The sequence below is a fragment of the Nicotiana tabacum genome, chromosome 11, assembly GCF_000715075.1.
Source record: "Nicotiana tabacum cultivar K326 chromosome 11, ASM71507v2, whole genome shotgun sequence".
Classification (NCBI taxonomy): domain Eukaryota; kingdom Viridiplantae; phylum Streptophyta; class Magnoliopsida; order Solanales; family Solanaceae; genus Nicotiana; species Nicotiana tabacum.
In genome coordinates this window covers 109,445,122-109,517,210 of record NC_134090.1, presented here as the reverse complement: position 1 = coordinate 109,517,210, position 72,089 = coordinate 109,445,122, and positions in this window count along the sequence as shown.

Sequence of the window (72,089 nt, the reverse complement as noted above, 5' to 3'; positions counted from 1 at the left end):
CTCTCGGCGCCTTATGGTGCCTGTGAAGGTTTTCACCAATAAGACTCTCTCATTTCATATCCCTCATCTTACATCGCCTCTCGGTGCCTGTGAAGGTCTTCACCGATAAGACTCTCTCATTTCATTTCTTTCAGGAAATCGGGGTGTTGTAGATATGACCCTCTTTTCTGGAGATTCCCTTGACCATCAATTCGTTTCCAGTCTTACGATCCTCTTCTTTGCTGGGGATCAGTGTATTATTCTCGGCCTTATTCGCCGGACTTGGCATCTCTCGAACATTGATCGGGAGGTCTTTTGGATGTTGATGTTGGTTTTGGTGTGGGGTTAAAGAAAGGCTATAAAAATGAAAACAATTTGAAGGGTGATGTGCTACAACTTTTGGAATCGAACCTTTGTTGGAACTTAAAACATAACCTCTGCCCCAGTTTTCTTGCTTGGGGACTTATTTTTTACGCTTATGTTGAGCTATGTGTGTTACGCACATTGTGCCTATTATGCACACTATGTACATTATGCATCCTATATTCACTGTGATGCATACTATGACCGAGCCGTGAGGCGCCTACGTATCCTCTTTGAGGAATCAGGTCAAACGTAGTTCCCACGGTTTTGTATTTCTTGTGATTTTATCTTCTTCTTCTTCTTCTTCTTCTTTTTCTCTTTTCTCTTTTCTTCATATCTTTCCCATTAGTGATTCCAAAAGAGGGGTATGAAAGAATAACTTAAGGCTCAAAGGGGGAAGCAAGGGTTAAACGTGTTTGGATAGAAGAAAGAATTGCCTCCGTCATCTCATTATTCAACAAATGCCAAATACAAACAAATAAACCAAAAATTGCCATAATTAAAGAAGTTACGCATAATATCTCTTGACTGCATCTGAATTGATAGCCATGTCGACACATCTACCTTCGACATCTGTCAAACACAAAGCACCATTGGACAATACTCTGGTCACGATATAAGGCCCTTGCCAATTTGGGGCGAATTTGCCTTTTGCCTCGACCTGATGTGGGAGGATCTTCTTCAATACCAGCTGCCCTACTTCAAACTTCCTGGGGCGCACCTTCTTATTATACACTCTTGCCATTTTCTTCTGGTACAGCTGACCATGGCACACTGCTGCCAATCTTTTCTCATCTATCAGGCTCAACTGTTCCAATCGAGCTTTGACCCATTCATCATCATCAATCCCGGCTTCAGCGACAATTCGGAGGGACGGAATTTCGACCTCCGCTGGTATCATGGCCTCAGTTCCATACACCAACAAATAAGGAGTTGTGCCTATGGAAGTCCGGACGGTAGTGCGGTACCCCAACAAGGCAAAGGGTAATTTCTCGTGCCATTGTCTGGACCCTTCCACCATTTTTCGCAGTATCTTCTTGATATTCTTATTGGCTGCTTCGACTGCTCCATTCGCCTTGGGACGATATGGGGTGGAATTGCGGTGTGTAATCTTGAATTGTTGGCATACCTCTCTCATCAAGTTGCTATTAAGATTCGCACCGTTATCCGTGATGATCACTTTTGGGATCCCAAATCTGCAGATGATATGGGAGTGAACAAAGTCCACCACTGCCTTCTTGGTTACTGATTTGAAGGTTTTAGCCTCAACCCATTTGGTGAAGTAATCAATGGTCACTAGAATGAACCTATGACCGTTGGATGCTGCCGGCTCGATGGGCCCAATGACATCCATGCCCCATGCCACAAACGGCCAGGGTGCTGACATCGTATGTAACTCTGTTGGCGGAGAATGAATCAAATCTCCATGTATCTGGCACTGATGGCATTTCCTCACGAAAGTGATACAGTCGTGTTCCATGGTTAGCCAATAACACCCTGTTCGAAGGATCTTTCTTGCCAATACATATCCTCTCATGTGCGGCTCACAAACTCCAGCACGTACTTCTGCCATAATCGACGTTGCCTGCCCGGCCTCTATGCATCTCAACAATCCCAAATCCGGGGTTCTTTTGTACAATATTCCCCCACTAAGGAAGAAACCATTCGACAAACGCCGAAGGGCTCTTTTTTGGTCTCCAGAGGCATGTTCTGGACATATCCCCGTTCTGAGGTATTCCTTGATATCATGAAACCAGGGTTTGCCATCTGCTTCTTCTTCTACGGCATTGTAGTAGGCGTGCTGATCACGGACCTGGATGTGTAGAGGATCAACATACATTTTGTCAGGGTGGTGCAGCATTGATGCTAAGGTGGCTAAGGCATCCGCAACCTCATTGTGAACTCTCGGGATGTGTTTGAACTTTACCGATCGAAATTGCTTACTCAGATCATGCAAGCATTGTCGGTATGGTACGAGTTTTAGATCTCGTGTTTCCCATTCTCCCTGAATTTGATGTACCAAGAGGTCCGAGTCTCCCAAGACCAAGACGTCTTGGACATCCATGTCAGCAGCCAGGCGCAGACCCAGAATGCAAGCCTCATACTCGGCCATATTGTTGGTGCAATAGAAGCGTAGTTGAGCCGTAACAGGATTGTGCCGTCCTATTTCAGAAATGAGTACTGCTCCTATTCCAACCCCTTTTGCGTTTGCAGCTCCATCGAAGAAAAGCTTCCAACCCGGTTCCTCAGGTAATTCCAACTCATTCGTATGCATCACCTCTTCGTCAGGAAAATACGTTCTTAAGGGCTCGTATTTTTCATCAACAGGATTCTCTGCCAAATGGTCTGCCAGTGCCTGGGCTTTCATGGCCGTCCTCGTCACATAGACGATATCAAACTCTGTGAGTAGAATTTGCCATTTTGCTAATCTTCCCGTAGGCATAGGTTTCTGAAAGATATACTTCAATGGGTCCAAACGGGATATGAGATAAGTAGTATATGAAGACAGGTAGTGCTTCAACTTTTGAGCTACCCAAGTTAGGGCGCAACATGTTTTCTCGAGTTGAGTGTACTTGACCTCATGCACTGTGAATTTCTTGCTAAGATAGTAGATGGCCTGTTCCTTCCTTCCTGTGTCATCATGTTGCCCCAGTACACAACCAAATGAATTTTCCAAGACCGTCAGGTAAAGGATTAGGGGTTTCCCGGGCTTAGGCGGGACCAATACGGGTGGATTAGACAGATACCCTTTGATTTGGTCGAAAGCCTCCTGACACTCTGCTGTCCAACCTGCCGCAACATCCTTTCTCAGCAGCCGAAATATGGGCTCACAAGTTGCTGTGAGTTGAGCGATGAATCTGTTGATGTAATTGAGTCTACCCAGAAAACTCATTACCTCTGTTTTGTTCCTCGGCGGTGGCAAATCTCAGATGGATTCAATTTTGGATGGGTCTAGCTCAATCCCCCGTCGACTGACGATGAATCCTAGCAACTTTCCTGATGGAACCCCGAATGCGCATTTGGCCGGGTTAAGCTTGATATCATACCTTCGGAGTCTTTGGAAAAATCTCCTTAGGTCTGCTACATGGTCCTCCTGACGCCAAGATTTGATGATCACATCATCGACGTACACCTCAATTTCCTTGTGTATCATGTCATGAAACACCGCAGTCATTGCTCGCATGTATGTTGCCCCAGCGTTCTTTAACCCGAACGGCATTACCCGATAGCAGTAGGTTCCCCATGGCGTAATAAACGCTGTCTTCTCAGCATCCTCCTCGTCCATTAGGATCTGATGATAACCTGCATAACAATCCACAAAGGATCTGATCTCGCGCCCAACGCAATTGTCGATCAGGATATGAATGTTGGGTAGCGGAAAATTGTCCTTGGGACTTGCTTTGTTGAGGTTGCGGTAGTCAACGCACACCCTGATTTTTCCATCCTTCTTTGGGACTGGTACCACATTGGCCAACCACTCGGGATACCGAATGACCCGAATGACCTTCGATTGCAATTGCTTAATCACTTCTTCTTTGATCTTCACGCTCATTTCTGTTTTAAATTTCCTTAGTTTTTGCTTGACCGGAGGGTATGCCGGGTCAGTGGGTAATTTGTGAACCACTAAATTGGTGCTTAATCCAGGCATATCATCATATGACCAGGCAAAAACATCTTTGAATTCCCTGAGAGTTTTGATCAATTCTGCTCTGACATTCGGCTCAATGTGGATGCTAATTTTGGTCTCTTGGACGTTATCAGCGTCTCCTAGATTCACAGCCTCGGTGTCATTTAGGTTAGGCTTGGGTTTCTCTTCAAATTGGCACAGTTCTCTGTTTATTTCTTCGAAGGCTTCACCTTCGTCACATTCAGATTCATCGTCACAAACGACCTTTTGCATCATTGAGTCGGTTTCAGATTGATTTATTAGACTAGGTCGAAGATCCGCTGTGCATGCCATGTCATTAGAACCAGTAAAAAGAGAACTGTTCAGAAAGAAAAAGAACAAAACAAAAATTAAAATGGGACAAAAGAAAAGAACTTTATTAAATTTGCGGGATAAAAGGGTTCACACTTTTACAAAAACGAAAGTAAAATTTGGATTACACCCTTGAATAATCCGATCAAACAAACAAACAAACAAAACATTAATCAAAGCCTACTACCAAGACTCCCCTCGGACAGGAAGAGGAGTAACCGTCCAATTGTTGGTCTTGGCCTCAGGCCCCACAAATTGTATCTCTGCTCTGCTGGAACCTTCTCCAGCTTCCACCATACTGACATCCGCGAATAGTCTCTCAAAACTCTGATTCAGGTCTTCATTTATGCCGATCAAAGGTCCTCGAATCTTTGGGATCGCTGACCCCTTGACACTTGCTTTAACAAAAGACCTTGAGAGGCGTGGCACTGGTTTAGGCAGAAACCAGACCCTCTTCTTCATTTTTCGCGCTTGCTTCCTGTCTGCTGCGGTTGGTTTGAACCCCAACCCGAAAGTTTCCAGATTCTTAGGAAGGGAGACAGGTTGGACTATCCCTTGAAGCTCGACTCCCAGGCCTTTTCCCGGCACAAATCCATTACCCAGCATTTCTGAGACCATCATGACTGTTGCGGCAGCTACCCTAGGGTGCGGGATGATTTCTCCTTCAGAAATTTTGTTGGCCGACCCTGTATCGAGAATCTGGTAGACCCAAGGACCTTTGTCATCAGTGGTCTCTATGAAAGGCACAATGGTTCCGCCCATGGTGCATGTTGTATCCTCGCCGTGTAACACGACCTCTTGTCTTTCCCACTCGAACTTCACCGTCTGATGTAGGGTGGAAGGCACCGCTTTGGCTGCATGAATCCAGGGTCGTCCTAACAGCAGGTTATAAGAAACTGTGGCATCTAACACCTGGAATTCCATGGTAAACAGGACTGGCCCAATGGTCAGTTTAAGTACAACATCCCCCACAGTGGCTGTTCCGTTTCCGTCAAACCCCCGGACACAGATGCTATTCTCCCGAATTCTTCCACGGTCAATCTTTAACTAGTCCAGGGTGGATAATGGACAAATATTGGCGCTTGAGCCGTTATCCACCAATACTCGAGTTACCACCGAGTCTTCACATTTGACAGCTAGGTATAGAGCTTTGTTATGCTCTGTACCTTCCAACGGCAGGTCATCATCTGAGAATGTTACCCTGTTCACCTCGAAGATCTTGCTGGCAATGGTTTCTAGGTGGTTTACAGAAATATCACTGGGTACATGAGCCTCGTTCAATATCTTCAACAGGGCCCGACGATGTTCCTCAGAATGGAGGAGTAATGACAATAGTGAGATCTGGGCAGGTGTTTTTCTCAGCTGCTCAACCACAGAATAGTCTTGTACTTTCATCTTCCTCAGGAATTCTTCAGCCTCTTCTTCTGACACTGGCTTCTTGGTTGCCACTGGGTTGGTTTTTCTTAACTCCACCGGAGCAAAACATCGACCTGATCGAGTCAGCCCTTGCGCTTCACAACTGACTTCTTCCACCTGTTTTCCTTGGTACGTCACCACTGCCTTTTCATATTTCCAAGGCACAGCCCTGGTATCAATCATCGGCAGTTGGACCACAGGCTTTATGGTTACCCGTTCTCTACATACCCCTTTCAACACGACTGCCGGTGTGGGCAGGATCCCTGGTATTACCAACTTGCTTGGCTCGGGTTTGCTTGCTATGATGGATGGGCTCTTCCCCAATATCACTACCGGCTTGACGCCTTCTCCCTGCCACTGTACACTCGTTCCTCCACTGGTTAAGACTTCTTTCGGGGCGGCTTGGATCATCATCACTGTTTGTGAGGGTTTTCTTACTTCTCCTCCCTCACACACCAACTCAATCATGTGAGTTTCGTGGTGCGCTGGTAGTGGGTTTTGGTTGATGTTAGGAGCCTCCGGTGTCTGGACCTCGATCTTATTGGTGTCAATAAGATCCTGTATGGCATGCCTTAACTTCCAGCACTTCTCGGTATCGTGCCCGAGCATCCCTGAACAGTATTCACAACAGATTGATCGATCTACATTCTGAGGTGGGGGATTTGGTTCTCGAGTCTGGACGGGACTAACCAAACCCAATTTCCGCAGCTTGTGGAACAAAGCGGTGTAGGTTTCTCCCAGCTCCGTGAAGGTTCTTTGCTTCCGCAACCTGTCATTCCTAGCATCTGGATTTCCCTGGAAGCCCGCCCCTGAAGGGTTTCTATATGCCCTGGGTGGAGGGTAGGTGTTTTGGGGTGGTGCATATATGTTCTGGGGAGCCGGTGCGCGCCATTGTGGGCGAACCGGAGGCTGAGTGTATACCTGGGCTTGGTGTACGGAACAATGTGGTTCTCGAGGTGGATAGAAATTTTGTGGTGGGTTGTATGGGTAGTTTGACCTGTGAGGCCTGGGTTGGTTGTAGTGCGGCCTGCCAGCCCTGGACCAACTGCCTGCCTCGATCGTGGCAACCTCTTCTTTCTTTCTTCTCAGCGCACCCCCCGTGCCGCTTTGAATAGCCTGGGTTGTGGCTTTGAGTGCCGAATAGTTCAAGATCTTGTCCAACCTCAAACCTTCTTCTATCATGACCCCTATTTTGACCACCTCGTTGAAAGATTTTCCAACCGTTGTCACCAAGTGACCAAAGTAGGTTGGATCCAATGTCTGCAAAAAATAGTCCACCATCTCTCCCTCTCTCATGGGAGGATCGACTCTAGCTGCTTGTTCTCTCCAGCGGAACCCGAACTCGCGAAAACTTTCCCCGGGTTTCTTCCCAGTTCTCAATAATGTGAGACGGTCAGGGACTATCTCCAGATTGTACTGGAAATGACCTGCAAAAGCCTGTGCTAGATCATCCCACGTGTACCACTTGCTGAAATCCTGCCTGGTATACCATTCCAGTGCAGATCCGCTCAGACTTTGGCCGAAATAAGCTATCAAAAGCTCATCCTTGCCTCCTGCCCCTCTCATTTTGCTACAGAATCCCCGCAAATGTGCCATGGGATCACCGTGCCCTTCATATAAATCAAACTTGGGCATCTTGAACCCAGCCGGGAGTTGGACGTCTGGGAAAGGGCACAGATCTTTGTATGCCACGCTTACTTGATTGCCCAGCCCGTGCAAGTTCCTGAAGGATTGCTCCAGGCTTTTGAACTTTCTCAACACTTCATCCTGTTCAGGGGCCTTAACCGGCTTCTCAATCTCTGCCAGTACTTCCAAACGGGGATTGTAAGCCTGTGGTTCCAGTGCGTGGAATGTAGGCTCGGGGGGATAGTATTGGGTATCGTGAGCCTGAAACAATGGCTCACTGGTCGTTCTCTGCAAAGGGGCTGATGTAGGTCCCACAAAAATGGGAATGTTGGGTGTTGGGAGAGGTTGATGGGGTGGTGGAGCTTGGGAATCATGAGGGCTTCTTTCTTGATGATAGAGGGGATTTGGGCGGCTTGTGGAAGGGCCAGAGTGAGGGTACTCCGGCATGTGTCCCAGTGTTTCAGGACTCTTTTGTGTTTTGGCCAGGGCTAGTTGCATTGCATTCATTTCTAGTCCCATCCTTTCAATCTTTTCCATCGCTTCTTTTAACAACTGGCCCATCGGCCTTTCTTCCTCATTGCTATTCTCCGAAGTAGTCATGCTTGTTGCTACCGGTCCTTTGGATCTGGTTTGGTATGAATGTGTTGCCAGAATTCTTTAACAACTAACTGTCTGGTATCAGACAACAACAAACTTTGTTAGTGTTAGAGCTTAACAGATTTGATCATAACACATAAAGGATGCAATGCACCTAGGCAGTTAACCGTTTCTACATGCTTTGCTTCAAACAACATGCGTCATCCCGGTTTGCTCATTCGTCTCTTTAAAGTATTTTGCGAAACCCTGCGTTTTATTTTATTTACATTTTCTTTTCTATATTTATTAAAAGCGGTCGAATCTTATGGGGATTGCCTACGTATCACGTCCCCGCGTGAATCAGACTAGGCGTAGTTCTGCCTTAAAGTAAAGAAACACACAATTCTTGTGAAATCATTAAATTCATTCTCAAAATTTTGCTATTACAAATTACTTCAAGCAAGGAATAGCAATAGTACAGACTTCACAGTTCTTAACCCGTTTTTGACTAAAAGAAAGGAAAACAACATATGGAAAAGCGACAAAGCTAAATAAACAGGACTCAACCAAAGATTAATTTTCCAACTTAGGGACCCGCGAGGCATCATTCGGCCTTTCCGCGGCCCTTGGTGTGAGGTCCCTCTGCAGGTCTTTCAGCTCATTCATGATTCGGTGGACGCAACCCATGATGGAAACAAGGAGGGTCTTCCGAGGCTTTTGCTCGCATGCCAGGCATCTCATGTAGATGTAATGCCCAATCTCGTCGATCTTTCCCCGAATGTTGTCCCTTTCCGCAAACAACTACCTTATCTGTCGGTTCTTCAATCCTAGTGTTTGTGCTTGCTGGCAAGCTGGTCCTGGAACATCTCCATTTGCCTTTCCATTCTGGTCATTGCATCGTAACATTGCCTTCTGTCGGCTTGGGCATCTCGTGTTTGCTTGAAGACCCTCTCTTGAAGAGAGGCATTCGTTTCCCTTAATGTCCCGATGCTCAGTTCATAATCCCTTATGACTCGTTGCAGGCGCTGCCTCAGAGCTATCGCACCCTTTGCCCACTTGGTCCGCAATCTTGCTGTGCTGGCCTTGGCTCTTTCCAAATCTTCCTGGCATTCCGCAACCTGATCCTTTAACCCTGCTATCAATCTTTTATCTGCCCGGCTTCTCAGCTGGCTATTAGCCTCCTTTTTCATTCTCCGGATCTGAGCTTTGAGGATTTCGCCTTCTCTGATTAATCTGTTCTTTTCTCCCTTGTGGGCAGCAGACTGTAATTGGCACTCAAACCTCATATCCTGAACTTGTTGCTTCAGTTTGCCTGCTTCGGTAAGATATTCCCGCTCTTTGGCCAAACAGCCCCACTGCTCTTGTGAAGATTTGGCAAATTCTTGCAGGTGAGGTCTTTTGGTCGGTCTTCCAGATGATGTCTCCCCTTTGTACCAGGCCTGATACCCGGGCGAAACTTCCCCTTTTGCCCGATTCATTACACAAGTATTTGCTTCTAAGTATTGACATTGGCTCCAAATTTGACGCACCCTTGCTTCAGGAAACTGGCCGTCGGGATTGATCTCGATCACCTGGGTGCTTAGATCCTCATCTTTCGGCACTATCTGATACCTCCCCAGTTGCCTTAAAACCCGATGCGGCGCGTATGGTTGAATGCTCTTGAGTCCCATTAAGAGAAAATGGGGTCTGGCTGCTGGCATGTATATGACTTCGTCGATCGGTAACCATCCTAGCGCCTACTGTATTTGACTGGCGTTGAGGGTACGGAAATATAAGGTCCATGCTATGACTCCTTCTGGTAGGTATGTCTTATTAACTCTGGTATAGAACTCCTCTATGCAGGTCTTTCCAGCGGATCCATGGCTCAAAAACTGGGCTCGGTGACATAGGTGTTCGGTCATCCACATTTGCAACAACAAATTGCAACCCTCGAAAAAGCTTCCTCCGGCTTTGCAAGAAGTGAGAGCCCGGAACATATCAGATACTATCATGGGCGCCAACGTACTATCACTCTGTGTGAGCAACGTACTGACGACCCCTGCTATCTTTATGTCAATATTCCCGTCTTTTCTTGGGAATACTAGTAGTCCTAAGAAAGTTATCATGAAAGCAATCCGTCTATGTTCTTCCCACTTTTGGCGATTACCTTTGCTGCACAACTGGTTTTCTGGCTTGTCGAATCCTCCTATGTGACCATATCTTTGATATATGAAACTCATGCTGCAAAAACCTTTTGCCAAGTCAGGGTTATGAATTGTTCTGACTATCTTTAAGGAGTCCAGAAACCGGTGTATTGCTACAGCTCTTGGAGCAATCAGATATTTGTGCCTCAAAGGAGTCTCAGCGCTGCCGATATACCCTGCTATTTCTTCTAAAGTTGGGGTAAGTTCAAAATCTGAGAAATGGAAGACATTGTGCGCAGGATCCCAGTGGGGAACTAGTGCCCTTATGATATCTCATCGTGGCCTGATATCCAACAAACTCGTGAGGCCTTTCAGATACTTCTTGATTTCGTCATGCCCTTCTTTGCCTAAATCATTCCACCAGAGCCGCAATTGGAGGGGGATTTTACTCATGATTGAAAAGGGTTCATTCGGAGTCGTGCTCATTCTGCACATTTATTAATAAGATTTTAACAAACGACACTTATTCTGATAAAAACAAAAATATATGCGATTTTTTGAATTTTGAATTTTCGTATATATATAAAAAAAACTTTCTAAAGAAGTCAATAACGGAAAATATTTTTTGATTTTTGTTTCGAAAACTGGGAGCCTAAAAGAACTCTCTAGACCTTTGGCAAGACAAATACTTTTGCAACAAATAAAGATATATATACATTTTTTGAAGTAAAGAAAGACTTTTTGAATTTTCCATATATATATATATATACACATATTTGCAACGAATAATAGAAGTAAAGGCAAAATAAGACTCCTTTTTTTTATTCGAATTTTCATAAAAACCATTTTAAAAATAAGATTCTTTTTTTTTTTTTAAATTTTTTTATTTTTATGGCAAGACAAACTATATATTTCTATTTATATTTTATTTTTGAAAAAAACAAAACAGAACAATGACTTTTCAAAATTTCGGCAGGGTTTTGACAGTATTTGTTTTTTTTTCAAAAATAATCAATCAATTCCCTAACCGTTATTTCTTTTTTTTTTTTTCAATTTTCCAAATATTCAAACACCGGTCAGCATGCGGGCATGAGACAAATAAATGCACGGAAAACAATAGGATGCATCAGAATGGTCTTTTCATATCAGGTCGCTAGTCCTAGATGGACCCAACCCCTGTGTTGAGTCCCCTAAGTCATATGCAACATGATGCAAATAAGCGTTCCTACTAGGGATCCGGCATGAAGTCACATTATTCTATGTTCAAAACCTGGGTCGGTGTTCTAGACAGTGTACCCGAGCGGACAACTCGAGTTGAGGAAGGAGCTCCTTTCCGGGAACCAAAAGGCCAGCCGGCTTAGAAACTTTCCGAGCCTCTTTTATTTAGGGTATGACACTAACAGAATAGGGAGTCTCAACCAGTGAGCACATCCCCGGAGGTAAGAAGAGAAAGGTTTCGGCACAGTTTATATACAAGTTCAAATAATATCAAAGCGGTAAAAGCAGCACTTAGCACATTAGGCTCAGAACATGTAATAATCAGATAATAAATAAAGCCAAATAATAACAATTATTCTAAGCTCGAATTCTTAACCCTGAACCAGTGGTTCTGGGTCTAAGTCCCCAGCAGAGTCGCCAGAGCTGTCACACCTCCTTTTTCCGCGCCCGCGGGGGCGCAGGGGAGTTTTTTCCAATTAAAGGACAATCGAAACAGGATTTATTTGTTTATTTCAGAGTCGCCACTTGGGAGATTTAGGGTGTCCCAAGTCACCAATTTTAATCCCGAATCGAGGAAAAGAATGACTCTATATTACAGTCTGCGTACCAGAAATCCGGATAAGGAATTCTGTTAACCCGGGAGAAGGTGTTAGGCATTCCCGAGTTCCGTGGTTCTAGCACGGTCGCTTTACTGTTGTATTTGGCTTATTTATCTGATTTTAAATACGATATGAACTTATGTGCAAATTTTAATTTTTAAACCGCTTTTATCATTTACTGTTATTTTAGAAGACTTGCAACGTTGTGAAAACATATCTCGAGCCACGTTGCATCAATGCACCCGTGATTGTTGACATATTTCGACTCGGTTAAGATTTGGATTTGGGTCACATAAATGTGCACCCGAATTAAGGAGAATAAATTATTAAGACGCGCCTAAAGCAACTAGCGTATCGTTGTTTTGGGTAAGGCCGAAAAATTCGCTAAACGGCATGTCCCGAATTCTAAGTGTTTTAATATATATACAGTTAGAGGGCCCCGCGGCCGTGTATATTTTTGTTTGACGAGCATCGTCTCGTTCTACTTTTAAAAGGAATTCGCGACGTCATGGACATGCCTCTCGAACCACGTCACAATCAATGTACCCGTGATTAGAAGTACATTTCGAATCCGTCGAGATTTGGATTTGGGTCACATAAATGCGCACCCGAGTTTAAGAAGGTAAGGTTTATTGAAGCGTATCCTAAAGAGACTAACGTGTTGTTATTTTAGGAGGGTTGTGAGATTTGCTAAACAACCCGTCCTGGAAACTAAATGCTTCAATCATATACATTTAACAAGGGCCCCGCATCTGCGCGTTTTGTTTATTTTCATCGAGGCTCATCTCGTTCTTATTTTAAAAGGATATCCTATAGCAACTACGTTTCTTGTCGTGTTTGTCTCTACCAATTGAAAACAGTAGATAGTCCTAATTAATTACATGCTTGCAAGTTGATTGTAACAGAATTTAGGAATGCTAAAAAATTTCAGGACCAAAGCTGCGTGCACAGTCGACCGAACAAATAATCATGGGCCCAAATCCAGCCCACGCGCGGTTGGCCAGACCTGGGCTACTGCTCGTTCGATTCGGGCCCGCCTAGTCTGTTTTCGACCTGGGCTCGACCTTCATGAGGTTGAGGCCCTGAATTTGTGTTCTTTATCTTGAAACATGGCTTTAAGAGTTATATATGGCAATTTATTGGAAAGGAAAGAACCTAATTTACAGTGTACAAATTTCATGCTTGGACTACATTACAGGCTCATACTACACTATTGAATTAAGTATGGGATACTACCTACTGCCTTGGGCATACTCTCATCATCAACCTATATACACATTCTAGCATCCGACTACCATGCATTGACATTTATAGGCCTGAAGACTACCTCTAGTATCCATAACAAAAATGTAAAACTATTACACATCACATGAATATTTAATGTAACAATCTATGTATAAAAGACATTCTTCAGGATCTTTCATTTGGATTCATGCTCATTTTTTCAATTACATTTTTAACAGTGCATTGGTTGTGTACCTGGTATAGAGAACAAAGAAGAAAGGAATGATCAGCTGGGCAGTATGCAGTAAACACAGCAACAGCAGATACACAGCAACAGCACAGCAACAAACCAACAATCAAAGTGTTTTCCGCAGCCCACAGACAACCAGCAATATTTCCCAGAACAGAAGAACTAACAGATAGTCGAGTAATCCCAGGAAAGAGTAGAGAAACCACAGTACTAACAGAGTGTTCAATGCAGCAACACCAACAATTCAACAACCATAAACAGCTCAGTCAATGCAAGCAACAGAACTTGGCCAAGACAGCTTGACCAAAATGCACTCTTATACAACTTTCAGACAGTGGTTGGTTGCAATGTTTACTGGAAGCTACCTTATGTTTTTCAGTTTTTCTTTTGACTCACTAGACCTCTCTTCAGATTAAAACTCCAGCCTTAAGACTAAAAAAAAATTCCACTTTGTTTTCTCTTTTTCTGAAGACTAAAAGTCCAGCCCTCTTTAAGTTCTCGAATGGCCTATTTATAAGCCAAAATGACCCAGTGCAGCTGAGCTGCCTTCCTCCTACTTGCAGACTGCCCATACCCTTTAAGCCCATGCCTAAGCATCTTTGGTGCCAGCCCCTTTGTTCCCCACGCTTGGTTTTTTGTTTAATCAAGAGTTATGGGCATCATTTTATTATTCATTTTAAGCCCCATACTCTTGTGTCTTGTTCCCCATTGGTATTAGTTTAATCCCAAATTAGTACACTACTTGTCAGCTCATTTAAACTAATCTTCCTGTCCTTTTTAACACCCCAGAATACCCTTGTTAACCTTTGATTATTACTGCCCTGCCTATTGCAGCATCAGGGCATTTTTGAACTGATGAAAGTTCAAATTCAAAACTGCCTGGACTGAACCTTTTCAGTCATTTTTACAATGCAAACAAACCATTTCAAACAATGCTGGGGCATTCGGTCAGTGGCAAAGTTCAATGCGACATTATTAGCTCATTCGATTCATTAGTTATAGAAAACTAATCGACGACATTTATCGAGTCGACTATACTAATTATAACAGGTAATAATCAGTCGCTCATACAAACAATACGTTTAGGGACCTAAAGGGCATCAAACAACTTTTGTTCAATTACTGGGGGGGCCTATATGAATTAACTCATTTGACGACTAATCTAATTGACGCACATGTATGTCACAGAGTACATTTAGAACACATACAGAAAACAAACTGACCAAATAAGAGGCCTTTGACAGAGATGGAAGAAATTCGAATGAAAATAACAAAATAACAAACAAACACAACGAAGCATGCTGACAACTTAATTAGAACCAAACAAAGAGAAAAGGAAACTTACCGAAAAAGTTTGAAATCAAAACGGACCCGAATCAGACTCAACTTCGACCTCTTGAGGCCGAACAAACTTTAATCAGGGTGTTCTCACATGAGAACACCTTGATTAAGGTCTATTAGACCTCAAACCCTTGTCAAGACCGGGCAGATTCCCCAGGTGCATGTGTTCTAAGGTCTGGATTTTCAGATCTGGATTTTTAGGAGTTGTGGGTAGATTCGGACCAAACCAATCTTGGTTTGGTCACGAGGAAGGTCAGGGGAGTGTCTGATACAAAGATGGTGAGGTTTGGTATAGATCGAGTTTCGTCTCGAATCTTCAAATCCAGATTCGAGACGACAGGAGGTGATTCGAGGTTCATGGTTAGTGGATTCGTGTTCAGGGGAGTGAGGGGGTCTTAGGGTGTTCGGGAGGTGGCCACCGGCGTTCATGCCGCCGGGTTTTGGTGGAAGGGAAACTAGGGCGGCTTGCTAGGGTTTGGGGGTTTCAGGTTGGGGAAGGAGACGAGTGAGGGGTGGGGTTCGGATAGGGGGTGCGGGGTAAAGGGCTGAGTTTATATATGGGGAGGTTGATCGGATCTGAGCCGTTAGATCAGATGATCTCAACGGCTTGGATCTGAGGGTGAGAAATGAGACGGGGTTGTTTGGTAGTTAAACGGGGTCGTTTGGTTTAAGTGAGGGGTTGGGTCGGATTGGTTATTGGGTCGGGTTTGAACACGGGTTGCTGAAAGGGGTCCTGAGCCGTTGGATTGGCCTGGACGGACGGCTCAGATTGATTTGCCTGAAACGGCATCGTTTCAGGAGGTGCCTGGGCAGCCGGATTTGGACTGGGTCTGAGTGCTGGTTGGGCCTGTTTTTTTGTTTCATTTCTTTTGGCCCAAACCGATTTCCTTCACTTTTTGTTTTCTAATTTCATTTTTCTTTTAAAACAAAAAAATAAAAATAACAAATAATAAAATAACGAAATTAAAACTAAACAACAATGCAACATTTTAACACAATTATCACAAAAATATTTAAGTAAGTTAGCTAAAAGCCTAGAACGAACGATGCACACATATATATTTTTTGAATTTTCTTTTACTGACCGAATTATGGTTTAATCATCCTAACATACATATTTTGTATTTTGTTTGTTAATGATTAAATGCAAAAATGGACAGATCCACAAATGACTAACAACACATGTCACGAAAACTCGAACAATTGTACAGCGAAACCATTTGTCACTATTTTTATTTTCTTTTGGAGCGATTGCTCGCAAAGCAAAAATCACGTGCTTACAGCTGCCCCTCTTTGCACGAAGACACGAAGGGTTTTAGCGCAAAGATAAAGCGAGCGATTTTTGCCTATCCGAATACTCCGTGTGAAGCATTTTTTTTTTGAAAAAGATTTGACCGAACCTTTGCTTCAGAAGGCGTTCCCTCATCAAAACGGCCTCTCCAAGGATTGAATAAGCATGAAGGGTGAGAATACTATCAAAAGATAACATCTCTAAGGAGCTCGAGTATGACATAAATAAAAACATACCATGGTTTTTTCCCTCCCAACGGGTCTTAGCCAAATCGCGCCACACGCGCTTCACATATGGGCAGATCGAATCAAGTTGTCGGACCCAGCCCAGGAGATTCTTGATAGCATCGGGGTACCACTCGACAGCTGCATAATCGAAGGGAGTTAATTCAAAGGCGAGAGAAGATATCTGACTAAGAAAACATATACATTTTCTTAGCAGGGATCCGGTCCAAGGTCCTGACTCAGAAAAAGCGGCTCATCCACCCTCAGTCCTTGTCCTCATCAATGCTAGCAAAAAAGGGCTTCGAGGATCGATGTTTTAACTTAATCAGGCCACCTCGATAAAGTCAAGGGCTATACAGTCTAATCAGATGATCAAGGGTAAAAGGCATCCCCTCGATCATGTTCAAGAAATACCTAATCAGATAAACAATGCACCAGAATGATGGATAGATTTGCCCGAGCGTCACCCGATATTGTCTGCAAAAATCGAGGATCGCTGGGTCTATCGGTGGCGAAGAGGCTTCTACCGGGCCTAAGGTGAAAGGATATGTGTATACACTAAGGAAAGTGGCTTTGTGTTTGGTTATGTCTTCTTCATGAGAAGGAATCTCTACCTGCACCGCCTCCCCCAATGGCAGTCAACCTTCACTTTTTTAATTTCAGCTATCAGGCTGATGTATCGAGACATGGGTTCGTATCGTTCCGGAACAGAGCAAGGTTTTTTGACCCAGAAATCAGAAGACGTTTCACAAGGCCCGGGAATACACTCCTCAATTTTAGGTGTCACTACCATTTTGCTCTTAGACGAGCATGATGACAAAGGGGCTTTCTCCTTTTGGGGAACATTTTTAGGGGTTTTTGCCATTCTTGCTGAAAAATCTCAGAAGGAAAGGAAGAAGTCGGGTGAGATACGAACACAAGAACGAAGTAAGAAGAATTGTTGAAAGTTTGGAGAAATAATGAAGAGCAATGAGTGAAGGATTGGAGTATTTATAGGGGCCAGTAGAGCACGTTGGGGAAAGCCAAAGGACGGCCAACCGTCGTAATCAATTCTAGGCTTTTTAACAACGATGCGAACATGACTTTTGAACATCCCTTTTTGTCGCACCGGTCGCTTACATGACATAACTTACGTAATGATGGAGGTTGTGAATAGTTGGGGAATTCAAGCCGTTTCATAGCATTCTATTCTAAGAAATGCGGGGACTATCTGTATATGGTCAAAATTGAGAAGTTCGACTTTGGGGATACTGGGGCACTCCACGCCCAACTTCGAGAAGCTCGAAGCAGAGTATGAAGTGTGACCCCGAGGTGCGTACCTCGATGGAGCACATCGAAGGTTCTCTATGGCCAACCTCGAGGCAGTATAAAATCGATGACCATCTTGGAAAGGCAGGAAAACTCCTGAGGACGCATGGTTAGAGCTGATAAGGTCTATAAAGATAGTACAATCCCGTACAAGTCTGTTACATAGCTACACCAATAGCATTTCTCTGTCATGATTAGACTTGTACTGTGTATTCACCCCTCCTATATAAAGGGGACCCAAATGTTCTTGGAGGGGCAAATTCACTTTTTGTAACACATGAATATTGAATACAATAGAACATTCTCTGCTTTCCTTGCCTAAACGAGCTCAACAACTATTCTACAGCTTTATTGTTACTCATTTATTATGTTCATTCATTGTTCTTCATTTATTGATCAGCATCAACCTTTAAAGGCTGCCCACGAGGTCCCATATTGCTGAGCTTGAGGCCCTCAGTTCTATGACCACACTAGTTTGCTTATCATTTCTTGTTCATTTAAACTTAGCATTATTCACATAACAACTAGCATTAAGATAAATCACGTATTTTTTGAACCACAAATCAAATATAATTGTTAATACCATTTTCAAGGTAAACAGTTTGGCACCCACCGTGGGGCTAAAAATAATAGTGATTGTTTTTGTGCTAGTTTTCTGATAACACACGCTATTCTTCACACTTTTCTTGTCAAAGATCCTTTGATTTCAGGCTTAATCATGTCTGGCACACAAAATGCACCTCTTCACGACATTGAGGGACTTGGAGAAAATAGTGGCATAGGGCTGAATGTACCACCTGTAAACCTTGAGGGAGTGCCAAACATGGAGCCAGTTGATATAAGCTTCCACAACGCTCTAAACTCGTAAGCAGGCCCAGACCCTGTAAGGAATGGACGCAGGGAAGCCCAGGATGGAGGCCAAGAATCATGAGGAATGGAAGAAGGAGGAGTCAGCCTCCAAGTTATATTCGAGATGCTGCAAGCTCAGCAAGTCGCCATCGCTCAACTTCAAATTCAAAACAGAACCTCTAACATCGTCGAACCATTAAACATGCAGCACGAACTAGTGCTAGAAAGACCCAATGAAAGAGGCTCGGGGACTTACCCCACAATCATGAAAATGCTCAAGGGATGACCAACAGAATCGAGTCAGGATAAAAGAAGATAGATGATAACGATTAAAAGGTGGAGATTTATAACTCGAGGGTCGATCAGATCCCGGGTGCACCCTCGATTCTGAAGGGTGTAGATTCAAAGAAGTTTGTGGAGAAACCATTCCCATAAAGTGAAGCTCTAATTTCCATCCCGAAGAAATTCAGAAAGCCCGATGTCCCGAAGTATCACGGGACCACGGACCCCAATGTGCACATTAGCGCTTATACTTGTGTTCTAAAAGAGAACGATTTAAAGGATGACGAGATTGAATCTGTCTTGCTGAAGAAATTTGGAGAAACACTATCGAAGGGAGTCATGATGTGGTATCACAACCCGCCCTCGAACTCAATGGATTCATTTGCCATGTTGGCAGATTCTTTTGTGAAGGCACATGCTGGTGCCATCAAGGTTGCTACAAGGAAGTCCGACGTTTTTAAGATCAAACAAAGGGAGAACGAGATGTTGAGGGAATTGGTATGTCTGTTCTAGATGGAGCAAATGGAATTACCACCGGTCATTGATGACAGGGAAGTGCAGGCCTTCACTCAAGGTTTAAACGATCGAAGCTCGATAGCTTCGAAGCAGCTAAACCACAACTTGGTTGAGTATCCTGTCGTGACTTGGGCAGATGTACACAACAGATATCAATCAAAGATCAGGGTCAAGGATGACCAATTGGGAGCCCCTTCTGGCTCAGTATATCCAAGTAAGCTTCTAGCAAAGGAACCAAGAGAGTTGAAATCATGCAAAAGAAGGTATCAGCCATACTTCAAGGATCGAAAAGACACTTCGAGGCGGAATATACCTCAAAATGATCGAGTAGTAGATAAAGGCCAAAATTCCCGGGGACTTATGAAAAATACCGGGTTTGACAGACATTTTAGGCCATTGGAGGCACCTCAATTGTCAGAACACAACTTCAACGCCAATGTCTCAGACATCGTATCGGCCATGAGCAGAATCAGGGATACCAGAGGGGCAAAACCCACAGAGTCAGATCTTTCCCAATGGAACCCTAACATGATATGCGAATACCATGGCATTCAGCATCATAGGATCGGAGATTGTAGACAGCTCTGAGAGGAGGTGGCCCGGCTGATCAACGAAGGACACCTTCGAGAATTCCTCAGCAATCGAGCCAAGAATCGCTTGCGAGAAAGAGAGGTGAATGGAAATAATGGACAGGAAGAACCTCAGCACATCATCCACATGATCATTGGAGGAACTAACATCCCATAGAGACCCATGTCCAAACGGGCCAAAGTGTCCATCGCAACAGAAAGGCAAACTCGGAGCTACAAACCCGAGGACGCCCTTACATTTAGAGAAGAAGACATCGGGACCTTGTCCCAACAACATAATGATGCACTGGTAATTTATTTTCTTTTGAATAACATTCAAATTAAACGTGTGTTCGTGGATCCAGGTAGCTCGGCCAACATAATTAGGTCGAAGGTAGTGGAGCAGCTCGGACTGCTTGATCAGATCACACCCACCTCTCGAGTCCTCAATGGATTCAACATGACAGGTGAGACAACGAAGGGAGAAATCATCCTCCTAGTCAACATGTCCAGTACAGTTAAAGACACCAAGTTTCATATCATCAAAGGTGACATGAGGTACAATGCCTTACTTGGAAGGCCGTGGATACACAACATGAAGGCGGTACCATAAACTCTTCATCAGATGATGAAGTTCACAACAAAATATTGTATAAAAATGGTGTACAGAGAAAAAATGCAGCAAAGAAGATGTTCGTGGTAAATGACATGGCACCAACATCGACTCCCCCTATCCAGGATGAGTCAGGAAACGGGCTGACCCCTGAGGAACAAGTGGTCTATGAGCATTCGAACGAAGATGACGAAGAAGACTTCCTCACTTCTCGGACCTTCGTTGCCCCCGAAGAGCTGGATACAACAAAATCAACGGTAGAAGAACTCGAACAAGGCTTCTTTATCGAGCATCTTCCAGATCGAAAGGTATAACTGGGAACGGGATTAACCGCCGAACTCAGGAAAAACTCATTCAATTTCTCATTAACAACATTGATTGCTTTGCTTGGTCCCATTTAGACATGACATGGATCCCACTGGAAATAGCCACCCATCAGCTATGTGTCGATCCTAGGTTAAAACCAGTGAAGCAAAAAATGAGGCCTTAGTCCAAGGTAAAACATGCGTTCATCAAAGACAAAATAACAAAAATCCTCAAAATAGGATCAATTAGGGAGGTAAAATAACCCGAATGGTTGGCTAATGTAGTAGTGGTTCCCAAAAAAGGAAAGAAATTAAGGATGTGTGTGGATTATATAGACTTGAATAAAGCATGCCCCAAAAACTTATTCCCATTGTCCAACATCGATCGCTTGATCGATGCCACGACCATCCACGAGATCCTCACTTTGTTCGATGCCTACTCCGGGTATAATCAAATTCAAATGAACCTAGATGTCAGGGAAAAGACTTCGTTCATCATGAAGTAGGGTACATATTGTTATAATATGATGCCCTTCAGGCTAATAAACGCAGGAGCTACGTACCAACGCCTAGTTAATAAGATGTTTGAACATCAAATAGGCCAATCTATGGAAGTTTACATTTATGATATGCTAGTTAAGTCCCTGCATGCAGAGGACCATTTCACTCTTTTGCAGGAAACATTCGATATCCTTAGAAGCTATAACATGAAACTCAACCCCGAGAAATGTGCCTTTGGAGTAGGATCGAGCAAATTTTTAGGCTTCATGGTGTCGAATAGGGGGATCGAGATCAACCCCAACAAAATCAAGGCCATTGAAGAAATTACAGTGGTGAACAATGTGAAGGTCGTACAACGGCTGACCGGGCGGATAACGGCCTTAGGTTAGTTCATCTCGAGATCGTCAGATCGGAGTCATCATTTATTCTCTTTGCTTAAGAAGAAAAACAGCTTCGAGTGGACTCCGGAATTCCAGCATGCTTTAGAGGAGTTAAAGCGGTATCTCTCTAGCCCACCTCTGCTCCACACCCCTAAAGAAGATGAAACGTTATACCTATATCTGACCGTATTTGAAGTAGCAATAAGCGGTGTGTTGGTTCGAGAAGAACAAGGTACGCAATTACCTGTTTATTGCGTAAGCCGAACTCTAGGAGATGCTGAAACCAGGTATGCACACTTAGAATAATTAGCTCTTGCATTAATAAGTGCATCTCGAAAATTAAAACCTTATTTTCAATGCCATCGTATATGTGTTTTAACGATATACCCTCTTTGAAACATCTTGCACAAACCTGAATTATAGGGCAGATTAGCCAAACAGGCCATTGAGCTTAGAGGGTATGATATCAAGTCCCAACCTCAGACGGCTATCAAGTTCCAAATTTTGGCAGACTTCGTGGCTGACTTTACGCCTGCCTCGTGTCCGAGGTAGAGAAAGAACTTTTGCTTAAAACGGGCACGTCATCGGGAGTATGGACCCTTTTCACTAACAGTGCCTTGAACGTGAAATGGTCCGGACTCAGATTCATTCTAAATTCGCCTATGGGCGGCATGATTAGGCAATCTACAAAAACTCCAAAGTTTACTAATAACGAGGCCGAGTATGAGGCTGTGATTGCAGGTATCGAACTGGCCAAGAGCCTAGGAGCTAAAGTCGTTGAAGCAAAATGCGACTCCCTTCTGGTAGTCAACCAAGTAAATGGGAGCTTTGAGGTTCGAGAAGACAGGATGCAAAGATACTTAGACAAACTTAGCATTATTCACATAACAACTAGCATTAAGATAAATAATGTATTTTTAGAAACACAAATCAAATACAATTGTTAATACCATTTTCAAGGTAAATAATAATGACTAACAGTGATCTATAGTTTTCCTCAACTCGGAAATCTAGAAATCAATTTGGGCTAGTCTTTGTGTTTTAACCCCAAGTTGATTAGCATTAAGTGTCTTCATGCGCTTAAACGAACGCCTTGCGCTTATTAGATAACTTTTTTTTTACTTACTTTTAGACTTACTTTTATATTTGTTATCTTACATGGCTATGCCTTTTTGTACTTTGTATTACATTAATTAGATCGCCGATCATTAAGTTTAAGCAGTGGCATCTTGCTATATTTCAATTTAATTTTGGTTCCTGTTTACCCTAAAAACGGATATCAATTGAATTTACATATGGTTTTTAGTATGTTTGAATTAATTCAATACAAATGATCAATGGCGTTGGGTTAAACATTTAAAATACGTAATAAATTGCCAAACCAATACTGAGAGTGATCCAAAACTCGGTAACCAGCTTAACGAAGTGCCTGTTTTCAATCTCGTGCTCACACTAATGAAGAACTAATGAACATATATAAGAACATTGAATAATAGAGAAAATAGTAGTATATTGCCTTGATATGCATGTTACAATGTGTTCTATGAATAATATATTTTTCCCTTTATATATTAGGCGAATTTTACCCTAAGTACAATTCTTAAAAATATAAAAATCTTCCGTTTTGCTAATCACTGATCTTCTGCCGATACGGGATTCACACCATGATATCCGGTTGGGCACAGACATCACAACCCTTCGTTAGTCGTGTGCATCTGTTTGATAATATTCTCCAAAGTCTCGAGGCTCGAACCGGACTTAGAGGACGTGGTTCCAATGCCTCCGAGGGTAGCTATTTGCTCGAACCCCGATGTGAAAGGCTCCTCGCCCATATTCCAATTCTTTATGATCACATTCCTGCTCTGTTTGTTCTACCAGAAAACTGCGATGTTCAACGAGCTCAATTTTACCCGTATCCAGATAGTCCCCTCGTTTCTTAGGGAGAAGGTTTACCGAAATAATGAGAAACGACAGTTGCTTTTCAATTCCTTCTTTAATACTGTTACGCCCCACAGTATTATGTCGATGTTATGCTCTGCAGTAATATATTACGATGATGTTACCCTCTGCAGTAGTATATTACGATGATATTATGTCCTCCAGTATTATACTACGGTGATGTTACACTTTGTAATATTAAGTTACGACAGTGTTGCACCTAGCAGTATTACATTACAGTGATGTTACGCTTCGTAGTATTAAATTACGATAGTGTTGCACCCAGCATTATTACATTACGGTGATGTTATGCTTTGCAGTATTAAGTTATGATGATGTTGCACCATGTAGTAATATACATTGGATTTGGCGTAAGGTAATTGACATCAGTCCAAGTAAAAGATTTATTTGGAGATTATAAGGATTATACTATTTCACAAGTGATGATAATTCGTAAAGGTGAAAGGGGAAGCAAGTCAAAGAAAATGAATTTTTTGTCCAAGTTTGGCATATTGGGGTAAAATATGGCCCGAGATAAAATATCCGGTACTTATGAACTAGTGACATGTAAGGTACTACATGCCCATGCTAGAAAGCTGTATAAGGTATGTGAAAAGTGAGTAATATTTTAAGTAAGTGGGAATAATTCTCAATTTTTTGGGTAATTAGTTAATTACCGGATAACGGGACATTACTCGATTAATTTATAAGTGGATAAGATTAAATCCCTTCCCCCCAACAAAACGTGGCAGAAGGCCACTATTTGAGAAAGTGACTTATATGGATTTATAGGTAGGTGGCTGCCAAAGACTTAATTGAATATTAAAGAAAGCAAGACTTAGTAATGTCTTGTTTCCATGTTCATTTGGAAAAAATCAGAATGTCCCTTAAATTCAAAATGGAAATCATATATCAAGTCTCCATCTACATTTGGAAAGGAGTAACATAGTCATTTCTTAAAAAGCAAGAAAAAATTTCTTTCTTGATTCAAATACTGTAACGCCAAGAACAGAAGCTTCAACCAAACTTCAAAAACGTTGGAAACAAGTTTTAGCTAAAATTCATTCTTTAGATCACAAACTTTAGAAGCAGAAAGCAAATTCAACGAAATCCAAGTGTAATTTCGTTCATATGTCACAGAAGCAGATTCGTTCAAATAATTCAAGAATGCTTTCTTGGAGTCTCTTACTATGTTCCTTATACTGTGGTATCAGAGCCAGCCCATCCTCTCGGAGGGAGGAATAGTTTACTAAATATGTTTGAGTCATTTCCATCATCCTTGTCCCTTGCAAAAATGAATATGTCCCTACTCTCTATAAAACCTTGTCCAAAAAATATGATTACCTTTATGAAGTAGATATCCTACCCGATGAATAAAAAGTATCCTCCACTGAGCTACTCCTCATAAACCCCTATTCAGCTTTCGCCAAAAAATCATTTGCACCCTGGACCCAAATTCGTTCCTTAGTCTAACACAGACCAAAAGGAGGCAAAGAATATGTTGCTGCCTCAAAACTTGACTAGCATCATATTCTTGCCACTCACGAGGAACAATTTATCACCCTTCAAATCCCAGATGATTTTCCCAGACAATGGAGAGATCATGGTTTTACCCATATCCATTTTGGTTCTATCCGAATAGCTTTAACATTTCACGGAAGAAAAGGTCAACCTGTTGTAGCTCGACTTTTTCTTCTAGATACAAGATACTTGGAGTACCAACATGCAAATTTGGGTATTGCAGAAGTTACCCTGAATGCTGGGACTGTCTTCATAACTATCTTTCCAAATTTTAACATGTCCCTTTATGATCCATACTTAACCGAAGCTCTAAAAATCCAAGTCCAAATCTAAGGAGCCCCTCAAGCCAAAGATTCCATCCAAGCCACTCTTCATCACCAAATGGCGTGGTGAGTCCAAAATCATGCCATGGATCTTTGCCTTCCCGGTGGAGAAAATGCTTTACTCTTAAATATTGATGCTACCAAAGGAAACACCATGTGCACCCAAATACCCAGACAAATTTCCAGAGATGAACTTGTCAAAATTCTTCCTGATTCTTGGATCACAAATTATGAAAAGTTAAGAGAACCAGAGGAATCTCTGCAATCTGGTGAACCAACTTTTACCAAAAGAAATGACAAACCCGTTTGAATAAGCTTTGACCATCCCCATCTCAAAAAACCCAATAAAACCATCTTCTCTTGCCAAATGATTCAACTCAAAGATACAATAGATACATACCCTGACCTGATGGAGAGTTCTTTTGGAATATACAAAGCATCATGGAAGAACATGATTGGTGTCAAAATTTTGACAAAGAATGAAAAAGGGCTTGGTGGTTCAAATGCCCCTTTACAGGACACTGCCCTTGGGATCTTGATTGCGACTGCCAAGACTGTTTGGAAGATCCAATTTGAGAATATGATGAACACCACCAATGTCATTGCGAAAGGTTAGGCCTCAACAAAACCAAACCAAAATCCAAGAAAAATGGGAGAACCACTAAAAAACAATTTCGAGCCAAATACGAAAATAAAGATCCTTCAATTGGCTCATTAAGCCGTCCAGGTAAATATGAATTTCTTGTCAGTTATAAACCCCAGGAATGGCCAAAATTACCAAAAAAATTCACTCCAAGTTGGGAGGATAGTGAAACCACACCCAAACCCAAATCACCATCAGCTCATACCCCAGAATCCAAAAAGTCACCTGAACCTGAAACTTCACCAACTCAAAAAACCACAAATCCCATACAACCACAGATATTCATGCTAAGTCCTTCAAACTCCAGTCATACCCAAGACTTTCCTTCACTTCAACCTTTTGAAAAGGAAGGTATAAGCCATGCTCCAAAAATTCCCAAGAAAAACATAGTGCTACCTACTGGAGAAAACCCCCCAACAAGTGACATCAAAGCAACAATGAACTAGCAATCAGAAAACTCCATCTGCCAAAACAAGGTGTTGAATAACATTGGCAACACCATAAAGAACGTGGCCCATACACAAAACAAAATGATGAGCAAAGTGGAAACAATTGAGAAAAAGATGGAGCAGACATCGTCTCACCATGCCGGAATAATCAAAGCCTTGGAACTAAGATTGACAAATTTACAATATGAGATTTGTCCACCAGGAACTTCACTTTTCGAATTCTTCCAACAATAACAAAAGGAGATGATTTCCATCAGAGAACAAATTCAACTTTTGAGAAATGACCACTTTGAGCCACAAAAGACCCTAGTTTTCCCCTCAAAACCTACCTTCTTCCCTATGTCTCCACAAGCATATTCCCTACCTAAATTAGACTACACCGTTTCTACTTTTCCATCTACCTCACAAAATCCAATCACTTTCACCCAACCCTTAAAAAACATGATTTTGATATTGCAAAAATGGTTTGGGAAAGGAAAGACGCTCTTGCGGCGCAAAAACAAACAAAGAAAAGGCGAGACCAAGGAGAAAGTTCATAAGGATCGAACCCCAAAAATATAATGATTTCTGACTAGAAGGCTCCAGACCTCTATGTCTCCCAGCTAAGATACATATCAGAAGAAGATATTCCATGGTCAAAATCTCTGAATTCATCAGACGATGAAACAATGGAAGATAGCTCTCGATCAATCAATGAATCCACAACAAACTCTTTCGAAGATGACAATCCCCCAATATTTGTAAATTAGCCAAGAGACCTAGAAGTATCTGAAGTAGATGAGGAACAAGAAGACATGACAGATGAACCAATCCCAGAAAGAAGATATGAGCCCATGGCGTTAAAACTAGTTGGAACTGGCTGCCACACTTTCACCTTAGATGATGTCAAGGTTTCAAGATGGCCTCAAAGGATCCAAGACTTCTATACTTGGATGGTGACCAAAAATTTGGTGGAACGAGAAAAGTATATCATCCTATCAGAACTCACTTCACGATTCTCAGGAATCCTCAGATATTAGTGGAACTCACTTGGAATTCAAGACAAAAATATTTTTCTTACTTGCCAAGATTTTGCCTTTAACATCAGGATCCTACATGAAATTTTCTGCGGAGATACTGGTCAAAGACAGGAGAAAATGTGAAGACAACTCTTCAAGATGAAGTGTGTATCATTCGATAGAAATGACATTGACAGGCATTTTCAAAAAAAATGGCGAAGATATACTTCGAAATTGGTGGAGACATCAATCTAAAGCAAGCCTCTGTCTCTTCCCTTCCAAAGTTGTTGGCAAGCCGAACCATGACCATCATTGAATAAAAGTTTCAATCTATAACAATCCCTCAAATTGGTTATATCAGGCAAGCTATTTTCGTCGCATTGGATGACATTTGTACGTAGCGCTCTGCCCTAAAACAAATTATCCAGCACAATCCAGCGCTTGACAAAGCATGCCGCAAATATGACCTAATCACCGGATCAGGATGTTCCTACCACACATCTTGGCGACGAAGAGAATTCAGGAGGTTCAAATGGCCAAGAATTCCAAACGGGAAATCAAGGTCCAAGAGACGCACAAAATATTTTAGACGTAGAAGGCCAGGAAATATTCACAAGAAAAATAGATGTTTTATTTGACACAAGATTGATCATTTCGCTAAAAACTGTCCCCAATCGAGAAGATCCGTCAAACTCCTTAAAGAGATTAAAGATTACACTGACATACATCTCGGAAAAAAGGAGGAACTTGAATCCATATTCTCTGTGGATGATGAACCTAATGAAGAAACTCTATTCTCTCTTGATGTCTATGAAGATCAAGGCAATGATCACTATCAAATTTCAGAAGTAGTGATCGAAGCCCGAGAGGAGAGCAACGCTCTCGTAGTCATTCCTTAAGTAGAACTCAAGGTCTATTCATCCAAATGGGAAAAACCAACTAGAATTATTTCTTTCATCGACATCGAAGCTACTTTCTCACTCATAAATCCTGCTATTCTCCCTGAAGATCAATGGGTGCCGCACTTTAAGGATTTTAACACTGCATCAAATGGATTCCTGACTACCACCGTCATCACAAAGTATCCAGTCACAATTGAGTTCTTTACAGGATTGAAATACATAACCAAGCTAATAGGGTCAGATGTACCAACAAAAAATCTTATTGTTGGATTAGACATTTACATACAACTTAAAGATCAACTCCAGATCAAGGCTAACGAGATGGCATTTAAAAGGCAGTTCAAACAATACTCTGAGATTCCAAGGCTATTCCAAATCACCAATGATGAATAAATCAAAGAGATTGAACAAAATCACATTGAAAATTCATGTGCTGAATCCCACAAGGATTTCATGAAGAAAAGGAAAAGCCTGTTATGGAAAAACAAAGAGTTTTTTATCAAGCTCCCTTTCAAGAAAAATGAAAACATCAATCCAACAAAAGCCAGTCATTCAGGCATGAATCCAGATCATCTTCAACTTGCAAAGAAAGAATGTGAAGAACTTTTGGAATTTGATCTGATAGAGCCGTCGGATTCACAATGGGCATGCGAAGCATTTTATGTCATCAAAAGAGTTGAGCAGACAAAAGAAAAACTCAGGTTAGTTATTAATTACCAGCCACTTAACCATTTCCTCCAAGATGATAAACTCCCCATCCCAAATAAACTCACTCTTTTCTCCCACTTAGCCAAGGCCAAATATTTTTCCAAGTTTGATTTAAAATCTGGATTTTGGCAATTGGGAATCTACCCTGAAGAAAGACCCAAAACGGGATTTTGTATCCCCGATCATCACTTCCAATGGAAAGTCATGCCCTTCGGATTAAAACCTACACCCTCTTTATTTCAAAAAGCCATGATAAAAATCTTCCAACCCATCCTCCATACCTCCTTAGTTTACATTGATGACATCCTGTTATTTAGTGATACATTGGAAAAACATATCAACTTGCTTTGCCAATTTGAGGCATTGGTAACACAGTACGGACTCATTGTTTCTACAAAAAAGATTGTTCTTGCTCAAAAGGAGATCAATTTTCTCGGCATGCATTTTGTCAAAGGTGAATACAGTCCAGGGCCACATATATGTCAGGAATTACTCAAATTTCTGGATACCAACCTCAAAACAAAGCATATCCAACAGTTTTTGTGTGTAATAAATTATGTATGTTTCATCCTAAATATCTCTACATACATTTCACAGCTCACAGAAATGCTCAAAAAAGGCTCCATCATGGGGAGAGAAACAGGATGAAGCAGTCAGAAAAATAAAGGAGATATCTAAAAATGTCAAGTCCCTTTACATCCCTTCAGATGGAAAGAAGATACTGCAAACTGATGCCAGCAATGAATATTGGAGTGCTGTTCTATTTGAATAAAAAGATGGCCAGAGGAAAATATGCGGATACGCCAGTGGAAAGTTCAAAGATGCCGAGCAATATTATCACTCCACTTTCAAGGAAATTCTTGCAGTAAAGAATGGAATCAAGAAATTTAATTTCTTCCTTATTCATACATAATTTCTAATATAGATGGATATGAAGGCCTTCCCAAAGATGATCCAGATAAATGCAAAAATTATTCCCAATCCTCAGCTTCTCAGATGGGCTCAATAATTCTCTCCATACAAATTTCAAGTCAAGCACCTGAAAGGAAAAGATAATATTCTCGCGGATTTTCTGTCTCGATCCGAAGAATTCTCAAAAAGATTTTCCCCAGCAAAACTGAAGTCAAAGAAAAAGCTAATTAGCCACATCTTCATGCTTTCAAAAATACAAAGAACAAGTTTATTAAAGCCAACATATCATCCGCCGGAGTTGTTCAACCTCATGGATCCCTTTGATCCGTCAATTATTATGGAAAGAAGAACTTATTATGAGCTCCAAGTTTTCCGGCAACATGTAGGATCCATTCTCAAGACATACGGGGTCAATCCAGAATATCCATTCTGCCATATATTTGTCACAACTCCTTTTTGTGCGCCCTCCCCGAAGGGTAAAATGCGCGAGGGGAGTTTTTCCAATTTAAGTGACAATATTCGAAATGGGATTATTTATTTAATTCAGAGTCGCCACTTGGGAAAGGTTTGGGTTTTGGTGTCCCAAGTCACCGGTTTATCTTGAATCCCGAATCGAGGAAAATATTCGACTTTTCCAAATGAAGTCTGCGAACCAGAAATTCTAAGTAAGGAATTCTGTTGACCCGAGGGAAGGTGTTAGGCACCCTCGAATCCCGTGGTTCTAGCACGGTCGCTTAAATTGTTATAATGGCTAAATATCTGATTTTAATACATGTTATGACTTATGTTCTTTTATTGAGTTTAAACCGCTTTTATTATTATCATTTATTTTATATAATTGCAACGTCGTGAAAATGCATCTCGAACCACGTCGCAATCAATGCACCCGTAGTTGTTAACACATTTCGACTCCGTTGAGATTTGAATTTGGGTCACATAAATGCGCACCCGAATTTAAAAATGTATTTTAATTAAGTCGCGTCTAAAGAGTCTAAACGCATTATTATCTTTGGGGAAGACAGTGAAATTCACTAAACAGTCATTCCCAAATTCTAAGTATTTATTACGATCAATTATTGAGGGCCCCGTGATTTGCGTTTATTTGGCAAGGCTCGTTTCTTTTATTTTAAGGATATTCTAAAGTGACTACATTTATATATATAAAAAAAATAAGAAGAGAAAACAAAAAGGAAAAATCTTACTTAGCTACATGTTACGAGCATAACATATTACGTACTAGATTAAGACAGAAAGAAAAGTTACTTAAAATTTGAAATTATAAGTAAATACAAAACTCGACAAAATAATGTGGTCAAAGAAGATTAATTATCATATAACTAGATTAACTCCGCATAATTATGTGAATAGACCAATAATTACTTTTTGATTAAAATAACATTAACCTTGATTCTTAATGCTTATTCGAAAGTTTATTAGATCTAACTTTATGCCATCTTGCTAGATTCACACTTATTAGATTAGAGCTCTTAAACCCGCACCATTGATTCGTATTCCCTAATATGTTAAAAACTTGCCGATTCTATAGAGTTAATAGCCGCTTTATTTACATGGTGAGCCGATGCTAATATCAATTATTAAACTAACACTATTAAACCTATATTGAAACAGGGATTTCAAATGAGAAAGTCATTAATGGTTAATCCATTGGCATTAACTAACGTGATATGAAATTTGCTCGACATATGCGCTGAAATCAAACTGAATCGGGCCATGGCAAAACAGTTCAAAGATCCAACGGGATACATACAAATGTCTGCTAACATTCTATATTATGTTATCATTACCAAACAAAACTAAATTGTTAAAAATACATGGACATATGTCTAACCAATGTAACAACATACTACTTAATAGTCCATACTGGTTCAAATACACCCCAATTTAAAAAAAACAAATACGATTAGAATGAATCCAAGCAAATACGAACCAATGGAATTATTTTAATCCTATTGCTACATTTGAGACACAGGTATTGTGAAAGTAGGTGAATGATTCATTTCTTTGTTTACTTCAACTCAAACTTCCAATTCAAACGTACATCAGTCCATGTTTCAGAAGCGTGTACCTGGAAATGCTTACAAATGAAGAGGAAGATGGAAGCAGAAAGTCAGCAACAACTCAAATGGCAGCAGTGACCACAAATAAACAGCAACGAACAGCAGGAGTAGCAACAAATAACAGCAGGACCAATTCCAGTGCAAGAATGCAACTATAACCGATGGAAAGCAGTAGCAAAAAATGACAGCAACAAACAGTAGAGTAGAATCAAGACTCCAGATGGACAAACCCAGAAACAAACTAATGATACAAGCACCCAGTACACTCAGTTGGGACTTGGAAATACCACTGTTAATCAATAGGTCAAAAGGTGAAATCAAGACAACAATGGGAAAAACAGTTTCTGATTTTTGTCTGTGTGTTTTCTATCTCTCCTCCTCTGTCTATATGTGTGTATATCTCTCTGTGTATATATCCGTAACTAATGGAACCCCCCTCTATTTATAACCTTCCTCAGACCATCTACAGCCTGTAAAACCATTCAAACTCCCTCCTTTTCTACTGTTTTTCCACTCAAACATTTAAAAAGTAGAACCCCTCCCATGAGATTCCCCCTGACAGCCCTCTCTTTAAAATATTCAAAGTGATTTCCATTTTATTAAACTAAAACAAGGGTATGGGCAGCCTGAATATGCCCTGACAGCACATGCTGTCCCATTTGCTCTAATTGATAAAGAAACTATAATGCACATGCTGCCCAAGAATACACATGCCATCAATTCAAAACTCAAACCTGAACTAAAACTATAACCCAACCATAAATATTTCTGATTCAAATTGAACAACTACAAACAGCTATACTCAGTTCCTAGTTGGATTCAAACAAAACTTCAAGCAGAAAACCAATAACATGAATCAGATTATTACCATTCAAAGCTAAACTAATTGACGACGTATATCGACTCGACTATACTAATTGTAACACAGGACAAGCAGTCGACCAAACAAACAACACAAAATAAGGCATAACACTGTTCTTGACAATTTTGCACGATACAGGGGAAAGACCAAACATTATTGATTCGACGATGTTAATCTCATTGAAATATGTATACTACTATACGGATTCATCACAACAGAATAAACAAATCAAACAAATAGAAGGTCTTATGGAGATGAAGAACAATTGACAACAGAAATCCCAAAATAAACAAACAAACTAAATAAAAATGCAGAAAAACTAATCTAGACTAAAATAGATAACAAAAGGGAGAAGTGAACGAACCAGAAAAGTTTTAACACGGATGACCCAGGCCCGAGCTTGATTTGCCCATTTGAGGTCGGACAAATCCTGACCGAGGTGTTCTCGAACGAGAACACTTCGGTTAGGATCTACTAGACCCCAAACTTTCGTTTATATCCAAACAGACTCCACAAATTCTTGTGTTCTAGGGTTCGATTCTTCAGATTTGGGGTTTTGGGATTTGTGGGTAGATTCGGACCAAACCAAGCCTTGTTTGGTCACGAGGGAGGTCAGGGGAGTGTCTAGTGTGGATTTGGGGTGGTTTGGTGTAGGTCGAGGTCCGGCTCGAATATTCAAATGAAGATTCGAGATGGTAGGGGAGGGTTCGAGACCCACGGTTAGTGGATCTGTGTTTAGGGGGTTGAGGTGGTCCTAGGGTGTTAAGGTAGTGGTCACCGGCATCCTTGCCGCCGGTTTTATGGTGAGGGGAAAGGGGGCGGCGCTAGGGTTCCGCGGGGTTTGGGTTTGGTGAGGGAGATGAAGACGAGGTAGGGGTGCTTGGATAGGGGGGCGGGGTACGAGATGAAGGTTTATATATGGGGTGGATGATTTGATCTCGGCCATTAGATCAATCGAGATCAACGGCTTGGATCCAAGGGTTAAACGAACGGTGTCGTTTGGTTTAGTATTGGGGTCGGGGTTGGTCCGGGTAACGGGTCGGGTAATGGGGTTATGGGTGAGTGATCTGACCGTTAGATCAATTTGGTTTGAACGGCCGAGATGGATTGTTCTTGAAAACAACGTAGTTTTGGTGTCAAACTACGTCGTTTGGTGGCCTGGGCGAAGGGTTTGTTGGACCGGCTACCTTTGGGCTGGTTTTTTTTTTTTTTTTTGCTTTTGGGCCTCTAATTTCTAAATAAGCTGGCCCACTCCGATTTAGACCAATTTGCACTCTTTTCCTTTTTTTTTTATTTTCACAATACCTAATTGAAGTAAAATTAAACACCCATTAATTAACACTTAACACAATTATCACACACATAAAAATATTTAAATAGGTAAAATCACACCATGGCAACAAATAGAATAAAAGATGCATATTTTGTGATGGTTTAATTACACACGACATATATTTTGTATTTTCGTTTGATAGGACTAAATAAAAATGGACAAGACCATAAATACCTCACGTAAATTCCAAATATCGTACAGCAAGACCATTTGTTATTATTTTTGATTTCTTTTGGAGTGATTGTCGCGTAAACAAAAATCATGTGCTCACAGCTGCCCCTCTTTGTCCGAAAACACGAAGAGTTTTCGTGCAAAGATAAAGTGAGCGGATATGAACGATTTTTACCTATTGGAATACTCCATGTGAAGCGCATTTTTTGAAAGATTTGACCGGATCTTCTCTTTCAAGATTTCCTACATATCCTGGGCTAAACAGGAATCAGGTCAATATAGTTCGAGAAAATTTTGGTAGCTGGGACTACCATGGGATTGCAATGCTTGCTGTTACTGTTGTTGTCGTTGCCGCTGCTGCTTACCGACTCCCTTATTACAACCAAAGGAATATTGAAACTGAACTAACTACGTATGCTTGTCAACCGCTAGTTACAAGATTCCTATCTATGATTCTTTTGCAACTTGATCTTGGGTCTTAGCTGATTTTGCTTGTAGACTTCGATCGGAATCTTGATGCTTGCAAGTTGTAGGCGCCTGTATATTTCTGCGATATTGAGTGAGACGGGATTGGCAGAACTCGGGACCTTGATCAAATCTTGGAGCGATCCGCCCTTCGTTTTTCCCAATATCTCGGAACATATTCTTTTTTTCTTTTCTTCTTTTCTCTATTCTGGGTTGAGACTCATCTCGTGGGTCGTCTCGATCCATGCGTCTCGAGGTCAGACCTGTGGGGAAAAACAGACGAACGAAATTTTTGCCCCAGTTTCACTAGGAAAATTTCGTGAGTTAATTGCCAGGAAGCTTATAGAATTGATGAAGGGATTGGAAAATTTCAGTCTACAAAATGCAACTCTAGGATTGGAGCCCTAATATTGCCATAAGGTAAAAATACTCAGTTCAGGGTTGGAGCCCTAATGCTGGCTAACAGGAAAGTGCTCATTTCAGGGTTGGAGCCCTAATGCTGGCTAAAAATGGAAAATGCTCAGTTCAGGGTTGGAGACCTAATGCTGGCCAACTAGAAAATGCTCAGTTCAGGGTTGGAGCCCTAAATGCTGGCTAAATAAAAAAGTGCTCAGTTCAGGGTTAGAGCCCTAATGCTGGCTAAATGGAAAAATGCTCAGTTCAGGGTTGGAGCCCTAATGCTGGCTAAACAAACAAATGCTCAGTTCAGGGTTGGAGCCCTAATGCTGGCTAAATGGAAAATGCTCAGTTCAGGGTTGAAGCCCTAATGCTGGCTAACAGAACAATGCTCAGTTCAGGGTTGGAGCCCTAATGCTGGCTAAACAGACAAATGCTCAGTTTAGGGTTGGAGCCCTAATGCTGGCTAAATGGAAAATGCCTCAGTTCAGGGTTGGAGCCCTAATACTGGCTAACTGGAAAATGCTCAGTTCAGGGTTGGAGCCCTAATGCTGGCTAACTGTAAAATGCTCAATTCAGGGTTGGAGCCCTAATGCTGGCTAAACAGACAAATGCTCAGTTCAGGGTTGGAGCCCTAATGCTGGCTAAATGGAAAAATGCTCGGTTCAGGGTTGGAGTCCTAATGCTGGCTAAACAAACAAATGCTCAGTTCAGGGTTGGAGCCCTAATGCTGGCTAAATGGAAAAATGCTCAGTTCAGGGTTGGAGCCCTAATGCTGGCTAACAGGAAAGTGCTCAGTTCAGGGTTGAAGCCCTAATGCTGGCTAATAGAACAATGCTCAGTTCAGGGTTGGAGCCCTAATGCTGGCTAAACAGACAAATGCTCAGTTTAGGGTTGGAGCCCTAATGCTGGCTAAATGGAAAATGCTCAGTTCAGGGTTGGAGCCCTAATACTGGCTAACTGGAAAATGCTCAGTTCAGGGTTGGAGCCCTAATGCTGGCTAACTGTAAAATGCTCAATTCAGGGTTGGAGCCCTAATGCTGGCTAAACAGACAAATGCTCAGTTCAGGGTTGGAGCCCTAATGCTGGCTAAATGGAAAAATGCTCGGTTCAGGGTTGGAGCCCTAATGCTGGCTAAACAAACAAATGCTCAGTTCAGGGTTGGAGCCCTAATGCTGGCTAAATGGAAAAATGCTCAGTTCAGGGTTGGAGCCCTAATGCTGGCTAAATGAAAAAATGCTCAGTTCAGGGTTGTAGCCCTAATGCTGGCTAAACAAACAAATGCTCAGTTCAGGGTTGGAGCCCTAATGCTGGCTAAATGGAAAATGCTCAGTTCAGGGTTGAAGCAATAATGCTGGCTAACAGAACAATGCTCAGTTCAGGGTTGGATCCCTAATGCTGGCTAAACAGACAAATGCTAAGTTCAGGGTTGGAGCCCTAATGCTGGCTAAATGGAAAAATGCTCAGTTCAGAGTTGGAGCCCTAATGGTGGCTAAACAAACAAGTGCTCAGTTCAGGGTTGGAGCCCTAATGCTGGCTAAATGGAAAATGCTCAGTTCAGGGTTGGAGCCCAAATGCTGGCTAACTGGAAAATGCTCAGTTCAGGGTTGGAGCCTTAATGCTGGCTAACTGGAAAATGCTCAATTCAGGGTTGGAGCCCTAATGCTGGCTAAACAGACAAATGCTCAGCTCAGGGTTAGAGCCCTAATGCTAGCTAAATCGAAAAATGCTCAGTTCAGGGTTGGAGCCCTAATGCTGGCTAAACAAACAAATGCTCAGTTCAGTATTGGAGTCCTAATGCTGGCTAAATGGAAAAATGCTTAGTTCAGGGTTGAAGCCCTAATGTTGGCTAAACAAACAAGTGCTCAGTTTAGGGTTGGAGCCCTTATGCTGGCTAAATGGAAAAATGCTCAGTTCAGGGTTGGAGCCCTAATGCTGGCTAAACAAACAAATGCTCAGTTCAGGGTTGGAGCCCTAATGCTGGCTAAATGGAAAATGCTCAGTTCAGGGTTAGAGCCCTAATGCTGGCTAACAAAACAATGCTCAGTTCAGGGTTGGAGCCCTAATGCTGGCTAAACAGACAAATGCTCAATTCAGGGTTGGAGCCCTAATGCTAGCTAAATGGAAAAATGCTCAGTTCAGGGTTGGAGCCCTAATGCTGGCTAAACAAACAAGTGCTCAGTTCAGGGTTGGAGCCCTAATGCTGGCTAAACAAGCAAGTGCTCAGTTCGGGGTTGGAGCCCTAATGCTGGCTAAATGGAAAATGCTCAGTTCAGGGTTGGAGCCCTAATGCTGGCTAACAGAACAATGCTCAGTTCAGGGTTGGAGCCCTAATGCTGGCTAAATGGAAAATGCTCAGTTCAGGGTTGGAGCCCTAATGCTGGCTAAATGGAAAAATGCTCAGTTCAGGGTTGTAGCCCTAATGCTGACTAAACAAACAAATGCTCAGTTCAGGGTTGGAGCCCTAATGCTGGCTAAATGGAAAATGCTCAGTTCAGGGTTGAAGCAATAATGCTGGCTAACTGTAAAATGCTCAATTCAGGGTTGGAGCCCTAATACTGGCTAAACCGACAAATGCTCAGTTCAGGGTTGGAGCCCTAATGCTGGCTAAATGGAAAAATGCTCGGTTCAGGGTTGGAGCCCTAATGCTGGCTAAACAAACAAATGCTCAGTTCAGGGTTGGAGCCCTAATGCTGGCTAAATGGAAAAATGCTCAGTTCAGGGTTGGAGCCCTAATGCTGGCTAAATGGAAAAATGCTCAGTTCAGGGTTGTAGCCCTAATGCTTGCTAAACAAACAAATGCTCAGTTCAGGGTTGGAGCCCTAATGCTGGCTAAATGGAAAATGCTCAGTTCAGGGTTGAAGCAATAATGCTGGCTAACAGAACAATGCTCAGTTCAGGGTTGGATCCCTAATGCTGGCTAAACAGACAAATGCTAAGTTCAGGGTTGGAGCCCTAATGCTGGCTAAATGGAAAAATGCTCAGTTCATAGTTGGAGCCCTAATGGTGGCTAAACAAACAAGTGTTCAGTTCAGGGTTGGAGCCCTAATGCTGGCTAAATGGAAAATGCTCAGTTCAGGGTTGGAGCCCAAATGCTGGCTAACTGGAAAATGCTCAGTTTAGGGTTGGAGCCTTAATGCTGGCTAACTGGAAAATGCTCAATTCAGGGTTGGAGCCCTAATGCTGGCTAAACAGACAAATGCTCAGTTCAGGGTTGGAGCCCTAATGCTAGCTAAATGCAAAAAATGCTCAGTTCAGGGTTGGAGCCCTAATGCTGGCTAAACAAACAAATGCTCAGTTCAGGGTTGGAGCCCTAATGCTGGCTAAATGGAAAATGCTCAGTTCAGGGTTGAAGCCCTAATGCTGGCTAACAGAACAATGCTCAGTTCAGGGTTGGAGCCCTAATGCTGGCTAAACATACAAATGCTCAGTTTAGGGTTGGAGCCCTAATGCTGGCTAAATGGAAAATGCTCAGTTCAGTGTTGGAGCCCTAATACTGGCTAACTGGAAAATGCTCAGTTCAGGGTTGGAGCCCTAATGCTGGCTAACTGTAAAATGCTCAATTCAGGGTTGGAGCCCTAATGCTGGCTAAACAGACAAATGCTCAGTTCAGGGTTGGAGCCCTAATGCTGGCTAAATGGAAAAATGCTCGGTTCAGGGTTGGAGTCCTAATGCTGGCTAAACAAACAAATGCTCAGTTCAGGGTTGGAGCCCTAATGCTGGCTAAATGGAAAAATGCTCAGTTCAGGGTTGGAGCCCTAATGCTGGCTAACAGGAAAGTGCTCAGTTCAGGATTGAAGCCCTAATGCTGGCTAACAGAACAATGCTCAGTTCAGGGTTGGAGCCCTAATGCTGGCTAAACAGACAAATGCTCAGTTTAGGGTTGGAGCCCTAATGCTGGCTAAATGGAAAATGCTCAGTTCAGGGTTGGAGCCCTAATACTGGCTAACTGGAAAATGCTCAGTTCAGGGTTGGAGCCCTAATGCTGGCTAACTGTAAAATGCTCAATTCAGGGTTGGAGCCCTAATGCTGGCTAAACAGACAAATGCTCAGTTCAGGGTTGGAGCCCTAATGCTGGCTAAATGGAAAAATGCTCGGTTCAGGGTTGGAGCCCTAATGCTGGCTAAACAAACAAATGCTCAGTTCAGGGTTGGAGCCCTAATGCTGGCTAAATGGAAAAATGCTCAGTTCAGGGTTGGAGCCCTAATGCTGGCTAAATGGAAAAATGCTCAGTTCAGGGTTGTAGCCCTAATGCTGGCTAAACAAACAAATGCTCAGTTCAGTGTTGGAGCCCTAATGCTGGCTAAATGGAAAATGCTCAATTCAGGGTTGAAGCAATAATGCTGGCTAACAGAACAATGCTCAGTTCAGTGTTGGATCCCTAATGCTGGCTAAACAGACAAATGCTAAGTTCAGGGTTGGAGCCCTAATGCTGGCTAAATGGAAAAATGCTCAGTTCAGAGTTGGATCCCTAATGGTGGCTAAACAAACAAGTGCTCAGTTCAGGGTTGGAGCCCTAATGCTGGCTAAATGGAAAATGCTCAGTTCAGGGTTGGAGCCCAAATGCTGGCTAACTGGAAAATGCTCAGTTCAGGGTTGGAGCCTTAATGCTGGCTAACTGGAAAATGCTCAATTCAGGGTTGGAGCCCTAATGCTGGCTAAACAGACAAATGCTCAGCTCAGGGTTAGAGCCCTAATGCTAGCTAAATGGAAAAATGCTCAGTTCAGGGTTGGAGCCCTAATGCTGGCTAAACAAACAAATGCTCAGTTCAGGATTGGAGTCTTAATGCTGGCTAAATGGAAAAATGCTTAGTTCAGGGTTGAAGCCCTAATGTTGGCTAAACAAACAAGTGCTCAGTTTAGGGTTGGAGCCCTTATGCTGGCTAAATGGAAAAATGCTCAGTTCAGGGTTGGAGCCCTAATGCTGGCTAAACAAACAAATGCTCAGTTCAGGGTTGGAGCCCTAATGCTGGCTAAATGGAAAATGCTCAGTTCAGGGTTAGAGCCCTAATGCTGGCTAACAAAACAATGCTCAGTTCAGGGTTGGAGCCCTAATGCTGGCTAAACAGACAAATGGTCAATTCAGGGTTGGAGCCCTAATGCTAGCTAAATGGAAAAATGCTCAGTTCAGGGTTGGAGCCCTAATGCTTGCTAAACAAACAAGTGCTCAGTTCAGGGTTGGAGCCCTAATGCTGGCTAAACAAGCAAGTGCTCAGTTCGGGGTTGGAGCCCTAATGCTGGCTAAATGGAAAATGCTCAGTTCAGGGTTGGAGCCCTAATGCTGGCTAACAAAACAATGCTCAGTTCAGGGTTGGAGCCCTAATGCTGGCTAACTGGAAAATGCTCAGTTCAGGGTTGGAGCCCTAATGCTGGCTAAATGAAAAAATGCTCAGTTCAGGGTTGTAGCCCTAATGCTGGCTAAACAAACAAATGCTCAGTTCAGGGTTGGAGCCCTAATGCTGGCTAAATGGAAAATGCTCAGTTCAGGATTGAAGCAATAATGCTGGCTAACTGTAAAATGCTCAATTCAGGGTTGGAGCCCTAATACTGGCTAAACAGACAAATGCACAGTTCAGGGTTGGAGCCCTAATGCTGGCTAAATGGAAAAATGCTCGGTTCAGGGTTGGAGCCCTAATGCTGGCTAAATGGAAAAATGCTCAGTTCAGGGTTGTAGCCCTAATGCTGACTAAACAAACAAATGCTCAGTTCAGGGTTGGAGCCCTAATGCTGGCTAAATGGAAAATGCTCAGTTCAGGGTTGAAGCAATAATGCTGGCTAACAGAACAATGCTCAGTTCAGGGTTGGATCCCTAATGCTAGCTAAACAGACAAATGCTAAGTTCAGGGTTGGAGCCCTAATGCTGGCTAAATGGAAAAATGCTCAGTTCATAGTTGGATCCCTAATGGTGGCTAAACAAATAAGTGCTCAGTTCAGGGTTGGAGCCCTAATGTTGGCTAAATGGAAAATGCTCAGTTCAGGGTTGGAGCCCAAATGCTGGCTAACTGGAAAATGCTCAGTTTAGGGTTGGAGCCTTAATGCTGGCTAACTGGAAAATGCTCAATTCAGGGTTGGAGCCCTAATGCTGGCTAAACAGACAAATGCTCAGTTCAGGGTTGGAGCCCTAATGCTAGCTAAATGCAAAAAATGCTCAGTTCAGGGTTGGAGCCCTAATGCTGGCTAAACAAACAAATGCTCAGTTCAGGATTGGAGTCCTAATGCTGGCTAAATGGAAAAATGCTTAGTTCAGGGTTGAAGCCCTAATGTTGGCTAAACAAACAAGTGCTCAGTTTAGGGTTGGAGCCCTTATGCTGGCTAAATGGAAAAATGCTCAGTTCAGGGTTGGAGCCCTAATGCTGGCTAAACAAACAAATGCTCAGTTCAGGGTTGGAGCCCTAATGCTGGCTAAATGGAAAATGCTCAGTTCAGGGTTAGAGCCCTAATGCTGGCTAACAGAACAATGCTCAGTTCAGGGTTGGAGCCCTAATGCTGGCTAAACAGACAAATGCTCAATTCAGGGTTGGAGCCCTAATGCTAGCTAAATGGAAAAATGCTCAGTTCAGGGTTGGAGCCCTAATGCTGGCTAAACAAACAAGTGCTCAGTTCAGGGTTGGAGCCCTAATGCTGGCTAAACAAGCAAGTGCTCAGTTCGGGGTTGGAGCCCTAATGCTGGCTAAATGGAAAATGCTCAGTTCAGGGTTGGAGCCCTAATGCTGGCTAACAGAACAATGCTCAGTTCAGGGTTGGAGCCCTAATGCTAGCTAACTGGAAAATGCTCAGTTCAGGGTTGGAGCCCTAATGCTGGCTAAACAGAACAAATGCTCAGTTTAGGGTTAGAGCCCTAATGCTGGCTAAATGGAAAAATGCTCAGTTCAGGGTTGGAGCCCTAATGCTTTTTAACAGAACAATGCTCAGTTCAGGCTAAATGGAAAATGCTCAATTCAGGGTTGGAGTCCTAATGCTGGCTAACTGGAAAATGCTCGTGTTTCTAACTGACCCTCTTTTTTTGAGTTTTCTTCTTTTAGTAAAATGTAAAAGTGAATTTTGGGGAAACTTCCCTTTTGAGTGGATTCCTTATTGCCAAGCTGTTTCTTGCACTCGTGTATTTCTTTTTTTTCCTTTTCTTTTGGGCGACACCTGCTTTCTTACACGGTCGCCTTGGATCATATCTGTTTCAATTTTCCAAACAAAGAACAATTGTGAGTTCGGGAATGGCGGTTGGTTCGGTGACCTTGATTGCTGCAGTTGCTTTGTCGCGTCCTTATTTCTGTTGAGAAACTCTGCCATTGATCGAATTCACAGGCGAAACCCTTTGGACTACTCAGACTTGCGTTTCCAGATTTTGTGATGATTTGCCTTGAAAGGCTTTGGTTTTCTCATCCCGTTCTGCTTGGGGATTTTCAGTAGGGATTTTATTGGGGAGACTATGTGGGGATTTGTACAAGGGGAAGCTCTGTGGGGATTTGTCTAAAGGGAACTCTGTGGGGATTTTTTTACAAAGCAGACTTGCTGGGGATTTGTTGGGGTGGACTCTTTGGGGAATTTTTACAAAGGGAGGCTCTGCGGAGATTTTTACAAAGGGAGGCGCTGTGGAGATTTTTACAAAAGGACACCCTGTGGGGATTTTTTTTTTGAACATATATATATGGGTGTGGCTCTACTTCGAATGCAGCCAACATCATGATCCATCTGGTTTGGGCAAACGTACCACTGAAACGGGGTATTTACTTCTTACGAAACGGAATTCCTTGAAACCGGTCCTGCCACTTATTCTTTCCAGTATATCTGGAACTTGGAGTCAAAATGAAAGGGATTCGAAGAAAAGTAAAACAAAGAAAGGAGGAAACAAATTTTAGAAGGGAAGTGTCCCTTTCGGGACAAGAAAGACTTATCTGAAGGGAACATGCCGACTTTAAATGGACATGACATGCTTTTTGAACTGGACGCCTGACCTTCAATGAACTTGCATTTCCTCATGAACCACAATGGACCTATGTTTCCAAACCGGTGGAACTTTGCCGAGACTTCCTAAGGTGGAGCCATCCCTTCGGCCGACAGCGCCCTTTGCGGGTTTTCGCTAGTTGACCTCTCTCATTTCTCTTCCTGTCATCGCTTGATAGCACTCTTTGCGAGTTTTTACTAAACAAGATCTCTCATTTGATTTCTCTACTCCCATTGCCTTGCGGTGCCCGAAGGTTTTCACCGACAAGACTCTCTCATTTTACTTCTCTCAATTTGGATTGTGCCGGCCTCCAATCGTGATATCTCTTGGCTCCCCTACCTTTGGTAATTGATCCGAAGGACTTGTGTTTGGTAAAGAATGGTGGATGACACTACAACTTCTAAGCCGTTTGGTGTGCCCCGGTTTCAATTTCAGGGTAAATGGGATTTTATTGTTGGTGTGACTGAACCTCAGAGAGAGGCTGCCTACGTATCCTTTCGGAATCAAGTCAGACATAGTTCAGGCTATCAATGTTTTGTTTTGTTTGTTTTCTTTTTTTTTTAGGTAGCCAAAGAAATGTAACCGGCTCAAAGGGCTTGTAGAGAGAGTTGATAGTGTTTGGGGTAGTGGGAATAAAACCTTCATCATTTCAAGTGTGTCATGACCACTGGAGTATAACTCAGATATAGTACCTTTTGACTGCATCCGCATTCACCGCTGTTTCAGGATCATTTCCCTCAATATCACCCAGATACAATGCTCATCTCGGCAATATCTTCCTAATGATGTATGGGCCTTTCCAGTTTGGAGCAAATTTCCCTTTCGCTTCTTGGTGATATGGCAGAATGCGCCTCAATACCAGTTGACCGACTTCAAAACTCCTGGGTCGGACTTTCTTGTTGTAAGCACGGGCCATTCTTTGTTGGTACAATTGCCCGTGACAAACCGCAGCCATTCGTTTCTCGTCAATCAAAGTCAACTGCTCCAATCGGGTCTTAACCCACTCGCTATCCTCAATTTCTGCTTCGACAATGGTTCGGAGCGAAGGAATTTCTACCTCTGCTGGTATCACAGCCTCGGTCCCATAAACCAAAAGATAAGGGGTTGCTCCTACTGACGTGCGTACCGTAGTGCGATATCCCAACAAAGCAAAGGGTAGCTGTTCATGCCACTGGCGGGAACTCTGGATCGTCTTCCTCAAAATCTTCTTGATGTTCTTGTTTGTTGCTTCTACAGCGCCATTGCCCTTGGGCCGATAAGGAGTGGAATTCCTATGCGTTATTTTGAACTGCTCGCATACATCTCCCATCAAGTGACTATTCAGGTTCGCTGCGTTATCTGTGATGATAGTTGCAGGAATACCGAAACGACAGATAAGATTTGAATGTACAAAATCCACTACAGCTTTTTTAGTGACCGACTTGAGAGTGACGGCCTCTACCCATTTTGTGAAGTAGTCGATAGCAACCAGTATAAATCTGTGTCCATTTGAGGCCTTCGGCTCCATCGGACCAATACGTCCATGCCCCAAGCAACAAATGGCCAAGGTGCAGACATGGGATGCAATTCCGTGGGAGGTGCATGAATCAAATCACCGTGCACTTGACACTGATGACACTTCCGAACGAAGCTAAAGCAGTCCTTTTCCATGGTCATCCAGTAATAACCTGCTCGAAGGATTTTCTTTGCCAAAACATACCCATTCATGTGGGGTACGCACACTCCTGCATGTACTTCATGCATGATCCTTCCCGCCTCCTCGGCGTTAACACATCTTAGCAGATTGAGGTCCGGGGTTCTTTTATACAATAACTCGCCGCTCAAAGAGAAATCACCTGCATGTCGCCTAATGGTTCTCTTTTGATCTCTAGTAGCATGTTCGGGGTATTCTTGTGTCTTCAAGAACCTCTTGATATCATGGTACCATGGCTGTGTACACGATCCTGCCTCGATTACGTTACAGTAATCTTGTCTTTACCTGATTTGGATTTCCAAGGGATCGACGTGGGCGTTGCCTGGGTAGGGTAACATTGAAGCTAATGTAGCAAGTGCATCCGCTAGTTCGTTGTGACACCGCATGATATACCTGAACTCTATTGATTTAAAACGCTTGCCGAGGTCCTCCACGTGCTGTCGGTAAGGAATAAGCTTGATATCCCGAGTTTCCCATTCACCTTGGGCTTGTCGGATAATCAGGTCAGAATCTCCCATAATCAACAAATCTTCGACATCCTGATCGATCGCCATATCCATGCCCATGATGCAGGCTTCATACTCAGCTATATTTTTCGTGCAAAAGAAACGCAGTCTGGCTGTAGCAGGATAGTGCTGACCAGAGGGCGAGATCAAAATTGCCCCGATTCCTACACCTTTGGCGTTTACGGCCCCATCAAAGAACATCTTCCAAACACGAGCATTTTCCGAGACCACTTCTACGGTGTATATTTCTTCGTTGGAAAAATAAGTGCTCAATGGTTGGTATTCATCATCGACTGGGTTTTCGCCCAAATGATTGGCTAACGCCTGAGCTTTCATTGCCGTGCGGGTGACATAGACTATGTTGAATTCAGTAAGCAAGATTTGCCACTTGGCCAGTCTTCCAGTAGGCATTGGTTTCTGAAATATATACTTCAAAGGATCCATCCTGCTTATGAGGAAAGTAGTGTGAGCTTGGAGGTAATGTCTCAGCTTTTGAGCAACCCACGTCAGAGCGCAACATGTTCTTTCCAGTAGAGTGTACTTGACCTCGTAGCCGGTGAATTTCTTGCTCAAGTAGTAGATCGCTTGCTCCTTCTTTCCGGTTACATCATGTTGCCCGAGGACGCAACCAAAAGAATTTTCCAAAATTGTCAGATACAAGAACAGGGGTCTCTCTGGCTCTGGAGGGACCAAAACTGGGGGATTTGAAAGGTATTCTTTGATTTTGTCGAAAGCTTCTTGACACTCAACCGTCCATTTGATCGCCGCGTCTTTCCTCAATAGCTTAAATATGGGCTCACACGTGCTTGTCAGCTGGGCAATGAATCGACTGATATAGTTTAACCTGCCCAACAAACTCATCACGTCTTTCTTCGTTCTTGGGGGAGGTAGATCTTTGATAGATTTTACCTTTGTTGGATCTAATTCGATACCTCTCCTGCTTACTATGAAACCCAAAAGCTTTCCTGATGGGACTCCGAAAGCGCATTTGGCTGGGTTCAGCTTCAGGTCGTACTTCCTCAGTCTCTCGAAGAACTTCCTCAAGTCTTGGATGTGATTATCCTGCGTCCTGGACTCGACTATCACGTCGTCCACATACACCTCTATTTCCTGATGCATCATGTCATGAAAAATGGCAGTCATGGCTCTCATGTAAGTTGCCCCAGCATTCTTCAGACCAAACGGCATAACCCGATAATAGTAAGTGCCCCAAGGTGTAGTGAAAGCAATCTTCTCGGCATCTTCTTCATCTATCAACACCTGATGATACCCAGCGTAACAATCTACGAAAGACTGTATCTCATGTTTGGCGCAATTATCAACAAGGATGTGGATGTTGGGCAATGGGAAATTGTCTTTGGGACTCTCCCTATTCAAGTCTCGATAATCCACACATACCCGAGTCTTCCCATCTTTTTTCGGCACTGGAACTACGTTTGCCAACCACGTGGTGTACTGGACTACCCGAATTACTCCTGTTTTCAGCTGCTTAGTGATCTCTTCTTTAATTTTGTCACTGACCTCAGTTTTGAACTTTCTTTGCTTTTGTTGAACTGGAGGACAATCAGGGTGAATTGGTAATTTATGAACCACTAGATCAACACCTAATCCTGGCATGTCATCGTATGACCACGCAAACACATCTTTAAATTCGAAGAGGAGTTGAATTATCGCATCTCGCGTTTTCTCGTCCATGTGAATGCTTATTTTGGTCTCTCTGATTTCTTCAGGAGTTCCCAAATTAACCGGTTCAGTGTCATTCAGATTTGGCTTAGGTTTATTCTCAAAGTGTTCCAATTCTCGGTTTATTTCCCTAAAAGCATCTTCTTCGTCATATTCTGGTTCTTGGTTAATTATTTCGCAATTAAATAGCTCGTTGTGATATAGGCGTGAAGTCCGCAAGTATGTCATATTATTTAAAGCCGCATTATTATAACTGAAAGAAAAGATAAAGGAAAAATAACAAAATCAGAACAAAGGAAAAACAATGAGAAAACAATGATTTTTATTTTCTTGGAATTTGTAAGATAACAATGTTTATAACTCAGGAATTCAAAAGAACAATTGAAGGGAAAAACATCCAAGTTATATTATGGGGATAACTCGTGATGCAGGAAAGGTGGCAGGACAGGTCTAGCCGGACTTCTGTCTAGTAGGGAATGGTTTGGCCTCCGAGTTTCGAAGTTTGGCGTTTGGCCCCACATATAGCATCTCAGCGGTGCTGGCGCCTTCTCCTGGTTGAACCATGTGAGCTTCGTAGAGCATTTATCTCATTGCCCCACATATCTCCTCGATTTCCTCGGCCGTGAAAACCTCCTCGTCTTCTTCTTTAGTGTATCTTGGTCCGACGAATGTTTCATATAAATCCGGCAATGGCCGAGGTAGTTTCCAACCCTCATTTTTCCTCTTCTTTGCCTACTTTTCGTCTTCCGGAGTGGGTTGAAAACCTATCCCAAAAAGTTTCTTGGCGGAAGGCAAGGTGATGGGTTCCGTTATTCATTGCAATGTTCGTCCGAGCCCTTTCCCTGGCCTGAATCCATGCCGGATCATCTCTTTAGCCACCATGATCAAGGCGTTAGACAAGAAAGTTTGGGGGCAAGGTCTTCCCTCTTCATACTGCTCTGCTAGCAAAACTTCGAAAGCCTGATAAACCGTGTGCTCGCTCCCTTCCTTTGGTTCAAGATATGGGATGGACAGGTCCCAATAGATAGACTGTTCGTCTTCTCCGTGGACCACAATTTCCCGGTCTTCATACTCAAACTTCACCATTTGGTGAAGAGTGGAAGGTACAGCCCCTGCTGCATGAATCCAAGGTCTGCCGAGGAGAAAATTGTAGGACGTATCCATGTCCAGCACCTGGAAAGTTATTTCAAACTCCACTGGTCCTATAGTCAATACCAAGTCTATTTCCCCAAGGGTGTCCCTCTTGACACCATCAAAAGCCCTTACGCAGATATTATTGGGGCGGATTCTTCCGGTCCCAATTTCCATTCTCTATAGCGTGGAGAGCGGACAAATGTCAACACCTGAACCCCCATCCAACATTACCCGCTTGATGTAGTAGTCTTCGTATTTAACTGTCAGATACAAGGCTTTGTTGTGAGCCGCTCCCTCTGGGGGTAAATCGTTCTTGCTGAAAGAAACCTGGTTAACGGCGAAGAACCTCTCCGTCATCCGTTCCAGTTGTTCAACTGAGGTTTCAACTGGTACGTATGCTTCGTTCAGGGTCTTGAGCAAGATCTTTTGGTGCTCGGCCGACCTCATCAGCAGTGATAGCATGGACACTTGCTCGGGGCACTTGCGTAGTTGATCTACCACTTCGTAGTCTGGCATTTTCATCTGTTGGAAGAAAACTTCCGCTTCTTCAACGCTTACAGGCTTCTTTGGTGGGAAGCGTATCCGTGTGGCATTGTTTAGATCTTGAGTGTTCGAATACCTTCCAATGAAAGTATTTTCCGGAAGTTCTCCCGTGACTTCTCTACCTTTGTACGTAACCAACGTTCTCTGATAGTTCCATGGCACTGTGGACGGCTTGGTCATCGGCTTCTGTGGCACGCGTCCGATAACCACTGGCTCATTCAGCCGAGGTGGTTGAATCGTCCCCCGGGCCACATAGACCCCTTTTGGTACGTACATTGGTTTTTGCCCTTTTGACTTCGAAGCTCTGCGGCTTCTCTGCTCGACCTCGTGGGACGTAAAGAACTCCATTTTTCACAGGCACTGTCTTTTTCTCCACCTTCTTTTCGGGCTCGCCCTTCACAGTACTGACCTTCTTTTCCCCTTTTTTTAGCTTCGGGGCTGTTTCAGGCCTTTTCCCTGCATCGACGATGGCGATTATAGCTTTTAAAGCAGGATCAAATTCTTTGTCCTCGCAAATCATTCCGATCAGCGGCCCGTTATTGTGAGCTGGCAACAGATTGTTAGTCACGTTTGGGACCTCCTCGTCCCTTAGTACTATTTTCCCCTGCTCTATTAAGTTCTCGACTACCCTTCTCAAAGCCCAGCAGTCATTTGTATCGTTCCCTTCTGCTCCTGAATGATAGGCGCACCTAACACCGGCTTTGTAAGAAGGTGATGCCGGATTGTGCCTTGTCTGAGGGACTGGCTGCAGAAAACCCAACTGGACTAGCTTCGGGAACAAAGTAGAGTAGGGTTCACCGATGGGTGTGAAAGTCCGCCTTCTAGGTGGTTCCTGTGGGCGGAAGTTATTTTGAGGAGGCTGTGGGTTATAGTGGTTGTGGTAGGGAGGCTGATTTCTGGGAAGTGGAGCTTGGCCTCGATTGACTTGCTGTGGCGGATGGACGTAAGGCTGGGTGTTCATGACCATGTAGGGTTGAGGAGCATACGTCACATTTTGGTGGGGGTTGTAGTGTTGTGGGGTTCTTTCTGGAAAACGGGGCCTGGGATTACGATATTCCCTTGCTTCTGATGCTGCCATGGCCGTTTCTTCCTTTTTCTTTCCTCTTGCCATTCCTCCGGACCCGCTTTGGAAGGCTTGGGAGGTTGCCCTTATGGCTGCTTGACTTAAGATTCTACCCGTTTTCAAACCATTCTCTACCATCTCCTCGATTTTGATTGCTTCCGTGAAAGGCTTTCCCATGGCTGACATCATATTCTGGAAATAGTCTGATTCTTGAGCCTGGAGAAAAGTAGTGACCATTTCTATCTCGTCCATGGGAGGTTTTACCCTCGATGCCTGCTCGCGCCACTTAATAGCATATTCTCTGAAGCTTTCCGAAGGTTTCTTCTTCAAGTTTGACAGAGAATTTCGGTCTGGCGCAATGTCGATGTTATACTGGAATTGTCTCACAAAATCCCTGGTGAGATCATCCCATATATGCCATTGAGATATATCTTGGTCCATATACCATTCTGAGGCTATTCCTACCAGACTTTCCCCGAAATATGCCATTAGCAATTCCTCTTTGCCGCCGGCTCCCCGCAGTTGGTTACAATATTTCTTGAGATGAGCAATGGGGTCGCCATGCCCGTCGTACTTCTCAAACTTTGGGGTTTTGAAACCCACGGGTAGGTGCACGTGAGGGAACATGCATGGATCGGTATAGGAGACGCTCTTCTGTCCGCTCAAACCTTGCATGTTTTTCAAACTCTGCTCAAGGCTTCTCATTCTTTTGGCCATCTCATCTTGTTCAGCAATTTTGGGGTTCTGATCCTGCCCAGGTGCAAACTCGTATTGAGGTTGTGGAGGATGAGTGCTGGTGGCGAACCGAGTTGGTTCCATTGAGAAAGATGGTGCTTGGAATGTAAACGAGGATGAGTCAAAATTTGGCTTGTGTGTAGCAGGTTGTGCCATGATTGGACAGGGAGGTGCAATAAAGATGTTTGTATTTACATCCGTTCTTGACACGTCCAGAGATAAGAATCAGCGGGCGATCCAGCGGAGAAGGCCGAAATGGCTGGGTACCCGAATGGGGCAGCCAGATAGCTTATGGGGACGTTAGAAGTCCCGCTTGTCCTGGAGAACAACTCAGGAAACCCAGGGATGACACTTGGTGGCTCTTTTCCGTTATTCCAGTCATCCAGCATTTCCAACATGCGGAGCCACAGGATTCTATTTTCCTCCGCAGTTGCGGACTCGGGCGTGAGGACGGCCGAGATCGAACTCTCCTCGGAAACAGGAACTGTTGGCAAAGGAATTTCTGAAGACATTTCTATGCTTCCCTTTGATCTTGTGAAGTAAGTGTGAGTACCGCCTCTTGACTTAACAATATGTAATTGAACACTCCCTTTCGACCTCGTGAAGTATGAATATGAGGCCAGACTTTCACCAAACCAACCGCCTTTTCCAAAACCTGGGGACTCAATGACAAACGAACGGTTAGTTCGAAACAAATAACAGATAGGCAATCTCACGTTGGGGCATGATGCACCTATACAGTTAAGTGAATTCCTACATGTTTGCAATGAAAGCATGCGTCATCCCGGCTTCCTTTTAGGCTTCCCTTTTATTTATTTATTTTTATTGTGTTTTTATTTTTATTTCTTCTCTTTTTGTTACTGTTTTCAATTTTTGTAGTTAAAATGTGACCGGATCCGATGAGGATTGCCTACGTATCACGATGCCACGTGAATCAGATCATTACGTAGTTCAAAACAGATGAGTGTAAAAGAAACACATATTTTATTACTGAAACGATCTATTACAACCAACATTTCCGAAAAAGGAAAAAACCAACCTTGAAAATAAACATAGACTCAAAACAGACTAAAGCACCCTGATACGAAAAAACAGACAGAAGATGTTAAGATACAGACTCGACCTATGAATATATTATGGTTTCGAAAATTGGTGCCCGCGAGGCATCGTTCGGCCTCGCCGCGGTCCTAGGTGTGAGATCCCTTTCAAGTTGCTCCAGCTCATGCATGGTCTGCTTGACATAACCCATCACTGCCGAGAGAACGATAATGTTGGTCATGTTCTCACACCGTAGACACCGTCTGATGATGGCATGGGCAATGGTCCTGATCTTATCTCTGGTTTGCTTCTTCTCTATGAGCAGGCGTTTTATCTGACCACTGCACGTCTTTAAAACCTAAGAATCCTGCATATGCTGATTCTTCAGTTGCCGCACTTCTACCTTCATCTGGGCTAACAAGTCGTAACAGTATCTGCTCTCAATTTGGAAATCCTCGGCCTGATTAACTGCTTTAAACTCAAGCGTATCCATCTCTCCCTTCATTTTGGCAACAATTTTCTCGTGGTCGCGTTTCAATTGACTCAAGTATCGGCGATGCTTATATGCCCTTGTATCCCACTGTTCCTTGAGCTCTGCCATGACGTTTTCAGACCTTTCTAAACCATCTCGCCATTCCCTGACTTCATTTTTTAGCCTTTTTATCAACTGCTCGTCTGATCGACTCCTTGGTTGTTTATCAGTATCCATCCTCATTTGTTTGATCTGGGCCCTGAGCATCTCGTTTTCCTGAGTCAACCTGTTCTGTTCTCCCAGATCGGTAGCAACTTGCACCTTGTGCTCATATTTCAGGCCTTCCACTTATTGCTTCAACCTGCCAATTTTGGCACGATAGCCTCTTTCTTTTTCCAACCAATTCCACTGCTTTTGCGACGACTCGGCGAAGTTTCGGATGTGAGGTATCTTAGTCGGCCTTTCGTATTCAAGTTCTCTTCTGTACCATGCAAGGTAACCTGGTGCCATCTCACCTTTGGACCGATCCTGCACACAAGTATCTGCTTTCAAATATTGACATTCATTCCAGATCTGGCAGATTTTTGCTTCAGGAAATTGTCCGTCAAGGCTTATTTCAACTGTTTGAGTACTAAGATCTTCCTCATGTGGTACTATCTGGTATCTTTCGAATTGTCTCAAGACTCGGCAGGGCGCGTAAGGTTGAATGCTCTTAAGTCCCATAAGTAGAAAGTGAGTTCTAGTTGCTGGCATATACATGACCTCATCTACAGGCAACCATCCCAGTGTCCATTGTATTTGGCTGGCAGTGAGAGCTTGAAGGAATGAAGTCCATGCCATAACTCCTTTGGGCAGACTGATCTCTTTGGTTCTCGTGTAAAACTCTTCTATGCAAGTTTTCTCTGAGGAACCATGGCTCAAAAACTCGGAACGATGGCAGAGATGTTCAGTCAACCATATTTGTAGCAGCAAGTTACAACCTTCGAAGAAATTGCCCCCGGCTTTGCAGGCTGTGAGAGCTCGAAGATATCAGATACCACCATAGGCGCGAGAGTGCTATCATTCTGAGTGAGCAAAGTACTGACTACTCCGGATATTTTCAGATCAATATTCCCATCTTTCCTTGGAAATACCAAAAGGCCCAAAAATGTTATCATGAAAGCCACCCGTCTGTGCTTATCCCACTTCTGACGACTTCCTTTGCTGCATAGCTTGTTGGTCGGATTGTTGAATCCTCCTTCATGACCATACCTGTCGTATATGAAGCATGGATTACAAAACCCGGCGGCCAAATCTGGGTTGTGGACCGTCCTGGGTATTTTTAGTGAGTCTAGGAATCGATGCACCGTGACGGCTCTTGGGGCGACCAGGTATCTTTGCCTTAATGGAAGTTCAACATTTCCGATGTACCCAGCCATTTTTCTGGAGTCGGGGTGAGTTCAAAATCGGAGAAGTGGAAAACATTGTGCGCTGGGTCCCAGTAGGTGACCAAAGCTCTTATGAAATCTCCCCGAGGCTGGATTTCCAATAAACCCACGAGACCTTTCAGATATTTCTTGACCTCATCTTGTCCTTCAGCACCTAGATCATTCCACCATAGCCGTAACTTGACAGGGATCTTAGTCATTATCGAAAAGTGTTCATTTTGCATAGTGCTCATCCTGCACATTTATTAAGGTGACTTTAAAAACTATTTTTCTAAAAAAAAGAAGATCAAATTTTTGAACACGGCCTTTCAGCACTTCGTGGATGAAGATTTTAAGGCTGTGTAGGTCAACTTGACTAAAATCCTAAACATGACCCCAAAAGGTGGCTGTTTATGCAAAGTCAACCTTCCGGCGTCCCTTTCGGGAACATTCGGCTATTTATGACAAAACAGCATCACCCGACTTATTTATTAAAATTTGACATGTTTTTTATTTATTTATTGGTTTTGGCTATCTTAGCAAAAGGTGGGGTTGGACCCGATGAAGGTTGCCTACGTATCTCACACCCTGTGAGAATCAAACCGGCGTAGTTCGGGATTGACCAAGCGTAGAGTAAAACCCCTTCTGAATACAATCTTTTAAAGAAAAGAAAAAAATATATTTTTCTGGATTTTTATATTTTATTTTTTTTTATTTTTGAAAGAGATAAAGACTAAAAAAAAATCTTTTTAAGGAAGTATTTGGACTATTAGTCTGAATTTATAAAAGAGATACTACAAAGAAACAACCTTTTTTTTTTTGAATTTTGAATTTTCCCTTCTTTTTTTTACTTTTTAAATGAATATATATTTTTTTGGATTTTGAAAGTGATTAAAAGGAATTTTTATGTTTTTTTTAATCAATCAAAGTAAAAGACAAATTTTGTTTTCATTTTTTTTTCTTTTTTTTTAAAGAAAATTCCGGCGAGGTTTTGACACTACTTGGACATTGGTTTTATTTTTCCAAAAAATAAGTAATTATCTCCCTACGCTGCTATTTTCTTTTTTTTTTTTTTTGTTTTTTTAGAAACCGGTCAGCATGCAGAACTGAAGCAAATAAATGCGCAAAACAAACGGGATGTAGCAGGATGGTCTTTTCATTTCAGGTTGCCTGTCCTAGACGAACCCAACCCCTGTGTTGAGTCCCCTATATCAAATGCAACATGATGCAAATAAGCGTTCCTACTAGGGATCCGGCTTGCGGTTTTGTTATACTAGGTTTATAACCTGGGTATATGTTCTAGACTGTGTACCTGAGCGGACAACTCGAGTCGAGGAGGGGGCTACGTACCGGGGACCCGCGAGATCGTCCGGCTTTGTAACTTGTACGGCCTCTTTCTTATTTCAGGTATTGACACTAACAGAATAGGGAGTCTCGACCCACGAGCTTCTCCCCGTAGGTAAGAAGAGAAGGGTTTCGGCACTGTTTATATACAGTTCAGATAATATCAAAGCGGTAAAAGACAACATTTAGCACGTTATGCCAAAACATGTAATAAAAATCAGATAATAAAGCCAAATATAACAATTAGTCTAAGCTTGAATTCTTGAACCCTGAACCAGTGGTTCTGGGTTAATCCCCAGCAGAGTCGCCAGAGTTGTCACACCTCCTTTTTGCGTGCCCGCCCCGAAGGGTAAAATGCGCGAGGGGAGTTTTTCCAATTTAAGTGACAATATTCGAAATGAGATTATTTATTTAATTCAGAGTCGCCACTTGGGAAAGGTTTGGCTTTTGGTGTCCCAAGTCATCAGTTTATCTTGAATCCCGAATCGAGGAAAATATTCGACTTTTCCAAATGAAGTCTGCGAACCAGAAATTCTAAGTAAGAAATTCTGTTGACCCGAGGGAAGGTGTTAGGCACCCTCGAATCCCGTGGTTCTAGCACGGTCGCTAAAATTGTTATAATGGCTAAATATCTGATTTTAATACATGTTATGACTTATGTGATTTTATTGAGTTTAAACCGCTTTTATTATTATCATTTATTTTATAGAATTGCAACGTCGTGAAAATGCATCTCGAACCACGTCGCAATCAATGCACCCGTAGTTGTTAACACATTTCGACTCCGTTGAGATTTGAATTTGGGTCACATAAATGTGCACCCGAATTTAAGAATGTAATTTAATTAAGTCGCACCTAAAGAGTCTAAACGCGTTATTATCTTTGGGGAAGACAGTGAAATTCACTAAACAGTCATTCCCAAATTCTAAGTATTTATTACGATCAATTATTGAGGGCCCCGTGATTTGCGTTTTATTTGGCGAGGCTCGTCTCTTTTATTTTAAGGATATTCTAAAGTGACTACATTTCTATATAAAAAAAAATAAGAAGAGAAAACAAAAAGGAAAAATCTTACTTAGCTACATGTTACGAGCATAACATATTACGTACTAGATTAAGACAGAAAGAAAAGTTACTTAAAATTTGAAATTATAAGTAAATACAAAACTCGACAAAATAATGTGGTCAAAGAAGATTAATTATCATATAACTAGATTAACTCCGCATAATTATGTGAATAGACCAATAATTACTTTTTGATTAAAATAACATTAACCTTGATTCTTAATGCTTATTCGAAAGTTTATTAGATCTAACTTTATGCCATCTTGCTAGATTCACACTTATTAGATTAGAGCTCTTAAACCCGCACCATTGATTCGTATTCCCTAATATGTTAAAAACTTGCCGATTCTATAGAGTTAATAGCCGCTTTATTTACATGGTGAGCCGATGCTAATATCAATTATTAAACTAACACTATTAAACCTATATTGAAACAGGGATTTCAAATGAGAAAGTCATTAATGGTTAATCCATTGGCATTAACTAACGTGATATGAAATTTGCTCGACATATGCGCTGAAATCAAACTGAATCGGGCCATGGCAAAACAGTTCGAAGATCCAACGGGATACATACAAATGTCTGCTAACATTCTATATTATGTTATCATTACCAAACAAAACTAAATTGTTAAAAATACATGGACATATGTCTAACCAATGTAACAACATACTACTTAATAGTCCATACTGGTTCAAATACACCCCAATTTAAAAAAAACAAATACGATTAGAATGAATCCAAGCAAATACGAACCAATGGAATTATTTTAATCCTATTGCTACATTTGAGACACAGGTATTGTGAAAGTAGGTGAATGATTCATTTCTTTGTTTACTTCAACTCAAACTTCCAATTCAAACGTACATCAGTCCATGTTTCAGAAGCGTGTACCTGGAAATGCTTACAAATGAAGAGGAAGATGGAAGCAGAAAGTCAGCAACAACTCAAATGGCAGCAGTGACCACAAATAAACAGCAACGAACAGCAGGAGTAGCAACAAATAACAGCAGGACCAATTCCAGTGCAAGAATGCAACTATAACCGATGGAAAGCAGTAGCAAAAAATGACAGCAGCAAACAGTAGAGTAGAATCAAGACTCCAGATGGACAAACCCAGAAACAAACTAATGATACAAGCACCCAGTACACTCAGTTGGGACTTGGAAATACCACTGTTAATCAATAGGTCAAAAGGTGAAATCAAGACAACAATGGGAAAAACAGTTTCTGATTTTTGTCTGTGTGTTTTCTATCTCTCCTCCTCTGTCTATATGTGTGTATATCTCTCTGTGTATATATCCGTAACTAATGGAACCCCCCTCTATTTATAACCTTCCTCAGACCATCTACAGCCTGTAAAACCATTCAAACTCCCTCCTTTTCTACTGTTTTTCCACTCAAACATTTAAAAAGTAGAACCCCTCCCATGAGATTCCCCCTGACAGCCCTCTCTTTAAAATATTCAAAATGATTTCCATTTTATTAAACTAAAACAAGGGTATGGGCAGCCTGAATATGCCCTGACAGCACATGCTGTCCCATTTGCTCTAATTGATAAAGAAACTATAATGCACATGCTGTCCAAGAATACACATGCCATCAATTCAAAACTCAAACCTGAACTGAAACTATAACCCAACCATAAATATTTCTGATTCAAATTGAACAACTACAAACAGCTATACTCAGTTCCTAGTTGGATTCAAACAAAACTTCAAGCAGAAAACCAATAACATGAATCAGATTATTACCATTCAAAGCTAAACTAATTGACGACGTATATCGACTCGACTATACTAATTGTAACACAGGACAAGCAGTCGACCAAACAAACAACACAAAATAAGGCATAACACTGTTCTTGACAATTTTGCACGATACAGGGGAAAGACCAAACATTATTGATTCGGCGATGTTAATCTCATTGAAATATGTATACTACTATACGGATTCATCACAACAGAATAAACAAATCAAACAAATAGAAGGTCTTATGGAGATGAAGAACAATTGACAACAGAAATCCCAAAATAAACAAACAAACTAAATAAAAATGCAGAAAAACTAATCTAGACTAAAATAGATAACAAAAGGGAGAAGTGAACGAACTAGAAAAGTTTTAACACGGATGACCTAGGCCCGAGCTTGATTTGCCCATTTGAGGTAGGACAAATCCTAACCGAGGTGTTCTCGAACGAGAACACTTCGGTTAGGATCTACTAGACCCCAAACTTTCGTTTATATCCAAACAGACTCCACAAATTCTTGTGTTCTAGGGTTCGATTCTTCAGAGTTTGGGGTTTTGGGATTTGTGGGTAGATTCGGACCAAACCAAGCCTGGTTTGGTCACGAGGGAGGTCAGGGGAGTGTCTAGTGTGGATTTGGGGTAGTTTGGTGTAGGTCGAGGTCCGGCTCGAATCTTCAAATGAAGATTCGAGTTGGTGGGGGAGGGTTCGAGACCCACGGTTAGTGGATGTGTGTTTAGGGGGTTGAGGTGGTCCTAGGGTGTTAAGGTGGTGGTCACCGGCATCCTTGCCGCCGGGTTTATGGTGAGGGGAAAGGGGGCGGCGCTAGGGTTCCGCGGGGGTTTGGGTTTGGTGAGGGAGATGAAGATGAGGGAGGGGTGCTTGGATAGGGGGGCGGGGTACGAGATGAAGGTTTATATATGGGGTGGATGATTTGATCTCAGCCGTTAGATCAATCGAGATCAACGGCCTGGATCCAAGGGTTAAACGAACGGTGTCGTTTGGTTTAGTATTGGGGTCGGGGTTGGTCCGGGTAACGGGTCAGGTAATGGGGTTATGGGTGAGTGATCTGACCGTTATATCAATTTGGTTTGAACGGCCGAGATGGATTGTTCTTGAAAACGACGTAGTTTTGGTGTCAAACTACGTCGTTTGGTGGCCTAGACGAAGGGTCTGTTGGACCGGCTACCTTTGGGCTGGTTTTTTTTTTCTTTTGTGCCTCTAATTTCTAAATAAGCTGGACCAATCCGATTTAGACCAATTTGCACTCTTTTCCTTCTTTTTTTTCACAATACCTAATTGAAGTAAAATTAAACACTCATTAATTAACACTTAACACAATTATCACACACATAAAAATATTTAAATAGGTAAAATCACACCATGGGAACAAATAGAATAAAAGATGGATATTTTGTGATGGTTTAATTACACACGACATATATTTTGTATTTTCGTTTGATAGGACTAAATAAAAATGGACAAGACCATAAATACCTAACAAAAATGCCACGTAAATTCCAAAAATCGTACAGCAAGACCATTTGTTATTATTTTTGATTTCTTTTGGAGTGATTGTCGCGTAAACAAAAATCACGTGCTCACAATATTCATAGCTCAAGCCAAGGATTTTCCACAAGAACTATTATGGTTTTTCTGGTACCTATGCTATCAATATTATATTTTCATGGAATGCAAATGCAACGTCTTCAAGGATTTTGATAACATTGCACCAGCTCTTAAAATATTTTTGCTATGGTTCAAACCTAGAAGATAATGGATAAAATGTTTCAACGATTCCTACACAGCAAAAATATTCTTGTTCCATAGGCCAGTGAAGATCATTAATGGAAAAGTCCAGGTGCAAATAGATGCATCATTCTGGTGGAAATTTCCCGTGTCCATTTTATCAATGGAGGAAGAATGCAGCGAGGCACAAAGAATCTTTTTCCAGCAAAATAGGTGCATCCCGAGAGAGATATGGACAAAAGATTGGGCAAACTGGAATTATACCAACACTCATCCTCACTGGGAAAGTGTTCGAGAAACAGCAAAAGAATATCAAACCCCATACGAAGTCATCCGAGAAAAGATCACTCACGACATTTCCAGATTAAGGTTATGGATTACATCTCTCAATCCAAAGGAGAAAGAACACATCGGAGAAGGACCGTCAAGATCCAGGCATTATTACACAAGGTCTTTGAAAAGATGCCTAGAAGGCAACCCAAGAATCAATGAAGGATAATTATCTAAATCCCTAAAAATCCCACCATAATCCTACATTACCTACCAAAAAATCCTCAAAAATCATCTACCCATTCCAAGACAAATTTCCATATCTTTCCATAATATTCGGGCCCCACTTCCACTTGTTTTCATATGCTTCCCAATGCTTCGTCACATGTAACACCCTAATTTCACATGTAGTCATGTTTCGAAGGTTGGAACGAGTTTGAATAAGGTTATGGGATATGTTTGTGCTTTTGGTTGAGGTCTCAGGGGCCTCGGGGTGATTTCGAATGGTTGACGGAGGGTTTGGAGTTTTTGGTGAAGCTGCAGATTTTCTGGTTCTGTTGTTTCCGCATCTGCGGATTGGGGACCGCAAGTGCGATGCCGCAGATGTGAAAAAAGGGGCCACAGAAGCGGAAAAGGCCAAGGAGAGCCGGAGCCACAGAAGGGCTAGGCGAGCGCACCTGCGATAGCGCAGGTGTGGATAAAGTGTCGCAGATGCGGAAATTGGATTAAGTGATTTTTGCAGAAGCACAACTGGGACCGCAAGTGCGAGCTTGAGACCGCAGAGGCAGTTTAGCTGGGGCAGAACATATAAATTTTGGACTTCGCGATTTTTGAGTTGTTCTTCACCATTACAAGTCGGTTTTGGAGCTTTTTGGGAGATTTTGAAGAGGGAATCAAGGGATATTGTCTGGAGGTTAGAATTTCGAGTCTAATAATCGATCATATGGTATTATTTCATGGATTAAAGCTGTAATTAATGGAATTTAAATGATAAAATTGGGAAAACTAGGGCTTGGTATTGGATACCTGGACTTGAGGATTTGAAGGGCCATTTGTGGTCGGATTTTGGGACTTTTGATATGTATGAACTCATGGGGAGGTAAGGAATCTATTGATGTTAATTTTATCGAATTCCAAGATGTGGGCCCTAGGGTCGGGGTTTGGTAATTTCGGGATTTGTGTTGTAAATTGATTATTTTCACATGGGCTTCTTTCCCTTAGCGTATTTTGATGTCGTGATTCTGATTTTGGATAGATTTGACGCGAGTTGAGGCCAATTCTAGGGGCAAAGGCATCGTGGGCTAGAGTTTGGACCGGATTGAGGTGAGTAATGATTTTAAATGTTGTCTTAGGGTATGAAACCTTAGATTGCACATTGTGGTGCTAGATGACGAGCTTGGGGTCTAAATTCAACAAGGCACAGCTGGTAGGGAAAGCCCACCCAGCCGAGTATGATTTTAGCATTGCTATACCAAACATCGTGATCACCATAAGCAAAACCAGGAATGCCAGGCGGCTTAGACCTATTTGAGCAAGACCCCTTCAAAAAAACCATGGCAAGGTGCAAGAACCACAAGGCGCACGGGGTCACCGACTCAAAAGAATGACAACCATACTATTCGATAGAGATAGCAACCAAGTATCATCGAGCGGTCAGGCTTGAGTCCAGCTCCAAGAGAGGAAGGAGATCAGGAAAACTGAAGCTGACAAGCCACGTCGTATTGTCACGACAGTAAAGGGGCGGCGACACCCTTCAAAGATCCATAAAGTGTAGAGTGAAAGTGCTCAACACCGGGAAAAGACTAGTCCGGGGAATATACCCGAAGGACACCCTTCCATCCAAGGAAAGAGATGTTGAGATTTCACCTCGGCCTCGTATTAACGTGTTGGTAACCCCTTCCTTCATGTTTACCGTGAAAATGGTAACAACAATTAAATTTGTAAATGGGACTCTAAAAATACGTGATCTATTCTCGAGCTAGTTGTAAAAGCAATTATTGCTAAGAGCGTGAAGTATAAAGATAAAATACGAGTTAAGGTGAGGCAATAATCAAACCAAAGGGGCCTGTTGCCCGAGCTCGGAGATGGTCGATACCTAGCTTGAGATCGAGCTATCGGGGGTAGTCGGGGATGGGATAACAGTTAAGATATGATTAAGCAAGGCTCTATATTGTAGTATTAGGCAATATGGTGAAGAACAAGTAGGAAAGCAATAAATGCTAGGGCGGCCTTGGGCCAGTGAGAATGAACCACTTAGAAGATAAGAGAGAGAAAGAGAGAATATATTATTACACTTTTAGAAAATAGTTGGAGCAACATCCCCCTTTACGAAGAGGTGGGGAACCTATTTATATAGGAGGGGAATTTCTTGTAATACAAAATGTGTCAACAGTGAAAGTACAGAGATAGGATGGCTAGATGTGACGTTTCGAAGATAGGCCTCAGGTAGGGCAGCCTTGTCAGGCCGAGATGTTTGACTTGGGAACATCCCCCTTGCTCGCTGCGGCCCGCTACATTTAGTCGGGATGCTATACCCTTCGGATCAGCTCCAGACGAACCTTGGGGATGAGTCTTCGGCCTTGGCTCCGAGCTTCGAGGGGCATGACCTCGAGATGGCTTTATGATGGGGAATTCGGGCCCCTAGATTTGCCGCGTACAGATAGTCTCCAAGTTTCTTAGAGTGAAGGTGATGAGAAGCGATGAGAAATGATTCTGAACTCCTATTTTCTCTGGCGTCTCTGAGAGCGATTGCGGCTATTAAGGCGTGCTATGTGTACCGTTACTACGGATTCCAACATTGACTGCGGCGGTTGGCTTGCGGGGTTGATTGTCACACCGGCGCTAGTTGCGATGCTGATGGTTGGTGCCTTTGGTAGTTTTTGAATTTATCGTCATTCTTCATACACGCGATGTGAGACTGCTTTCGCTTCCTCAGGGGTCGTCAGAATCTGCCTTTAATAGCTGCTTTATTTGGGGAAGGTAGAGACTGGGCTCGGGTGAATCATTCCTCCTAGGTGTTGGTGCCACACCTTCAAAACCTTTGTTAGTTGTTTGAATGGGTGAAAGGATGTTTTTCAGGAAGTACGGCCTGCACTTTGCAGGCTTTATCTATGATATTGGCGAATTTAGCAGCTGTCCTTTCCTTTCTCTATTGTGGGCGTTGTTGGTGTCGGATGGTCTTTTGGGAGCATGGATGGTGAGCTATACTTCGTATCGAATAGGGAGCACGATACCAAGGTATATGTGTATGCTGCCTTTGTCCTACCTTTGTATACCCGAGGTAACCTTTTCCCCTTCCGTTCATGCATTTACAGATATCGGGCGGTTCCCTGGGACGGGGAAATGTTCTTTCGAATTGGGGAAGGAGTCATCGGCTTCCGAGCTGAGTGGCGATGGCAATAAGAGAGATCGGCACATGTGGTGTGATGGAGCCGTAAGTGGCGCTGGCCGGGCTCACTTTTATAAAGAATGGGCATCGCCTGAGTCTGCTGCTCCCAGAGTGACTCATTCCTAGTCGGCGGTTCCTTGAGCGAATATGTTGTCCTCGGGGTCGGGTCTTCCGAGGCCTCAAGGGCAGGACAACCAGGAGTATGTTCCGACTTCGAGGAAGTCCGTCGGCTTCACTTTGTAGTGGGATTTATGTACAGTTTCCCTGTATCCCATGTCCTCCTTCCTCTATTGAATCTATCTCGTGCAGGCCTGTGATGGGCTCAGGTCTGAGCTATTCCGTCACGGGGCCAAGCTTCAGAAAATTCTGGGTGAGGGCGAATATCTTGGGCTCCTTAGCGAAGAGAAGGAAGTTGAGCTGTAGCGTTGGCAATATTAGGCGTACCGGAGCTCAAATTATGAGAGCTATTTGATGGAGCAGGTAACTTCTTGTAGTGCGTGCTTTGCCCCCTTCTAACCTTAAAGCTAATTCCCTTTTGCCGTATCAGTTGCAGAAAAAGTTGGAGGCCATGGAGTACCTCAAGGGTGGCATCAATCGCGTCAGAGTTGCTTGTGAGGAGCTAAGGGCTCAGGTGCAGGCTCGAGCTTTAGAAGAGATGAGCAACTCGGCTAAGGTCCCTGCCTTCGAGGCTCAATTCAGCTTGAATTACGACAACGCCAAAGTTCAAGTGGACATGATTAGGAGACTTGAATCCGATCTCTCGAAGGTCAAAGCCGAGATAATCGATGCCTAAGCAGAAGCGGCATTAAGCCAACTCTGGGCAGATCGTGAGATGGCGATTCATATGAAAGATGTTATCGATGCCCAAGCTGAACTAAAGCGAGCCCTCGACCGGGAGAAGAGGATCGAGGAATACGTTTGTTGTAGGTCCCGGAGAAAGGTACTTGAGGAGGTTGGTGCAAGGGGCTTCGTTCTCTCGAAGGAACTGGCTTGAGCAAGGGAGGATGAGCGTGTCGCTCGGTTACTTCATGTTGACGTCTCGGAGGGCGAATTTGACAAGCAGTAGCTCTTTGGCATAGAGCGTAGATCTTTCCATTTTGTTGCTTTATCTCTGACATACGTAGGACATGCCTGTAGATGGAGAATTCTCCCTTTTCGTGCGTTTAATATATAAGAAAGAATTTGAAGCATTATGTCTTCTCTCTCTTTTTCTTTGTTGTTTCTTTCGACCGGTCAGGCCTGTTTCGATGTTTGGCGAGGTCCTCGTAGATCTAGAATGGATAAGACAGACCCGGGGGTCCTTCAGTGCGATCCTTGACACGAGCAGGTGTTGGGGCCTTTATGCCTGGCCTGGCCGTTTACACTTAGTCCCCGAGTTGCATGGTGGCTCGCGCTTCAATCGACCCTCAGGCTCTTTCCTGCCTTCATGGGCTAATGATGATGGCTTTGTGCTTTTGGGTCGAAGTGACCTTATGGGCGCTTGGTTTATAGGTTTACTCAGCTAGCGATAGTGACATTCATGTCATGCCCTTAGGCATATTGCAGTTTTTGGGTCCAGTCTCCAAGTCACATTGCGATTCGAGCTGTAATCGACCTGTATAGTTCCTTGAGTTCTTGGTTGGCGACAGTGGTATTCATGCCGCGCCCTTAGGCACGTCGCAGCTTCTGGGTCTAGTCTCCGAGTCGCATTGTGATTCGAGCTTTAATCGACCTTTAGATTTCCTTGAGTTCCTGGTCGGCGGTAGTGGCATTTATGCCGTGTCCTTATGCATATTGCAGATTTTTGGGTCCAGTCTCTGAGTCATGTTGCGATTCAAGTTGTAATCGACCCATAAATTTTCATGATTCTCTGGCCGGCGATAGCGGCATTTATGCCATTTGGTTGTTTGAGACCTTTTAGTATGTGGCCCGGAGGCTTTGTATTGTTAACTATTTTGGATTCGGTCTCCAAATCTGGTTATGATTCGAGCTCATTTTAATCCTCAAGTTGTCAAGATTTTTTAGCTAGCGACAATGGCTCTTACGCTGTTTGGTCGTAGAGACCTTTCAATATGAGGCCTGTAGGCTTGCTTTGCTGGAGACAATGGCTCTTACGTTGTTTTTTCCCGTGGGCTTTTTGTAGGCTTTGATTCTGCTCATAAAGGTCTTTTATAATATTTTTGCCTGACCCGTCTTCGGTTCTAGAGGAACCTCGATTTCAAGTCATTGTCGGTGATGTTTCAAGCACCTCGTAAGCTTCATAGCTCGTAGGTCGAGTAGATCGACGCTCGTGCATTTTGGAGCCGACATTGTCGGAGCTCGTTTTTGCCTGTGGAAGGAAGCTTGTTTTAACCGGTTCTCTCCGAAGTATATTCGGAGTAGTGGCCTACAATTTTTTAGCGACAGTCGGGCGTCCCCGAGTCGAGTTATTTTTGCTGTATCAGCCATTTTGATCGTAGTCATATGCGTTTGGCCGTTGCCATTTTTGATACCTAGTGATAGTTTATGTGTCTACATCGAGGGTATGCCCTTTAGGGATTCTTACAAATGCGATGTATAGCCCAAACTTCGGGATTTTTCATGCCTGTTGAGGCCTTACAGTTTGCCATGCCTATTGAGGTCTTACAGCTCGTAGAATAGATCTGGTTCTGTCGAGGTTGCCCGCTAGGGTCTTACAGATTCGGATTTTCCAACGCATGGTGTTTGGCGACAGTTTTTGAGTCATCGGGTTTGTTTAAGCTTGAATATCGCTTCTCGTGAACTTGGAGTTTATATTGTGAGAGCTTCGTGAGCTCGGAGTTCCGACCCTGGGGTCGTATGGGCGCTGATCTGTTCAAGTCTCTGAGTATCTCAGGATGTATTTGGCGAAGAGGTTTTTGTCGAGAGTATACAACAACTTTCCCCTTTTGGGAGATATTTTTTCGATCCATTGGCGCAATACATGTATTTTTGTGCTGAGTAAACCTATTTTTGGTCGAGTGTGGTGATTTTCGTGTTGCCTTACTCGGAGAAGGAGCCATTCTCTTTTTTCATGGAGGAGAAAAGGGATATTTTTTGATTGCCCGATACAATAGTACATGCTTCTGCTCTGGTGGGATCTGGTTACATCAACCATTTGGCTTTATATGCCGTCTCCCCATAGTAACTTTTGTTTTGGCGTTTCTCCACTTCCTTCGAATTGGGTGGATCCCAGGGGGAATGCCCCTCGCCGCTTGAAATTTAGCTGTAAGGGTAGCTTCAATCAATTCTGTGCAGTTTTCCCCTTTAAGCAGCTTTGCAGTCGTTGCCTCGTTAAAAACCTTGTCGGTAAAACCCTTCTTTTTTTGGATGAAAAACTCGGTCGAGGGAAAGAGTACAACGGGCGTTCTTTGGGGATCTCGAGGCCTCCTGATAGTGTTAGTGTCCCGATATCTCGGGCTGAGTTTTTGCATGAGGGTTAGTTCTTAATCCGAATTAAAACAAAAGGAGTGGATGTATTTTGAAACGAGATAGGCTGGCCGCGCCTTGTTAGAAAATCCTATCGGCAAGGGACTTGTTTCGGGGTACAAGCCCGATTGTGGGAAAAAGAGTGTGATGCGCGCTCGAGGGTCCCCATGGGGTTTTGTTATTGGATGCCCTAACAGTAATACCTCTAGAGCATCGACACATTCCAGTTGCTTGGGAGCTGCTCGCCTTCCATTGTGCCAAGTTTATAGGAGCCTTTTGCCAACTATCCCGAGGACACGGTACGGCCCTTCCCAATTCTGGCCTAGTTTCCCTTCCTTGGGGTTTCTGGTGTTGAGAGTAACCTTTCTTAGGACCAAGTCTCTGATTCCAAAGCTTCGGAGGGTCGTTCTCTTGTTGTAATATCTTTCGATTTCTGCTTTTGGGCGGCCATCCGAACCAGCGAGGCCTCTTGTCTTTCATCAAGCATCTCGAGGGCCGTTGCCATGGCCTCGTGATTTGACTCTTTGCTGGCGTGCCGGAATCTGGCGCTTGGTTCCCCGACCTCTACTGGTATTAGTGCTTCAGCACATACACTAGACATAAGGGTGTCTCCTCTGTGATTGATTTTGGAGTTGTCTGATATGCCCATAGTACCCCGGGTAGCGTTTCTCTCCATTTCCCCTTGGCGCTTTCTAATTTTATCTTCAGGTTTTGAATGATCGTCTTATTTGTGGACATGGCCTGGCCGTTCGCACATGGATGATATGGTGTTGAAAGAATCCTTTTGATTTTGTTGTCCTCAAGGAACTGTGTTACCTTGCTCCCTATAAATTGCCTTCTGTTGTCGCATGTTATTTTGGATGGTATCCCGAACCGGCATATGATGTGTTCCCATATAAAGTTGATGACTTTTTTTTTCTCTTATTTTTTCGAAGGCCTGCGCTTCCACCCATTTTGAAAAGTAGTCAGTCATAAAAAGAATGAATCTAGCTTTACCTGGTGCCGTTGGTAAAGGGCCGACGATGTCCATTCCCCATTTCATGAATGGCCATGTTGACAAAACGGAATGTAGTTGTTCGCCGGGTTGGTGAATCATGGGGGCGAATCTCTGACATTTGTCGCATCTTCGGACGAACTCCTTGGCGTCCCTTTCCATGCTATCTTAGTAGTAACCTGCTCTGATTACCCTTCAGACTAGGGAGTCTTCCCCGGAGTGGTTTTTGCAGGCGCCGTCATGGATCTATCGGAGCACGTAATCCGTGTCGCCCGGTCCTAGGCATACCGCTAAGGGACCATCGAAAATTCTCCTGTACAGGGACCCATTTTCGTCGATCGAGAACTGGGCCGCTCTGGTTCGCAAGGCCCTTGATTCTTTTGGATCGGTGGGCAGTTTCCTGTCCTTCAGATAAACGATGTATTTGTTTCTCCAATCCTATGTTAGGCTGGTGGAATTGATTTTCGTGTGACCTTCCTAGACCACAGATATGATTAATTGGAAAACAGCCCTGGGGAGCAGGTCTTCCTCCTCAGCAGATGATCTCAGGTTCACCAGGGCATCAGCCTCGCTGTTCTGCTCTCGGGTCCATTCTTTGAAGCGTCGTAGTATGACTTGGATTTTATCCAGATACCTTTGCATCCTATTTTCCTGGGCTTCGTAGCTCCTGTTTACCTGACTTACCACAAGGAGCGAATCACATTTTTCCATGATGACCTCGGCCCCCAAGCCCTTGGCCAATTCCAAACCTTCAATTATATCCTCATACTCAGCCGCGTTGTTAGTTAGCTTTGCAATTTTTATGGACTGTCGAACTACGCCGACGATGGGTGGCTTTAGGACTATACCGTATTCGGATCCTCTAACGTTTGTGCCACCATCCGTGAGCAGGGTCCAAACCCCGGAGGACGTGCCTGACCTTAGTAAAAGTTCCTTTTCTACCTCAGGGGCGAGGGGTGACGAAAAATCGGCCACAAAATCTGCTAGGATTTGGGATTTAATGGTCGTCCAGGGTTGATACTCGATATCATACTCTCCGAGTTCAATGGCCCATTTGTCCAGTCGACTCGACAGCTCAGGTTTGTGCAGTACCCTCCGAAGAGGATAAGTCGATAGGACGCAAATGCTGTGGCACTGAAAGTAAGGCTTCAGCTTGCGCAAGGCGCTTATTAGTGCGAGTGCCAATTTTTCTAGATAAGGGTACCGGGTTTCGGCGGCCCCCAAGGTTCGAATTACATAATACATAGGAAATTGTGTACCTTGTTCTTCTAGGACTAACACACCTCTCACCGCTATTTCGGATACAACCAGGTACAGGTACAACGTTTCATCCTCCTTGGGCATGTGCAGCAGAGGCGGGCTAGAAAAGTACCGTTTTAGTTCTTCTAAGGCGTGTTGGCATTCTAGAGTCCATTCGAAGTTGCTCTTTCTTTTGAGTAGGGCAAAGAAGTGGTGGCTTTTGTCCGACGACCTTGATATGAATTTGCCCAAGGCTGCGATCCGCCCAGTCAGCCGTTGGACAGCTTTCACGTTGTTCACTACTGCGATTTCTTTGATGGCCCTTATTTTGTCGGAGTTGATCTCAATCCCCCTGTTTGAGACCATGAAACCCAGGAATCTGCTCGAGTCCATCCCAAAGGAAGACTTTTCGAGATTGAGCTTCATGTTGTAGCTTCTGAGGATGTTGAAAGTTTTCTGCAAATGGGTCAGATGTCCTCTGCGCGCAGGGATTTAACTAGCATATCATCAATGTATACTTCTATCTATTTACCTATTTGCTGCTCAAACATTTTATTAACTAGGCGTTAGTATGTTGCTCCTGCATTTTTTAGCCTGAAGGGAATCACGTTATAGCAATATTTACCATATTTCATGATAAACGACTTCTTTTCCCTATCCTCGGGGTTCATCTGGATCTGGTTGTACCCCGAGTAAGCATCGAGGAAGGTGAGAGTTTCGTGGCCGGCCGTGGCATCGATCAGACGATCAATATTAGGCAGCGAGAAGGAATCTTTGGGGCATGCTTTGTTTAAATCTTTATAATCTACGCACATTCTTAGCTTATTCCCTTTTTTGGTACTACCACTATAATAGCTATCCATTCGGGATATTTTACCTCCTTAATGGATCCGATTTTAAGAAGTTTCGTTACCTCCTCTTTGATGAAGGCGTGCTTTACCTCGGATTGCGGTCTCATCTTCAGCTTCACGGGTTTGAATTTGGGATCGACACTCAGCCGGTGAGAGGTTATCTCCGGTGGTATACCTGTCATATCTAGATGGGACCAGGCAAAACAGTCGATATTGTTACTAAGAAATTAAATAAACCCTGTCCTGAGTTCGGGGATCAGCCTCGTTCCCAAGTATACCTTGCGATCCGGGAGGCTCTAGATCAGAATAGTCTGCTCTAGCTCTTCGACTGTTAACTTGGTCGCATCTGATTCTTCGGGGGCGAAGAAAGTTCGGGGGGAAAAGAAATCTTCCTCGTCATTTCCTAGAGTCTGCATGCTTCTCCCCTCGTTTGAGGCCGAGTGTATGGGGGTTGGCATCTCATGGTGGACCGCGAACATTTCCCTTGTTGTCTGTTGTTCTCCGTGTATCATCGTGATGTCATCCCTTGTGGGGAACCTTATTACCTGATGCAAGGTCGAGGGCACTGCCCTTATGTTGTGTATCCAAGGCCTGCCAAGCAAGGCATTGTACATCATGTTGTCGTCGATAACCTGAAACTTGGTGCTTTGGGTTGTGCCAGATATGTTGATCGGGAGGGTGATCTCTCCTTTCGTCTCTTCTCCGACCATGTTGAAACCGTGAAGGACTCGAGGGGTGGGGACAATTTGATTAAGCAGCCCCAGCGCATCGTTATGTGGTTCCCCCATGGTTTCGAGGTCTTCTTCAGCGAATATGAGGGTTTCTTTAGATAATCGTTTTCAGGTTGGTCCCTCTTCCGTAACGGATGTTTTCGATCGTTTGGACACGGGTCTTTGGCGATCGTTAGTTCCTCCGATAATCATATGGACACTATGTTTGGGATCCTTCCATTTTGCTCTGTTTGAACCCGGGGGCACGCCAGACTCTGGGTTGGTCATGTCCACTTCCCCAACTCAGCTGGTGAGATGGGAAAGAAAAAGTGTGAAAGATAATGTATGTTTGTGTGACGAAACCAACAAGAAAATAATCACTATTATTTTTAGCCCACGGTGGGTGCCAAACTGTTTACCGTGAAAATGGTAACAACAATTAAATTTGTAAATGGGACTCTAAAAACACGTGATCTATTCCCGAGCTAGTTGTTAAAGCAATTAATGCTAAGAGCGTGAAGTATAAAGATAAAATGCGAGTTAAGGCGAGGAAGTAATCAAACCAAGTGGGCCTGTTGCCTGAGAGCACGTGATTTTTTCCTATATGAAATACTCCTATAAAAATCCCAAGAAAATAGATTTTGTTAATTATTTACCATTTTAGGAATTTTGTAGAATTTTATTTAATTGTTTGCAATTTTGTGCACGTTTAAGTTTTATTTAAATCATGAAAAATACCAAAATATCACGCATTGCATTTAGGATCTAATTTTATATTTTTAGATTAATTGGTAAATTAGTGTTTTACAAAAATAAAAAAAATCACGAAAATAACTAATTTTTGCATTTTTAATTTTGAGTTTTGAATTTTGGTAGTTTTCCTTTTAGTTTGGTATTTAATTATTTGTGGTAATTGTTATTTAGAGTTAACTAATTTAATTTAGTAGGATAATTTGTATTAGGAGTTAATTTAGGTTTTATTTTTAATTTTGAAAAAAAAAGAGGGAGAAAAAGAGTTTTGAAATAAATAAAAGGAAAAAGAAGTGAAAAGAATTGAATTTTGGGCCCAAAATTTTAAATTCCCCAAGCCCAAATTGATTAACCCGTCCAAATATCCCCAAAATCCGGCCCAGTTCTTCCTTTACCCGACCCCATCGCCTCACTCAAGCCAAACGACGTTGTTTCACGCCTTTAAGTCAGGACCGTCGATCTCACTTGATCGGACGGTCCGGAACTAAGCTCCCTCTGATATATAACTGTCCAAACGCTCACCCCCTACCCCCTCGTCTCTCATCTCTCTCACCCCAGCCTAACAAAACCCTAAAGTCGCCTTTATCTTCACCCGCCACCAGTTGCGGCGCCACCGCAAATCACCACCAAAAATACACCCTTGAATCCTCTCCGCCACCTCTAACCGACCCCAAATCAACACCCCAAAGGCCTCACATCCTCCTCTTTCCGAACCCTTACTCATTTTCCCTCGAATCTTGGTAGAACCTCTCGAAACTTAAATCTAAGTTCGAACTCTAAAAGTTCAAAATCAATTTCCGTTGAAGCCGGTGGCATGCATCGACTCAGGCCTTTTTTTCACGATTAGAAGGTTGATTCAATATAAAACTGATGTTGTTCGTTTGTTCTTGACAAAGAACAAGTGATTAGCATCAGTTTCGTGTAAGTCAGGATATCAAGTGTGATTTCAAGTTTAGGCAGTGAGTTCTCTCTATCTTTCTATCAATTTTGTTTTATTTTTACCTCTAATTCCTTTTCTTTTCTTCTCCTTTCCTTCGGTTAAGTTTTCACCTTAATTGAAACTCGACCAAGTTTTTGGGTCTAGATTGATTTGTGTTCGTTTGTTCCACGCGTTCCCTTTTCACATCTTTAAA